At 36.2% G+C, this 72089-nt stretch overlaps 1 pseudogene; it reads left to right on the plus strand.

The window, feature by feature from the left end:
* Window positions 1-29281: 29281 nt before the first annotated feature.
* LOC144371525 (DNA polymerase delta subunit 3 pseudogene) lies at window positions 29282-31036 on the plus strand (annotated as a pseudogene).
* The last annotated feature ends 41053 nt before the right edge of the window (window positions 31037-72089 follow it).

The following is a 72089-nucleotide window of genomic DNA, read 5'->3' on the forward strand; positions in this document are numbered from 1 at the left end:
ATCAGTTTAATTACTTCTTCAGAATGCAATGTGATTTAATCACAGGAGCAATATTTCATCGTGTTCACACATCTTGCTCATAAGCAAAGGAAATTACATACAATATGTGCACCAATGGAAAGAAATCATGCCAACAGCTGAGCCAATGGCCTATTTGTTGCAAATCCTCTCAGTTAATGCTTTTCTCCTAATTCATAGGCAGGACATCATCAGGTTTCCCCAAACATACATATGTTTGCTTAAATCAGAAAACATATATGGAATGTGTTGGTTTCTTTGTGGTAGATAAATACATAAGCCTGTACACTTGGTTATATTGATGCCTAAATGGAAAACTGAAATACTCCTAAGATGTGAAATTTAAAATAGCATTCAACTATTTCTGAGTTGTGTTAAAACTCACTCTTAATTTTTCACTCATTTGAGAGTCAAAATACTAAAGTATTGATATAAACAAAACAAACTAATTCTGGTATATGATGTCCCTCCTTTTCTGAAGTCCTGCCTTTTGTGAAATCCTGTTTAATTTTAGATGAGAATTGTAGCCGGTGAAATTATAAAAAGCTCAGAAATCGGGACTTTTGAGACTATCAAACATTCAGGTACTAACATTATTTCTTAAAATTAATGGAACAATTTAGAGCTCTCAGACCACTTTTGTACCTCTAGAATCCAAGCACTAACTTCAGAGATAATGTCATATGAAGTAAGAAAAGGAGACAAAATAAAGTTCATTTATCAGTGATCAGCAGGGTTGAAAATTTTGAGAAGCAAATATTATTTATGAGAGATTTTCACTTGAGTCTATTTTTGAGGATACTATTAAAGTTTAATAATATTGGTATATAAATAGAATACCTCATTTGATAAACATCCTCTGAATCTTGGATTCTGATTCACATTCTATCACAATCATATGTTGTTTATACTGAAAGTAAGTTGTGAACATGGTTATCACCTAAGAGTTTGTTGTGATTACAAATTCTTGAGCTCCATCTCACACCTACTAAATCTGTTTTAAAATTTAAAAATATCCCCAAATGATTCAGAAACATTAACACTTGAGAATCAAGGCCAGTGATCATAGTCATCACTTTCCTCTTTTGAAAATCTTGGATGAAATTGCTTGTGTAACATCTTTGTTCTGTGGTTCTTCTTTTTCCAATCATTTGGAAGTCTTTTGAGAATACACATTCCAAGGCAATGCCACTAGAGTTCTTATGACCCAAACTTTGAAAAGACAGTGTTCATGGTTTTGGATAATCTCTATAGGTTACTCTGATGGGCAACTAGGTTTGGGGCATGTTGAACTTGATGATGTCTATGATATTCTCTAGCTGAAAAATAATAAATCTTCATAGTTATATATGTTTCTACTTCAATATATGTATTATCCAATCAATTTAAATAACTCTTCAGAATACAGTGTCTATTTGATTAGAAATAAATTGCTATAGTGCCAGTTTTCCAGGAAGGGCTAACTATAATTGAACAAGAAAGGTTTAGTTTTTGGAGTTTATAGGCAGAGGAATAAATAAGGTTCATCGAATGGATTCTTTCCCCTCAGCCTCTGCAAAGACAAATGTTCATAAAACTTAAAATTAATAGAGATATGGAGAACTCTGTTTTCTCCAGACCTCCTACACAAGAGCTGTAAGGTCATTGAAGCTTCCTGTGTCTTCTGCAACCATCTTTCACTTTAAGGTGGTTAACCAGAAATCAACTTTTATTGTGCTGTTTTTTCAATTTTTTATGAACCTACAATTCTTTACATTTTTCTGGCACATAATTTAGAGTTTATGTACACATGGAAGTTTTATCATACTATTATTTAGTAAGCTGGTTTCCATTATCTTTACTCAAATTAGGCTGGTGGCACTAAACACTTTCAATTTCATTACATCTTTCACAAACATTAAGGATGGTATCGTGGACCATTGCAGTTTATTTTAAACATGATATTAGATAGTCATGTAAATATACAAAGGAAAGATACAATAAAGAAGGCAATGTCTACTTTTCAAACTATATCCAAAGGTTTTCATTTATTTGTTACCTATTTCCTTATCATTGCTTTTCTACTCAATAACTAGATAAACTAGATTTATCTCTTAATTTAATTCTGATGCTGAATATAATTCATTTATAGTATTAACTTATTGTCTTGATTTTTATATTATAAAATATGTAGAAAAGTAGGATATCATGTAAAATGGCTTTCTATATAAAATCATATATTAAGCACCTAGAATGTGTCATGTAATTTGCTACATCATTTGCTCAGTTTATTTTCCATTTAATCTTCACAATGGCAACATAAGTTAGGTACTATTATTTGTGAGTCATATTTTCAAAAGAAATATGTAGAAATACGTTTTATCCATGAACATACAGCAAATTTAGATTTTGTACTAGAAAAAAAGTGACTTTTACTGCATATTAGCAATAACAAAGGGGTCAAAGCAGAAAGAGATCCCAAGTGTGGCAGTTTAGTATGTTAGAGGGTATAATCCTTTAGTGTTCCAGCTAAAATTGCTGTCTACACAACCTAATAGACACTCAAACACATCTTGAGTTAATGAATAGGAGCCAGAATATGTGAATAAGCACTTAATCTGGAAGACTGTCCAGCCTCCACATGACCTGGCTGACCAAGGTTATCCTCCTAACTACTTGCAGACCCTTGCCATTACTATCCTCCACAAGCATCATCCTCTCCTTTTCATCCAAGTCAGATCATTTGATGAAGTACCGAGTCCATCTATATTCTTTGCTACCTAAAGGAACATAACTTCATAGTATGCACAACTGAAGATTAAAGGAGAGATTTCATAACAATATTGGGTTCTCAGCAAATGAGAAACCTAGGTTTACTATTTCCTGCATCTTGTCTACTGTGGTAGATTTTGAGGCAATATGATAAAGTGCTCAGTTATTAAGAAGCTAGAGCAGTCAGGTTGAACCAACGTAATTCCCCTACTTGACTGACTTCATAGTATTCAGTAGTGGTTCATTCCCACCTCAAATGGCTTTTTGTTCTGAGCATGGATATTGAAAATGAACCAGATAAACTATCATTTCCTAATGAGGGTTATATGGGTGGGGAGCATGTTTATATTGTTATATGGAAAATTACTGAAGGAAATAGATGACTCAGCAAAAAAAAAAGCCTTAGTTCTGAATTCTGAATGTTCTGGGTAAATGAAGGATTAAAATTTGGTCTAGAAGTTGGAAAAGGGAAGTCCTCTAATATCAATGTGTTGAGTTTCCTTTGGAGATAATATATTTTTCTGTCATCATCAGTGTTTAATTAAAGACAAAGTGAAATAATTTAAATGCAAAGGAGTTATATAGAAAGCATAATGCTTAAAGACTATTTATAATCAGATTTTTAACACTTTATGATTCTAAGTGAGTATTCTCTGTGCTATCCTAAATATTTTAAACTTTATATTTCTAGATGAAGGATGAGAGAACAGAGAGACTTAGAAGAAATCTAGGATAATGAAAGATTTTGATTTATATATTATATTTCAAAAAGAGTTAAATATATATTAAAATATTAGTGTTCTTATTTTAAATAGCTTTGGTAAGATTTTAGTGATTGAGAGATAAACAGAGAGAAATAAAGACAAATATGAATGTATCTATTATTCCGTATCCATTTTTATAAGTTCAATGTTTTTAAAAGCAAAACCTATTTCAGTATTTTTCTTACAAGCACATGGAAGGACATAAAAACATGTTAAATTTCATAACTTTCTTTTTGTGCTATAAAAAAATTATATGTCAAAAAAAGAAAAAAAATGGGAAGGTAGTTCAGATTTTCTCATTCAATCCATTATATATGATGTTCCAATAAAATGTAGTTGTTTTATAATAGTTTTTATAATGGCTTATATAGAAATCATGTCTTTATAGCTTTGATTGTAATTGAAATCTTGACAAGATTTATTTTTGATTGTGTCATTTTAAAGTTAATTTTGATTACTTAAAATTTCCTAAAGTGTCTGTTCATTAAAATTTCAAGCACTTCTGCATATAGTAAAATATTAACTTTTTCTACAATTTATACAAATTCTATATCTGTGTTTTACTGTTTTCATAGCTAAGTTTCAAATTTAATCATTACAACTTATGAATTTTCTTTGAATTTTCTAAGTAATATATAATTACATGGATTTGCATATTGTTTTTTCTTCATATTAAAAACACCATGTTAAAAACCAAGATAGAAAGGCTACATGCTGGATGTTTCAACTCTGTGACATGAGAGGTCAAAATGCAGCAAAAAGGATTTTTAGGGCAGCCAAACTACACTGTGGGATGATATTGATCCTATTTTGTAGACATGGAGTTAAAGAACTAGTGTGACATCATGTACAGCCACAAGAATGGGATCTTAATTGGAACAAGTTATATTCCATGTATGTATAATATGTCAATAAATACTCTACTGTCATGCATATCTAAAAAGAATAAATAAAAAAGAGAAAAAAAAAGAACTCATGTGAGTTTGTGCAAGGAGAATACTGAATATTGTTTTTTTCTTGCTGATGCAGTGTTTTTGTAAATATTCAGTTGGAGCTTCTGTGCTTCCCTCAATTGGAAATGACATTAGGATCTCTGGCATTTTGTATGAGGAAGATACTATCTTTTGCTAAGTTATATAGAGTACAAAGAGCTATTTAAAAAAATAAACACTTCAGATGACTCCTTTTCATTATTTTCAATACCCTTATCTTGGAGCATAAGGTTACAGTATAATACAGACATATATTTATTTTGTATTACAGTACATACCACTTTTGTTTTTTTTTTTTTTTTGGTTTGGTTTGGTTTTTGGTTAATATTGTCTTGACTGGTATGACGTCTGAAATTAAAAGCTGATTTTTTATCAATTAAAAAAATAGTATAGAGAGATGGGAAAGTCCAGGGATTCATAATGAGTCATCCACCAAGTCCTATCCAAGACTTCTGTTCCTCTTAATTTTTATTTTTTTTCCTGTTGATTTTTTGAAATATGACTGACATACAAAAAGCACCATATTTTAATATGTATAACTTGATATGTTTGAAGATAAGAATTTATCTGAACTATCAACACAATCTATGCTATAAACATAGCTCTCATCTGTAAAATCTTTAACTTTTGAGAAAAAAAATTGCATTAAGATTTTAACCAGGCACGGTAGCACATGCTTGTACCAATGGCTCAGGAGGCTGAGGCAGAAGAATTGTGAGTTCCACACCAGCCTCTGCTTTAGCAATACCCTAAGCAAATTAGCAAAGCTCTGTCCTTAAATAAATTATTAAAAGGGGCTGGGGATGTGGCTCAGTGGTTTGCCCCTGAGTTTGAGCCCTGGTACCAAAAACCAAAAACCAAAAAAAAAAAAAAAAAGATTTTAAATATAAGGAAGTGGTGATCAAAATTTAATTTTCTGTCTCATAACTGCTTGTGGTATTTTTTGAAGTTCAAGAAATATGATAAATATTTGTGTGGTTCTGAATCTACATAATTTTAATCAGATGGCTACTTCAAATATTAGAATGTAGAATAAGAAATAGTCCCACTGGGATGTCCAATGTTTGAAGAGGAATTGGAGGTAAAGTCTAATATTTATTCCTGATGGTGCTTTGGCTTGCTATATTCAGTTGTGATTTTTATCCAGTTTTTTTTATAATTTTAATGGGCACATTGTGATTCAATGAGTCTTGAATTTATCCCAAGATTCTGCATTTTTAACAAACTCTCAGGTAATGTGCAGTGGCAAGTCTGAGCTTGTTAGAGAGTGGTTTTTAATATAGCTGAATGCTTGCAATATCTGGAGACTTTTTAAGAACACAATTGGAATATGAGAAAAGTTATTGACTTTAGTATTTTCTGAAGCTCTGAAGGAGATGCTAATTGCTTCTCAGGGTCAAATTTCACTGGCAATAAAATTTCAACCACTCTTCAAACTCCAAGTCAGTTTTCCTCCTTCATAATCTTCTCCTTTATGAACTCTTCCCTATCAATTCCACATTTCACATTTTTCCTTGGCAGTCTGCAACACCTTCTAGTCAAAGTCACAAGATGTACCCTTACTTTTATGAATTCATTGCATAGTCAATGTATTAATCTTGTATCTCCAGTAATTACCTATGCAGTAAACACTCAATGCAGTTGTACATGAACTGATGGAGTTCTCATTAGCAAGAAACAAACTTCTCAATTAGTAATAACTAATATTTGAAAAGCAATTTCACATATTTGTGTTTTTTTCCAAAGAAACCTTCCATTTTAAGTTCTTTTCATATCTCAGTAAACAGAGAGGTGAAGTAATCTTTAACATTGATAGTAAGTGCTAGAGTAAATGTCATAGACTGGTTATTTGACAATTACCATTTCACTGGAGTGAGATGATATCTCAGTGTAGTTTTGATTTGCAATTCCCTGACTGCTAAGGATGTTGAATTTTTTTGTGTGTATTTGTTGGCCATTTGAATTTCTTCTGTTGAGAAGCATCTGTATTATTCTTTTTCCCATTTATTAAATGGTTTATTTGTTTTTGTGGTGGTAAGTTTTTTGAGTTCTTTATACATTCTGAATATTCACGCTCTATCTGAAGAGCTGGAGGCAAAGATCTTCTCCTATTCTGTAGGCTCTCTTCACATTCTTTATTGTTTCCTTTGTTATGCAGAATTTCATGATATCCTTATTATTTTAAAAATATTTTACTCTGGGACTTTAGGAGTCTTTTTAAGGAAGTCATTTCCTTTGCCAGTAGTTTGGAGTGCTGGGCCTACAATTTTTCTAAATGTTGCAGAGTCTCTGATAAAATTCTTACGTCATTGATCTACTTTGAGTTGGCTTTTGGGGAGGGCAAGAGATAGGGGTTAATTTTATTCTGCTATATAAGGATTTCCTGTTTTCCCAGCACCATCTGTTAAAAAAGCTATCTTCTCTCCAGTATGTGTCTTTGGCACTTTTGTCTGTTATGAGATACCTGTATTTATATGGGATTGTCTCTGTGTCTTCTATTCTATACCATTGCTCTTCAGAAAAAAGTGTTGGTGAGGATATGGAACAATGGTATACTTATACATTTTTGGTGTGACTGCAAAAAAAGGGCAACCATTTTAGAAAACATTATGGATATTCCTCAAAAAGCTAGGAATGGAATCACCCCATGACCCAGCTATTTCACTCCTCAGTGAGATCTAAAATTAGCACAGTATAGGGATATTGCCACATCAATGTTTATAGCACAGTTCACAAGAAGCAAGCTATGCAACCAATCTAGGTGCCCTTTAAAGCTGAATGGATAAAGAAAATGTGGTATATAAGCACAAAAGAATATTTTAAAGAAAGTTTGATATTTGCTAGTAATTAGATGGAAATAGTCAACATGATGCTAAGTCAGATAAGCCATACTCAGAAATCCAAAGGACAAATATTTTCTCTGATATGTGGAAGCTGATTCAAAATAAGGAGAGAGAAAGACAGGTGAGGGAAAAGGGAAGGAATTCCATCCAAAGAGAAGAAAGATCTGTGAATGGGAGAGATGGATTAGAGTTAGAGGGAAAAGGGAGAGAATAAGAAAAGTCAATGGAATGAATCTGACCTAACTTTTCTATGTACACATATAAAATACCACAGTGAATATCACCATAATGTATATGTACAAGATAATAATTTTAAAAAAATCTCTAAGTAAATGGCAGAAAGATGGTAGAATAGAGGAAAGAGAACAGGGGGAGGAAGGAGAGGAAGGATTGAGGAAGTACTGGGAACTGAATTAGAGCAAAATATATTCCATGCTTTTCTAATCATAAAAGTCTAAATTAACTTCAATATTATGTATAATTAAAAAGAACCAATAAATTAAAAATTAAAGCAGTAAAAACACAAAACTGGTTATTTGATTTTAAATACAGTGCTTATGTGTTTCCCATTACACTACATCCTATTTGTATCATCTAAGAAAAAATAATGGATATAATTTATGTTCCCTTAGCAATCAGATAAAATTCCCATTCATTGATTCTTTTAAAGCAATCTGTATCTATCTTGATAACAAAGTTTTGCCAAGGAGTTTATTTGAATTAATCAGTATGGATATTAGAACAGGCAAATAATTTTGCCAGAAACTCCTTGGTTCAGCTTGTGGGGGAATATGAGTTTAAAACATCTGTGTGGATGTCTTCCAAAATTCTAATTGTCCTTAAACTTTGCATCATTTCTTTAGGAATAATACATACTTGCATATTCATATGTGCCAAAAGTCAGGCATGTTCTCAGCTTGTTTACATCATTTTAATGCTCAACATAGCCAAAGAAGAAAGTATGACTTCAATTCCCTTTTTTTTGAAGAAGTAAGTACAGGAACAGACTTGTTAAGTAACTTTCTTAAAGACATGTCATTCATTAAATGGCAAAGCTATTACTAAAACCTGGTCAGTCTTCACCATTCATCCTCTAATTCAGTAATGAGAAAAATTTTATAAACTTTTATTTTAACAGAGCCTTAATCAGTCAATAACTGTCTATGGTTCCTTTCCTCACTGGAATGGCTGAGTTTAGCCCAATGTATAAGGGTGAAGTCTAGAATATGTACTGTGCGGATCTTTACAGAAAATGTTTGCAGATGCCTCCTTTAAACTAATGTCCAATTAGTTAAATACTGAAGTATGTGTTGATCATTGATGCTATTCTACCTATGGGGTACTTAATTTTTTCAAATACATATTTAGAAGCATAAGTTTGCACAATGCTTTCATCTTTTATTTAAATCACCTTTGAATTCTTTAGCTAAATAAGTATCACAATCATTTTATAAAATAGGAAGGTCAATAATTATTTTCCCCTTTAAAAAGATAAGAAAACTCAATGCAAATAAATGTAATGTTCGCGAATCTCATGATGAAGACCTCCAAATTTTGAGTCTATGCCACCTGATATCATGAGGCTAATGCTATCTCAGTATATCACTAAATTTTACAACAGCTTTAATAGACTCATTTTATCTAGTAAATAGGTAGATCTTGCCTTTTCTGGATTTGCATAGGCTTTTCATACAGGTTATTCCATCCCAGTCTCCTAGCAAACCTGAGATATGTGCAATAATTAATGTTACTTAACATTAATAAAGATGTTAATGATAAAACTGAAAGTTACATGGCAAAAAGTATATTGCAGATGGCAGTTAAAATTACTAATTAGATGATATTAAGATAAGGAGTTTATCAGGATAAGCCAGGAAACTACATGAGTCCTTACAAACAGTTTTCTCTGCCTGGTGGTAGAAAAGAAAGCCTGAGAGGCAAAAAATGTAAGAGCCATTCAACCAGAGGAATACAGCTACTGTTCTTAAAGAAGTAAATTGTGACATAGTAGGAGGGTCCTGGAAGACGACAGCACAGAAATTTGATTAGCTTCTTCTAGGAGATAACAGTGGCTCTGGTTGATATCTCACAAGCAACAGGTGATCTTATTCCTAATTGCACTAAAATGCCTCTGTCAACAAAGTGAATGAGATTGGGAGTAGATTCTTTCTCAGTCAGATGAGCATTAAATAATACTGTCAGAATTCACTGTTCATAGTTTCCATGAATAGAGAGTCTTACATGGCTCAACCATGTTTTATTAGCTCAAAGTATTATATTTAAGAAGCTATGATAGAATCTTGAGTTTCTCCAGAAACCTGTAGGTACTTCAAGTAAATATATTCTAAGACCAACCCTCACCAGGATTCTCTATGAGAACACCTGCCAACTATAGTTAGGTTTGTTTCCTCACAAACTCAAGTAACCCCTGTATTTAAAACAAGTAATAGTCTAGGATGAGGAAATTATCACAATGAATATATGTTTATGTTTAGGCAAATCTAGGCCTTTGCTTATAATTGGTGGAGAATTCCCTACTTTATTTGCCTTCCTCAATAAACTCCTTTTATAAAAATCAGAAAATGTCAGATACATACTTCTAGAGCCTTCTCTGAAACTTGGGCACCAAAGCCAAGCCTTGGATTTTCATTAGGGGTTAATGATACAGGGAAAAACATAGGTGGCAAGAGAGGCAGCAGTATTGCCATTCTAGAGTATCAAGTAAATTATACTAATGGCTTCCATGGAGTCCTTTAGTCCTGTAGGTAAAGGTAAAGGTAATGTGTGTGGGTTTGCTAACCTGAGCTTCTTAGTGAGCAAGCATGAATGATCAGCAAATCAGGAAGGTACAAGAAAACACACCTGTACATGTTTATGAAAAGTTCTGAGATTTGCCTTTTCATTGTACAGAAAAGAGCTAATATGGTGTCCCTGAAACTTATCCTGAAAAGTCTTGCTAGCAAATTTATCCATACACATCTGCAAACCTGGGTTTTTAAAAGCATTATTACCACTCACTCTCTGAGTGGCACACTATGCCCACCATGGGTATATAATGTGGTTTTTTTGCTGAATTCCTGCTTCTCTTCTAGAGCTCTATAATTTTGTTATAATGCTAGATAGAGGATTTCTACTAGAAAGCCTCCAAGAAAAATACTACTTATAAAGTCTCTAATGAGCTTCTCTCAGAAGAAACAACCTACACATATTGCTTCATTTATGGTGTTGGAGAACAGTGGGTTCTTGTGACTTCTCCTGGGAGTGGGACAGCATAAAACAAACAAAAAAAACCTGCATATAGACTCTCACAAGCAACACCTGCTTTTCTTCCTTATGCTGTGGCTACATATCCTTATTAAATTACTATAATAAATTGTATACCTCATATAACTATAAGCAGAATCCCACAAAACATAGCCAATCTCCTAGATTTGGTGTCTTGAGGATTTTGACCATACCTATAATCTCCTGACCATGATTGACAGTAGGTATTGCATTCATTTTTGGAAATAAGAAACCATTATTCAAACTTCTGAAGACATTTTTCAGGTTATAGTACTGTGTAATGTGGGGTCAAGAAACAAAAGGATGTAGATCTAACGATATATCTATAAAATTATTCAATTAAAAAGTACACTAGATTAAAATATAAAGTGTATTCTTGACTTACTCTATTCCCATCATATAATCTCTGCTTCCTATGAAAATCTTTATCACTGAGCCATTACTCTATAGAGTCCTTCAGTAAATATTCCCTAAACTATCAGTCCCAACCATAATCTAAATTCTGCAAGTAACAGGTACAATCTGTGTAGTGCACTCCATATTTTACCAGTTCTGATTGTAAGAAAACTCACCTAGCAATAACCCACAATTGCATGTGGCCCCTCTATGTGCTCACTCTGTTATCATTTTCTGGTCCGTATCCACAGTTTCTAATATTTATATGATTTAGAGATTATGAATTTCAGATGTCTGCTTTTAGTCTAAAATTTTGATGCAATTACAATTGGATATGAACTGATAAAATGGTAGATATTTATATTAATATTTGTAAACCCAAACTATGTGTCATTTTTCTGTGCCTCTCACATTTGGGATTAGCTCAAAATTTTTTGGCCAGATGAAGCTCTTTTTAAAGAGTAAAATCTCTGTTGAGTATTTAAATGCAGTGTTCATTGCCCTAAACTTACTGAGTCAAGTCATGTCTTTATCAGAAAATTCTGCTTGTTAATTCTTTTATGTACTATTTTCTAAATATCTATACCTATTGATAATTGGTATGTAATTTCTGGTGAAATGTTCAAATATGTAACTCATTTTTCAATTAGGTTATTATCGTAAATCATTTTGGATGAAGGGAAGGCCTTATGGGGGGGTAGATATTACAGTTTCAAGTTTATATTAATCATATGTTGACTATCAAAACCTGAAATTAGCTACTATAATACTTGTAAATACTATAATACTTGCAAATTTTGTTAACTTCCCTTTTTTTAAAGAGAGAGAGAGAGAGAAAGAGAGAGAGAATTTTTTAATATTTATTTTTTAGTTATCGGCGGACACAACATCTTTGTTTGTGTGTGGTGCTGATGATCGAACCCAGGCCGCATGCATGCCAGGCGAGTGCACTACCACTTGAGCCACATCCCCAGCCCTTAACTTCCCTTTTTAAAAGAAAGAAAAAGAAGTAGCATACGTTCTAAATCAGAAGTAGCATAAGTTCTAAGTCAGATGTTGGCAATTTGCACATAAGAGTAATTTTCTGAGGATAAACTGTGTTTCTGATGGTTGCCATATCTCTCACTATTGTCCAGTGTAGATTAGAACTTTGCTAATTAAAGGGTGATCTTCAGACTAGCAACATCTGTATCACAGGTGTGATTGTTAAAAATCAGAATGTTGTTTTCCCCTAACCAGAAGTACTGAGTCTGAATCTGAATTGAATAAGATTGCTAACTGAATTGTGTGTCTATTGAGGTTGGAAAAATCCTGCTACTGAAGCAAGACTGTTCAGATCCATGCTGTGCCACTATTGGCATGCCACTTTATATAAGTTATGGGATATTTTTGTTCTTCAGTTTTCCAAGTTGTAAAATGAAGATTAAGTTGATCTCCCCATTGTATAATTGTTGTGAGGATGAAATGAATTTGTTGAAAGTTTTGTTTACCACATAAATTGGATCCCTAAAGTAGATACAGCATGATAAAAGTAGGTGAGACAGTTTAGCAGCATGCCCTCACTCTTGCTAGTGTTTGCTCCAGTTCATCCACATCCTACTTATTGGAATAAGTACATCTTAATTCATCATCTAATTATTGAGTACATATCAAGCAGTTTGTTTTTAATGTGAATAAAAGCAGGTTTTTTAAAAACTTGAGTTAAAACAGAAAATTAGCCTAAAAGTGTTGATCATAGATGAACAAATACTCAATCCCTTCCAAAAAAAATGTGTAAACTTAATGATACTTAAAAAGAATGCCTTGGGATTGGGGCTGAAGCTACTGGCAGAATGCTTGCCTAACGTGTGAGGCACTTGGTTTGATCCTGAGCACCATATAAAAAAAAACATAAAATATATGCATTCTGTTCATCTACAACTACAAAAAAATGTTTTAAAAAATATTTATAAGAATACTGTGACTATGACTGCCCAGTAAAGTATAATAAATTTTTTAGATAGTTGTATTAGTTACTATTTTCCCTTCTTTAAATATCCCATTTTAAGAGTTTGTGATTTTATTCAGAATGCAGTAATTTCAATATTTGTAAAATTTACACTCATAATAGTATAGTTTACCAATTACTTCAACATAATGTAGTGTAATTCCAGGCAAAACAGTGAGTTGGAATTCAAAAAAAAATATTAAATAACTCATATTCTTTACTTTTTTCATAATTGTGATATTTAATATTATTCACTTAAAGATTATTTAGCTATCATTTCTATTTGCTTATAGGAAGTAGTTGATAATTACAGTAATTTTAATTGTGTCTCCCATATATGCCAGTGGAGCAGAAGGACTCAGTTACCACTGAATGACTCAAAACATTTATCCAAAGGAGTGATTGATTAAAAATAATATCTCCCCCACATAAGGTCACATTTTTAATAGCTGTCTATTATGTTCAATGACAATAATGTAAGGAGAAAGTGGGTGAAAACCTTGGGTACTTTTTAAAAACCTAAATGGTTACTTCAGAGCAACATGAAGCAAATTGTTAATTTTTTTTCTGAAGGTAAATGATTGGTACCTTATTCTCTCCTTGAATCTGTTGCTGTAACAGAATGTAGATTATGTTTAATTATGAGGAAAATCAACAAGTCTTGCTTAGAGTACAAGAGCATTCAGATTGAGAAAACTGAATAGGAAAACTTTATCTTCCATTCTCTTTTCTACAAATATGACATAACAAAACCCACTTGTAGATCTATTTTATCTACAGGCATATAAAGTGATGATTTTTTTCTTTCCATATTTCTTTAGACAGTAATTATATTTGGGAGGGGCTGGGCTTGTGGCTCAGTGATACAGTGTTTGCTTAGATAGTTCGACACCCTGCGTTCAATCCTAAGCACCACATAAAAATGAATAACTAAAATAAAGGTATGTGTCCAACTATAAGTAAAAATTAAATTAAAAAAGAATTCTGTTTGGGCATTTCATTAGAATTTAAAAGATGAAATATCTTTAAACATTTAATGTTTCTTTTGCGTCTGGATTACGGAAGTTTTTGCCTCTTTCCCATATTCATAGTCTAGGAGATAGTTTACAATACCTGGAGACATTTTGCTTTTCAAAACTTGGGGAAAAAGGCTCCAGTATACAACAAAGAATTGTCTCCCTTCAGGAGATCTTAATGAAATAAAACATATATATGTTTCTGTTATGTTTTACTAGGAATATTAAAGTAACTTGTGACTACAGAATGGGAATCACCTTTGTATTGTCTTAGTGATGAAAATAAAAACCAAATGAAGAGCATGGCTTTCTCACCAGTGTGTAATTTAGTGTCAAAATCTAATATAATGTAATCATAACTTTCTGCAATCATAGAAAGTAATGTAATTGCCTCTTTGGAAAAATGTGAGAAGAGAGTATCAATATCAAATTTGGAGAAATGTTAAGAATAAGGGAAGCATCTGGAAGAGATGGGAAGGATCAGTCTCTAACCACAAATTCTGCACACCTCTAGTTCTCCCACCTTCTACCACATATCTGGCTTTCTAAAACTTTACTTTTTATTTTTTGCCTTAGATAACTTAGCTAAAAATTATTCCAATATTATGTGAAATAAATGTAATTTTCCATTATTAAACTTTTGTTTTCTGTAACACATTAAAAGAAAAATTAAATAATAAAAACAGACATAATAAATTCTTGTTTGATATAATCATTTAAATATCTTTTTTATACAGTTGTAATTCAAATAAAAAATACTTCCCTCACTTAAAATGTAACATTTTATATTAATGAATCAGGAGGCTAAAACACTAAAATTGTCAGACTCAGTAAATCCTTCAAATATTTCATCTATAGAGGCACAGTAAACACTTAGTGTAAATTATAAAAGGTTTTTTAAAATATATAAATTCTAGGTCAAAATATATCAAATCAAACATATATCAACTTTACTTCTCAATTTACTTCTCTATGTAATCATATTTTGTTGACTCTAAATAACATCGTCTGGTAACTGATAATGACATTAAAATTTGTATCATCTCTCTGCTAAAATATAGTAAACTCTACTCTGAGCCCCTCATTCATAGGTCTTACATCTGTTATCCCATCGTCAGCAATAAAGCCAATGAAATTATTCTAAAATGTAAATGTCCCCATGTTATTCTTGTCTTTGCTTATTAAAGGACCAAGCAATGTACTCTCTAATTTCTCTTTTGCCTATTTTCCCTTTGTTATAGAATTATATTGTGCATTTCAATCAAATTAAAGTCTTTCAGTTCCCTTAACTGTCTAATATTTCTAGTTAGGCAGATGATGATGCACCGCCTGAAATCCTATTTTCTTTTCACAGACCTCTCAGTCTCACTCTGCTCCATCTGGAAATATCCAACTCCTCTTTGGGATCCTTACAAAATCTCCCTTTTGTGAACATACACTTTATACAGTCAACTTGATGACTTGCTGCTTCCCATCAGTTCTATTTTGGAAATATTTGCAAAACTGCATTTATTACCTCATATCACAGTTATTCATTCACATCACTATTTCCATTTGCTGACTATAAAAGGTTTTGGCATCTGCCTTGGCAGCAGCAGTCAGAGAAGACAGCCTGGAAGACCTCCTCTTGGGCTTCTTCTTAGCCTCACATTCTTCAGAGCTGACCTTCCTCTGGAGCTTCCTGGCTGGGAGCACAAGGCTCATGCAGGTGCTGCAGGCAGTGGCTCTCAGGAACCTTCTGAAACTGTGCTGCCTGGCCACTGCTGCTGTTCCCACCACATGAGTTGCTGCGACACACCAAGTATTCAATTATTTTAATGCAGTTTTTACCATAATTGAGACATAACTATAGGCAATTTTAAATCTCTAAATTTTGTGATTTTAGCTACAACAAACCAAATAAAAATCAAATCCTTACTATTATGTTTTGTTTATTCTGCTTTCTAAATAAGTTCTCATTTTGTCATTATTGCCAGTGCTTACAACCCTCCTTTCTCTTATCTCTAGCCTAGAGAACAGTGACCTGCCCCTAGTTGCTCTTCCTGTCATGAGCCTCTCTCAAGTGCCATTCTCCCCTCTCACAAGCATTAGTTTCTAAAATAAACATTTAACCATGCCATACCCACAAAAGTAAGAAAGTATTCTATTATTTATGCAATAAACTCAATATTTATTTATATGTCCCCCAGCTCTTCCAAGCATGATCACAAATAGTCTTCCAAATTCCCTGTAGGAACAAACTCAGCCCCACTAATACTTGTTCACATAATTCCTTTGCTTCATACAATTCCTACCTCCTCTGATTTTTATTGCTTCTCTGTCTCTATTTGTGCTTAACATTTGCCAGCATAGCCTCCATTGCCTCTAGCTCTTTAAGTTCCACCTTGAATTCTCTTTTTTAAATGACCCAAAGAATTTCTGCTGCACCATCATTACTTTCCCATCCTAATAGAAGTGAGAGCTTATTAATCTAATTTCCATACACTTTTTCAAAAGCTTTAATCATAACATTAAGTGTGCTTTGTCTCAGTTTTTACAAATAGATATCTTCTCCATTATGATGCAGATTCTTTCAGGATTGGTATTATATTGTATCATTTTTTATATCATCAACATCTAGTATATAAAAGGAAGAATGAAAGAATAATCTAAATATAAAATATATATAAAGTTTCTAGTTACTGTGTATTATATCCAATATTCAGAGCTATAATATTAATTCTATATTTTGTGACAAGGAACTTCTTACAATAATTCTACAGTGCAGGTGGACATAAACTTTAAAGCCCAAATGAAAGCCCCACACCACTTACTTTCCCCAGTAATAAATGCTACTTTTGGAATATGCTAATAAAATCTAACCTTCCATTAGATAGATGATTTCTGAATATTCTTGAATAAATTACCTCTTAAACAGAATAAAAGTATGGCATTCACTTTTTTAATTAGCAATTTTTAAGACAGGCAGAGATACAATTTACATACTTAAATACGCCCATCTATTATACATATATATTATACATTATACATATCATACATATATTTTTGTCAGGCCTACTATTTCTCTATCCTCTAATAGATAATGAAACAAAGGTACTTGAGTTTCTCAAGTGTAAAATAATGCTTCTGTGGATGTGGGGAGTAGTTTTTAATTGCTTGCTATTACCTATGGAGTAAATTTAAAAGAAGAGTTAAGTTTGATCACTTAGAAATGCTTGGTTTTAATGCTTATAAAAATTGAACTTACACATATTCTGAAAAACACATTTTTTAAATCAAACTTAAGCTCATTTCACTTTCTCTCTTTAATATGTCATCAACACAAAAGCTTTTATCTCTTCCACTCTAAAAAAGAGTATGTTATTGTGGATAAGTGAAGGAAACAGCAAAAATATAAAAATTAAATATTTTGTGTCACAAGTCTTTTATGAGGAATAACATTTGTTTGATTTTTATTTTTTGAAAGCTAAATATGTAAATGCTAATTCTTTAACAATTGGAATGGAACTTATTGATGTCTATTACCAGTATCCTTTTTTTCACTGTGTCACAAAGGGGAAATTGGGCCCATCAGGCCAAGAAACTACTCCAACATATTACACAGGAGAACTTAAAAAATCTAAGGGAAATTGGACAGTGGCATTTGCAAAATCAAGCAGCATGATACAAAAATTTGAGATCTATCTGTGTAAGTCAGTAGGATGATTTTATTCAAAGAGAAAAAGTCTCCACTATCTCTCAGATTGGCAAAATCAGTTTCCTTTGTCATAAAATTGCTTAAAATTCCAAAAGGTAACATTTGATATGTCAGTGACTTTTTCAAATGGCTATCCCCTACCTTACCTAAGCCAATTAACATGACTAGAAATTTTGTTCATATTGATTTGCCTTTCTTAAAGTATAAGCAGGAAAAATTCCTCACTGTCTCAAAACCTGCTATTTTTTCTCAATTATTTTATGACTTCCTGGAATAATATTTAATGCTCACACAACTGGGGCATCTGAAAATGAAGGGAAGTCCATCTTCCTTAGCCACTCTGTCCTGGGGGATGACTCCAGGTTCCAGTGCCAAAACAAATCAGGAGAAAAACTTTGTCTCAGAAGTATCTTATTGTGTGTTAAAATGGCAAAAATAACAAACTGAGGTGGGTGTTTGTTTTTTAGAATCCAACTCAATTATAAAATGTACTAAATTAATTTTCCAAAATAGTCTAATAAGCTCTCTCAGAAATTACAGTGATGAAGTGGTTATTTGCATTTTCCTGATTATATTCTATTTTTTCCTCAGAGGGAGACCTATGTCCAAAGGGAACAAGTCCTATCAATTGAGTGTCATAGCAATCATGCAGAAGCTTCAGCATATCAAAATGTTAGAAATCAGACAACAGAGAGAGAAGATGAACGTTTAAATTATAGAAAACTCTTCAGTAGTGCTGAAGTTTGGTATAGAAAGAAAAAGGGAGGTGAGAAGAAACTAAAGAGTTAATTAGGAAATAATTTATGAAGAATTTTATAATGCCTTCCATCCCTTGTACTAAGTAATTGAAGTTTTAAGTATAAAATACAGGCTCTTTTTACATTTTGGACAGACTGGCTCTGCTATAGTGTGGAAATTTGTCTTGGATGGGAGCCAGAGCAAGAGAGAGATCATTCATTCATCCTGTTGTTTCAGGTATCTACTTACCAGTTAATGATGTCTTGATCTCAGGCATTTTCTGGACCTCAGCATTATGATGGTTCTGCATTGCAGAATTCTGTGCTGTTGGGGGTTTCACTGTAAAAATGTAGTAGTTTATCAGTAACCAAGGCTTCTACTCACTAGATGTCAGTAATATTTCCCTCACTTCCAGTATAACAACATCTCAATAACTTTAGGCATTTTCAGATGTTCTCAGGGGAGTCTCCCACCCCAGAACACTGATTTGTGGTAATAACAAAGAGGATAGAAGAAGGAGAATTGGAGAATATTTAACTTGTTAACAACAAAATGATGATGTATTGAAAGTAACATTTGAGGGGAAAGGGGTAAATTGTAGATGCAAAATTTTAAGTGTGTCTGCTTTTGCTTTTTACTGGGAACAGTTACGGTGCTTATATAGGGAGGTGCTGATATCAGACATATGAGCTTAAATAGTAAATTGAAAAATACACACACACACACACACACACACACACACACACACAGGAGAGTCAGGATATTATTATAGTATCCCAACGTAAAATTAAGGGGAACTCAACTAAAAATGATAATTAAAGTAGAAGAAACCAAGGCGAACAATTTTCAACCCCCTAGTGTCAAGCTCTACTCAATCTCTCCAGTTTGAGCACCTATGCCCATCATATTAGCTATTTTAGAATATGAAATACAAAGAAGTAACAGTAGCTATTTTAGAATATGAGAATATAAAGAAGTACCAGATTTTAACATTCAGAGTTCAGAAAATATTTATCTTAGCTACTTATTATTTGGAATGTTCATAAAACACAGTGCAATGTCTTTTCAAAGTGTCTGTGATTTTAGGGATATAATATGGAAAATCAAAGACAACAATGTTCTATTACAAAAATGTGTTTCATATTTGATGTTAGAATACAACACATTTGTTTTCTAAGTTAGATTCAATAAAGATAAGGAGCTTAAAGTTATCTGGACAGAAGAAGAGAAAGGAATCAGTCATCAGTTAGAATGAAAGAAACCCATGATTGCACTTGAAAGGGTGTTAGCAGAAGCTGTCCAATAAATTCACAGAAGATACTTCTGCTTTAATAAATTGTTGTGCTATCATCCAGGCACAGTGGTGCACAACTGTAAGCCCAGTGGCTTAGAGGCTCATGAGTTCAAAGCCAGCCTCAGCAACAGCAAGGCGCTAGGCAACTCAGTGAGACCATCTCTAAATAAGAATACAACATATGAGGGCTGGGGTTGTGGCTCATAATATAGTGTTTGCCTAGCATGTGTGAGGCACTGTGTTTTATTGTCAGCACCACATATAAATAAATAATAAATAAAGGTCTATCAACAACTAAAAAATATCTAAAAAATGCAAAATAGAGCTGGGATGTGGCTCAGTAGTCCAGGGCCTCTGAGTTCAATCACTGGTACCAAAACAAACAAAGAAACAAACTGTTGTACTATCAAATCCTTTTGTAGCACTTGAGCTTCACTTTCTCTACTTGTACTGACAGATCAAGGTTTTGTTTGTCCCAAATCTATAATTTGGTGCCAATTGTCTGTTTATCTTCTGAGCATGAAAGGGAAATCTCAGCCTTGAAAAATTTTTTATTATTAGTGTCATTATTATTGGCCTGGTAAGAACAACAATAGTGCTTTTATGAAGCATAAGAAAATTTAGGGGTTCTAAAACTTTATTCTGAAAAAAAGTAATTTTACAAATATTATTTCATGTTCAAAGTATATTTATATACAGCCTCACATTTTCAAATGACCAAAGAATGAGGAACACTTAAAAATAATGTGTTTCATTATTCACATAAGTGGGAATAAAGTTGTAGCTTAAATTGTAGCATTAGTACTCATTCTCTGATTTTGTGTTATTTCTACCTATTGTCAAACATCTAACAATACTTTAGGAATAGGATGTCAATTTTTTATGTTCATAAAGTTCAGTGTAAAATAAAAGAGAATTATCCTCTTGATTATGGCTAACATTTTCTGTATGAATCATTACTACTGGATTAGCATTTTTCAAAACCAGAATCAAACATGTTTATTTCAACTTTATTACCTTTTTATACCTATTATTAGAGTAAATAAATTGGCATAATAATTTTAAGTTAATAATTTTTTTTCACATAATGAATATGCTAAAATTAAATCCATTCCTTTATATAGACTTGTAGAATCTACACCCAATTTTCAGATGCTATAAACAATGTCACAGTAATCTTCATACATAAATAGTTTATATATATATATATATATATATATATACATATATATATGTATATATATATGTATATATATATATATAATACTTGTTATATTTTGGAAGAATATTCATGAGCTAAAAGGTGTTCATATTTTTTAGTATTTTTTAAAATCAGAAAATACATTAATTTGCTCTTTGATTAGTCCAAATGTAGCTTAAACTTTTCCCATTGTCCTCCATCTTTTACAACACAGTTGTTTTCAGCTATTTAATTGTGGAAACAATAAAGACATTACTCTGAAACAACTCTTAGTAGGCAAAAAATTTTTAAAAATGTTATCACTAAGAGATAATCTATAAATCTTTGTGACACTTGGTTTAATTCTCAGCTTCAAACTCAATAAAATTCCAGGCATTTGCATAAGTTGTTAATTATCTAATAAAGTAACACTATTCTTCATTTTTCTAATCTAAGGTAATATATTACCTTTGTAATATATGGTGGTAATAAATTTATCTTTTTTCACCATAAGTAGTGGACTTTAAATCCAGTAAATTTGATCATTCTGTTGCGCATTGGTGTTTTTTATTTGGGTTTTTTTTTTTTTTTTGGTTTTTCATTACATTGATTGATTTGAGTGATTTTCATATTGATTACTCTTGCTTTTTCTTTTTTTTCTCTCTTCCTTTCAACATATTTAAAACCTGGAATTCCCTTTTCTTTCTTTCAAAGCAATTTTTTTCTTTTACAAATATTTTTAGATTTTTTAGAAAAATATTGCCAATCTCCAAATTCTAAAATGATTTTTCACCTTAAAATGTTTTACATATTAGTTAGTATGTATTTCAGCATTTCTTATATGTTAATGCTGCCTCTCTATTTCTTATTTAGTAAGGTATGTGCCCTGTCTCTTCCTAATTGTACAAGCATTATTTTTTTCAATTGATAATATTACTTTTTCATGTAAATTTTTACTATTTGATAGATATAATACTAATTTTATTTGCAATTTGTGGATTCTTTTTTTGTGAAGTCATTTAAAATAATTTTGCAGTCAAATCTCTCATTACCTTTTCTTACGTTAGTCTTTTCTACATAAAGCCAATTCAATGTAAAATTAAAAATTGTCTCATTAAATTTTTCACACAGTTATGATTTTGTATTTAATATTTTAAACAATAATATATTTGATTTTTAGCCTGAGAAGAACTGGGTTAAAATGCCCATTTTCTCCATTAATATTTCAAAACTTGGAAAAGTCAGGGATCTTTGAGCATCTTTAAATGGAGCCTATTAGTAACCATAGGGGTTAAATTAGATAATGTGTGCAAACTCTTAACAGATGTCTTGCTGGTAGTAAATAATAAATGATGCGGAAAGTTATTTATGGCTTTATACATAATGAGTTGTTTTAATTTATTATTTACCAAAGACGTATTTATCGTAGAAGTTTAGGCTAAATATGTCTTTGGTAAATAATAAATTATTTTTATTAGTTTTGACTTATCTCTTGAAGTTGGGACATTCAAGAGATAAGTCAAAACTTAATGAATATATAGACCTGAAAGTAATATGAGAGTTTTTCCAATTATGGTTGAAATATAATGAAAAATTAAAAAGTAGTCATGGATATAGGACACATAGAGAAACTTCCTGTTCAGGAACATCACTTTGGTCTTTGGAGATTTATGTCTTCATTCTCTGACTCTTTAAATGGAACAGTACAATAAATAGTTAATGTCTTAAGAGTGATTGCAGATCAACAAGCAAAGATAAATAAAAAAAATATTATAGGACACAGTGTTCCTATTCAATATCCTTGAAGTAGTTTCAGATTTAGATTGATTCTAGGCACCCAGGCCTCTTAGACATCATCAGGAACATCTAAATTGCTTTCTCACAACTTCTACAATGTTGGGGACCTCAAATCAAGATGGCATCTGGCAGTTTGCCAGGAGGAGTGGTTTGTGAGGCAACGCCACTGAGCCATTAAGATGATAAGGATTCTTTATTGGCTGACTGCTGTATCTAGATAATGCTAATTGAGTCAAGCTGTGTGTAATCAGTTAGGTATATATACCTCTGCTGTTCCGCAATAAAGTGGTGCCTGCTACCTTGGGTACCCACTACCTGGAGTTCGTGCTCAGTTCCCTCTGAGTTTCTCCTCAATAAAGCAGTTCCCGCTTCAACCTTCAAGTTGCTTATCACCTCCCGGTTATTTTACCCAGCCGGACTGCTGCACTACAAACCTTCTTATCACCTCAATTTAGAAGGTACCTCATTAAATTGCTTTTAGCCAATTCACTTTCTAAAATACCCACATTTCACATACAATAAAAAAATTCCTTTAGCTCTACTCTTTTAACTTGCACTTGATAGCACACAGGCATTCATTAAGTTTTACTGTCATCAGAACAGCACAAATTTAACAGTTTTGTGATCCATTTTTACTAAATAGCAGAAGAGAAAGTGTTATGTTAAGGGCAGTGTGAGTTTAATTTTCTGTATCATTTAAAATTACTTAAGTGCATCCTCAAAGAAAACTAATATATTGATCAGATATAATTCACTTCAATGTAAATAAAACCTTAGCATGAATTGTTTGCATATACTAGCAAAAGATATATAAGTGAAAATAATCTACGAAGGTTCATAATGCTTATATAGCACACAAGAAATCTATGGGATAATAATAACAAGAGACAAAATTTGATGTGTATAAGAAGAAATATATTTTAGTGAAAAAAGTTTGATATTTAATGTGGCTTTAAAATACTCTTCTATATTAGATTATATAAATACACAAAGAGAAATATTGCATCCTGGTCACTCTCCAGTAATCTGCCCATGTCACAGACGCGTGGACGGACAGCACTCTGACTCACCCTGTGCAGGCAAGCAAGGAGCTTCCTGTCCCAGCCACATCAGAGGAAGATACAAGACAAGCACCAGTTCACCTGCCATGGTATGAGGGAGGATCTAGGGACCAATGCCCAGAGACACATTATTTTTAACAAATGCAACACTCACTTTCTCAGCCACTGGAAGTGGAGCATGGGTCTTCAGCGGGGAGTGGCCATTCTGACCTATGGCCTCTCACCCACCTACCAGCACCACTCACCAGGGTGCTAGGAGGTGCTGTCATTGGCTGACTGCACCAGGCACAGTGACTACTGCATACTTCTTTCAGCACTCAGGGACCTCTCAGTTCCACTGGACCTGGGAGAGACTGGAGGGTGATGGGAGGATTTGAGGATGTACTTTAATATGTGTATATATAAGTATTTACTTATTATATCTTTATATGTGTGTATATATGTATATATTTTACATATTTATCGTGTCTTTATATGTGTGTATATATTTTATGTGTGTATATACATACATGCTTATGAACTTTATACTTCCATGTGTATATTGATACTTAATTGAGAGTAGAGCTTCTATTTATCATCTTTATTTTTTTGAATACTGTTTCTTCCATATTGATAACTCTGGTTTGGAAGCATAGAGGGAATAATTTAATTTTCATGTCTCATTAATGCTCATTTTTTTTGTCCCATAATACATATCAGTCAAAGAATAAAATCACAATACTTCTACAGTATGATTACTGGAAGCATTCTGGGGTTTTATTGTTAGTTTTGGTTTTGGTTTTTAGCATATACTCTCTCATTTCTTTTTTTTCTTTCTTTCATTTTTATTTTTTTGCATTTTCTGTTTCTTTTTTGCCAGTGATTTTTAAATTGATTTAAAAAAAATAAATGACAGCAGAATGCATTACAATTCTTATGACACATATACAGCACATATTTTTATATCTCTGATTGTATATAAATTATGTTGACACCAATTCGTGTCTTCATATATTTACTTTGGATAATGATGTCTATCACATTCCAACATCCTTGCTAGTCCCCTTACCCTTCTTTTTCCTCCCATCCCTCTGCCCTATCTAGATTTCATCTATTCCTCCCATGTTTCCCATCCCTACCCCTCTATCAGTTAGCCTCCTTATATCAGAGAGAACATTCAGCATTTGTTGTTTTGGGATTTGCTAACTTCACTTAGCATTATGTTCTCCAATGCCATCCATTTACCTGCAAATGCCATGATTTTATTCTCTTTTATGGATGAGTAAAATTCCATTGTGTATACGTGACACATTTCTTTTATCCATTCATCCACTGAAGAGCATCTAGATTGGCTTCATAGTTCAGCTATTGTGAATTGTGCTGCTATAAACATTGTTGTGGCTGTGTCCCTGTAGGATGCTGTTTTTAAGTCCTTTGAGTATAGACAGAGAAGAGGGATAGCTGGGTCAAATGCTGGTTCCATTCCCAGATATCCAAGGAATCTCCATACTGCTTTCCATATTGGCTGCACCAATTTGTAGTCCCACCAGTAATGTATGAGTGTGCCCTTTTCCCCTACATCCTCACCAACACTGTTGTTGTTTGTCTTCACAATAGCTACTATTAGGACTGGAGTGAGATGATATCTAAGAGTAGTTTTGATTTGCATTTCTCTAATTGCTAGAGATGATGAGAATTTTTCAAATATTTGTTGATTGACTCTATATCCTCTTCTAGAAGTGTCTTTTCAGGTCCTTGGACCATTTGTTGATTGAGTTTTTTTTTATGCTTTTTGAGTTCTTTATATACTCCAGAGATAAGTGCTCTATCTAATGTGTGAGGGGGTAAAAATTTGCTCTCAGTATGTAGGTTTTCTGTTCACCTCACAGATTGTTTCTTTTGCTGAGAAGAAACTTTTTAGTTTGATTCCATCCAATTTATTGATTCTTGATTTTAATTCTTGCGCTATAGGAATCTTATTAAGGAAGTTTGGGCTTAATACCACATGATGAAGATTAGGCCTTCTTTTTCTTCTATTAGACACAGAGTCTCTGGTTTAATTTCTAGGTCCTTCATCCACTTTGAGTTAACTTTTATGCAAGGTGAGAGGGATTTAATTTCATTTTGTTGCATATGGATTTTCAGTTTTCCTAGCACCATTTGTTGCTGTCTTTTCTCCAGTGCATCCTTTTAGCACCTTTGTCTAATATAAGATAATTGTAATTTGGGGGGTTAGTCTTTGTGTCCTCTATTCTGTATCATTGGTCTACCAGTCTGTTTTGGTGCTGATACCATGCTGTTTTTGTTACTATTGCTCTGTATTATAGTTTAATATCTGGTATAGTGATGTTTCACTTTTCTTGCTAAGGATTGCTTTAGCTTTTTTGGGTCCCTTATTTTTTTTAGATTAATTTCACGATTACTTTTTTTCTGTTTCTATGAGGAATGCATTTTGATTGGAATTGCATTGAATCTGTATAGTGCTTTTGGTAGTATAGTCATTTGATAATATTAATTCTTCTCATCCAAGAGCAAGGTAGGTCTTTCCATCTTCTAAGGTCTTCTTTCATTTCTTTCTTTAGGGACCTATAGTTTGCATTGCATAGATCTTTCATCTCTTTTGTTGTTGATTCCCAAGTATCTTATTTTTTGAAGTTTTTGTAAATGGGGTAGTTCCCTCATTTCTTTCTCAGAGGATTTTTCACTGTTATACAGAAATGCCTTTGATATAAGAATGAAAACCCCTGCTTGCCTCCACATTCCATGTGAGTGGTATGTGTTTTAATATTTATTTTTTTTTGTATATGAACACAATACCTTTATTATTTAGTTTAATGTGGTGCTAAGGATCAAATACAGGGCCTCACATGTGCTAGGCTAGTGCTCTACCACTGAGCCCCAGTCCCAGCCCCAGCCTGAGTGATACATTTTTTTCCAACCTCTCACATTTAGTCTGTAGGTGTTTTTTCCTATGAGATGAGTCTCTTAGAGGCAGCATATTGTTGGTCTTTTAATCCAATCTGCCTGTCTTTTGATTGCTGAGTTGGAACTAAACTTTCAGGGTTATTATTGAGACAAGATTTGTATTCCCAGTTATTTTTTTGTATTTTTGGTATTTTACTAAGTCAGTTTCTCTTTGATAGATTTTTCCTTTAGAGTGATTCTACACTTTTCTGATTTTTTATTGTTGTTTATTTCCTCCTCATGGAATATTTTGCCAAGGATGTTCTGTAGTGCAGTTTTCCCATTGTAAATTCTTTTAATTTTGTGTATGACAGAAGGTTTTTATTTTGTCATAAAATAACATCTTAATCAAAATCTAATTGCTAATCAAAATTTAATTTTGCTGGGTATGCTTCTTGGTTGGCATCCATTTCTTTCAGAGCTTGGTTTTTATTGTTGCAGGATCTTGTAGATTTCAGGGTCTCAGTTCAGAAATCAGAGATCCTGATTGGTTTTCCCCATATGTAATTTGATTCCTTTCTCTTGTGGCTTTTGCAATGCTCTGCTCCTCCTGTATGCTAGGTGTTTTCATTATGATGTGCGTTAGTGTAGACCTGAGTGATCTTGTTCATTTGGTATCCTATATGATCCTTGTATTTGATTTCCCAATTCACTCTACATGTTTGGAAATTTTTCTAGTATTATTTCATTGAACAGATTTTTCATTACTGTAGTTTAGACCTACTGTAGTTTAGACCTACTGTAGTTTAGACCTCTATGCCTTCATCTATCTCAATAGTTGTTAAATTTGGTCTTTTCATATTATCTCACAATTCTTGAATCTTCTGCTCATGGTTTCTTACCATCTTCACTGGGGTCAACTTTATTTTTACAAGATTATATATTTTTCCTTCAAAGTCAGAGGTTCTGTCTTCCAAGTGATCTATTCTGTTGGATATGCTTCCTATTGAGTTCTTAATATGGTTTACTGTTTCCTTCATTTCAAGGATCTCTGTTTTTTTTTCAAAATCTCTATCTCCTTATTGAAGGAATCTTTTGCTTTCTGTATTTGCTTATGTAACTCTTTATCGAAATAATCATTTTCTGCCTGTATTTGCTCTCATATCATCCTTTAATGAACACAAAATTATGTACCTTCTCCCATTTATCCTGCTATTCTGACCATGAATTCTAATAATGTAGCATCTTTGTTTGGGGCACATTCTTTCTTGGTTTCTCATGTTGTTCATGCATCTTCCCTTCCAGCTCTAGTTTTTAAGATGTATAGGCATATAGGCTTATAGTGTTCCCAATGGGTTTCAACACATTTCTTTTTTAAAAAAATTATTTATTTTTTTAAATACATGACAACAGTGGAATACATTACAATTCTTATTACACACATAGAGCACAATTTTTCGTATCTTTGTATAGAAAGTATATTCATGCTAATTTATGCCATTATATATGTACCTATTTCTTTATGTAATAAAACTCTTAATACACATATATATCACAATTTTTCATATCTCTGGTTGTATATAATGTATGTTGGCACCAATTTGTGTCTTCATACATGTACATTGGATAATGGTGTCATCACATTCCACAATCACTGCTAATCCCCTGCCTCCTCCCCTCCCCTCCAACCCCTCTGACCTATGTACAATTCATCTATTCCTCCCATGCTCCCCCTCTCTACCCCACTATAGTTAGCCCCCTTATATCAGAGAAAACATTTAACATTTATTTTGGGGGTTTGCCTAACTTCACTTCTCCAATACCATCCACTTACGTGCAATTGCCATGATTTTATTATTGCTGAGTAAAATTGCATTGTGTATACCCCATATTTTTATCCATTCATCCACTGAAGGCCTCTGGGTTGGCTCCACAGTTTGCTATTCTGCATTGTGCTGCTATTAACATTGACATAGCTGTGACCCTGCAGTATGCTGTTTTCAAGTCCTTTGAGAATAGTCTGAGAAGAGGAATAGTGGGGTCAAATGATGTTTTCATTCCCAAATTTTGAAGTAATCTCTATATAGTTTTCCATGTTATTTGCACCAATTTGCAGTTCCACCAGCAGTGTATGAGTGTATCTTTTCCCCCACATCCTTGCCAACACTTATTGTTTGTCTTTATGGTAGCTGCCATTCTGACTGGAGTGAGATGATATCTTAGAGTGGTTGTGATTTGCATTTCTCTTATTGAAAGAGATGATGAAATTTAAAAAAAAAATTGTTGATTGATTCTACATCTTTCTCCGAAAAGTGTGTGTTCAGGTCCTTGGCCAATTTGTTGATTGGATGATTGGGGTTTTTTTGTGCTTAGCATTTTGAATTCTTTATATTACTAGATATTAGTTCTCTATCTGATGTGTGAGGGATAAAAATCTACTCCCAGGATGTAGGCTCTCTATTCACCTCAGATTTTTTTTTTCTGAAAAGAAACTTTTTAGTTTGAATCCATCCCATTTTTAATTCTTGGTTTTAATTCTTGTGCTATAGGCATCTTATTAAGAAAGTTGGGGTGTTGTTTCCCGCCGGCGGGAGCTGTGGCTGTGGTTGAGAGAAGGGCTTGGAGCGGGCGTGGGCCAGCGCTGCAGCACGATGGCGGACCAGCTTTATCTGGAGAATATAGACGAGTTCGTCACGGACCAGAACAAGATAGTGACATACAAATGGCTGAGCTATACGCTAGGAGTTCATGTTAACCAGGCCAAACAGATGCTATATGATTATGTCGAAAGGAAATGGAGGGAAAATTTAGGAGCCCAACTGCATGTCACCTATTTAGTGTCTGGTAGTATCATTCAGAATGGACATTCCTGCCACAAGGTTGCAGTAGTGAGAGAAGATAAATTGGAAGCAGTGAAGTCCAAGCTAGCTGTGACTGCCAGCATCCATGTGTACAGCATCCAGAAAGCTATGCTAAAGGACAGTGGGCCTCTGTTCAATACTGACTATGACATCCTTAAAAGCAACTTGCAGAACTGCAGCAAGTTTAGTGCCATACAATGTGCAGCTGCGGTCCCTAGAGCTCCCACAGAATCCTCATCTTCTAGCAATTTTGAACAGTCAAATCTTCAGGCATCCAGTGAGACACAAGCCAGTAATGAGCTGACAACCAATGGTCATGGCCCACCTGCCTCCAAACAGGCTTCCCAGCAGCCCAAGGGAATTATGGGAATGTTTGCCTCCAAAGCTGCTTCTAAAAGCCAAGATACAAACAAGGAGACCAAAATAGAGACTAAAGAAGTAACAAATGCATCTTCAAAAGGCAGCAAAGTACGAGGAAAGGGGAATGTGATGAGCAATTTTTTTGGAAAAGCTGCTATGAATAAACTTAAAGTCAATTTGGATTCAGAACAAGCTGTGAAAGAAGAAAAAATAGTGGAGCAACCTCAAATGCCTGTCACTGAACCAAAACTGGCAACTCCTGCAGACCTGAAGAAATCCAGCAAAAAAGCAGAGCCTGTTAAGATGCAGCAGAAGGAAAAAAAATGGGGGAAGCAAGTAGATTTATGTGATGATGAAACAAAGGAAACTGAAATCATGAAGAAAAAGAGGTGAAGAATCAAACTTTCTCAGTCTGATAGCAGTGAAGATGAAGTCTTCCCAGATTCTCCTGGGCCTTATGAAGCTAAGTCACCTCACCGTCCCCACCTCCTCCTGTATCTCCACCTCCTGATCCCGTGCGGAAGTCTGAGCCTGAGCCTGAGCCTCCTTCTGTCAAGAGTTCAGGTGGAGAAAACAAAAGAAAACGAAAACGTGTACTGAAATCTAAAACATTTTTGGATGAGGAAGTCTGCATAGTAACTGAAAAAGTTTACGAGAGTGAATCTTGCACAGATAGTGAAGAAGAGCTTAAGACGAAGACATCCTGTGTCCAAAGACCTCCTGCCATGACTGTGAAAAAAGAGCCAAAAGAGGAACGAAAGGGCCCCAAAAAAGGGACTGCTGCTCTGGGCAAATCCAACCGACAAGTGTCCATTACTGGCTTCTTTCAGAGGAAATAACTGCTATTTCTGGCAGGTCAAAGACTTGGAGTGGTCAAGGGAGAAGACCAAGAAATATAAACGCTCTCACTTACTATGTAAGTTCATCTAGCTCCTCACCTCACCAGTATCAAAAGACTGTGCTTCTAACCTGTGAGGTTTATATTATTTCTGGTTTTTTAACCAAAAGAGTTATCTGGAAGCAGGAGGCAAAAGGATATTTAAAAAGCTGTTACCTTCTAATGACATTTTTAAAGCACAATCTTTGACCTGTCTAGGACAATTCACTTCAAAATTAATTTGACAGGTTTCATAATTACCCACTGTGCCCCACTCACCCTGTACCCTGATCCTCTTAGGGTTCAGGAATTGTTCCTTCCTGTTCCTCTGTGTTCCGTGAACTTGTGTGGATGTTTTTATCCCTGAATTCTACTGGATGTGTTTACTACTTCCTGTGTTCTCCTCTCACCATTACCACATTTCTGTCCCCTTGCCTCATAAAGCTGTTTTCTGTAAATCTTAAATCTTGGTTGGACTAGAAGCTGAAACAAAAATAAAAAAAAAAAGTTGGGGGCGGCCTAGCCCCATGTGATGAAGATTATGGCCTACTTTTTCTTCTATTAGATGCAGAGCCTCTGATTTAAATCCTAGGTTCTTGATCCGCTTAGAGTTGAGTTTTGTGCATGGTGAGAGATAAGGTTTTAATGTCAGTTTTTTGAAAGTGGATTTCTAGTTTTCAAAGCAGCGTTTGTTGAAGAGGCTATCTGTTCTCCAATCCATGTTCTTGGCACCTTTGTCTAATGTAAGAAAATTGTAATTTTGTGAGTGAGTCTGTGTGTCCTCTATTCTGTACCATTGGTCTACTGGCCTGTTTTAGTGCCAATACCATGCTGTTTTTGTTACTATTGCTCTGTAGTATAGTTTAAGGTTTGGTATAGTCATACCACCTGCTTTGCTTCTCCTGCTTATAATTGCTTTAGCTATTCTGGGATTCTTATTTTTCCAGATGAATTTCATGATTGATTTTTCTATTTATATGAGAAATATCATTAGAATTTTAATCAGAATTGCATTAAATCAGTGTAGGGCTTTTGGTTGTATGGTCGTTTTGATAATATTAATTCTGCCTATGGAAGACTAAGGTAGATCTTTCTATTTTCTAAGGTCTTCTTTGATTTCTTTCTTGAGGGTTCTGTAGGTTTCATTGTATAGATCTTCACCTCTTTTGTTAAGTTGATTCCCAAGTATCTTATATTTTCTTTTTTTGGAGTTATTGAAAATGGGGTAGTTTTTCTTATTTTCTACTTGAGACTTTGTCAATGATATACAGAAATGCCTTTTTTTAAATGTGTGTTAATTTTATATCCTGCTGCTTTGATGAATTCATATTTTAGTTCTAGAAGTTTTCTGGTGGTGCTTTTGGGGTTTTCTAGGTATAGAATCGTATTCTCAGCAAATAGTACTAATTTAAGTTCTTTTCCTGTAGTTATTTTTTCAAATTTCTTTCATCTGTCTAATTGCTCTGGCCAGTGTTTCAAGAAATATGTTGAATAGAAATGGTGAGAGAAAGCACCCCTGTCTTGTAACAGTTTTTAGAGGGAATGTCTCTAGTTTTTCACCCTTTAGAATGATGTTGGCTTTAACCTTAATGTAGAGAGCCAGTATGATGTTGAGGTATGTTCCTGTTATCTCAAGTTTTTCCAATTTTTTGAACATGAAAGGGTGCTGTATTTTGTCAAATGGCTTTTCTGTGTCTCTTGAGATGATCATATGATTCTTATTTTTAAGTTTATTGATGTGATGAATTAACTATATTGATTTCTATATTTTGAACCAACCCTGTATTCCTAAACAAACCCCACTTGATCTTGGTGCATGACCTTTTTAATATGTTTTTGTATTTAATTTGCCAGAATTCTATTCAGAATTTTTGCATCTATGTTCATTCGAGATATTGGCCTGAAGTTTTCTTTCTTTTATTTGTCCCTACCTGGTTTTGGGATCAGGGTGATATTGGCCTCATAGAATGAGTTTTGAAGTGCTGCTTCTTTCTGTATTTTCTGAAATAAATTGAAGAATATTGGTATTTTTGAATTTCTTCTTTAAAGATCTTGTTTAGCAGTGTATCAATCTGGGCCTAGGCTTTTCTTGGTTTGTAAGCTTCTGATGAAATCTAGTATTTCATCATTTAATTTTGGTTTGTTTAAATTGTGTGTCTCCTTGATTCAATCTGGGCATATCATATGACTTAAGAAATTTCTTGATGCTTTCAATGTCTTCTATTTTATTTAGCATCTCACAGCGTAATTGGCACAAAAGTATTCATACTGGAGAGAAGCCCTACAAATGTAAAGTGTGTGGCAAGTGTTTTAATACAAACTCAAATCTTGATTGTCACAACAGGATTCATACTGGAGAGAAGCCTTACAAATGAACAGTGTGTGTGGCAAGAGTTTCAGTCAAAAATCATCACTTACTCAGCACAAGCAAAACCACACTGGAGAGAAGCCTTACAAATGTAAAGAATGTGGCAAAAGTTTTAATCAAAAAATAGTACTTACTCGGCACCTGAGAATCCACACTGGAGAGAAGCCCTACAAATGTACAGTGTGTGGCAAAAGTTTCAGTCAAAAATCATCACTTACTCATCACCTGCGAATCCACACTGGAGAGAAGCCCTACAAGTGTAAAGAGTGTGACAAGTGTTTTAAGCACATATCATCACTTACTCAGCACCAGCGAATCCACACTGGAGAGAAGCCCTACAGCTGTAAAGAATATGGCAAAGCTTTTAATAGCATCTCACAGCTTAATTGTCACAAAAGGTATCATACTGGAGAGAAGCCCTACAAATGTAAAGTGTGTGGCAAAAGTTTTAATACAAACTCACATCTCTACTGCCACAACAGGATTCATACTGGAGAGAAGCCGTACAAATGTAAATTGTGTGGCAAGAGTTTCAGTCAAAAATCATCACTTACACAGCACCAGCGAATCCACACTGGAGAGAGGCCCTACAGCTGTAAAGAATGGGGCAAAGCTTTTAATACCATCTCACAGCTTAATTGTCACAAAAGGATTCATACTGGAGAGAAGCCTTACAAATGTAGAGAATGTGGCAAAGATTTTAATCAACAATCATCACTTACTCGACACCAGAGAACCCACACTAGAGAGGAGTCCTATAAATGTGAAGAATGGCAAAGCTTTTAATATTGAAGATCACATCTTACTAAACATTATAGATTTTATACTGGAGAGAAGTTTTTCAATGAAAATATTGCATCAGTGTCTTTAAGGATACATCAACCCTATTTCACAGTAGTTCAACACTATTTCACACCAGAGATATGATAGCACAGAAATCATATAAATGTAAAATAGGTGACAGAGTCTCCAATAGTTGTTCACACCCTACTCAGCACCTCAGAATTCATACGAGAGAGAGGATGTACGCAAAAATTTTTGGAAACCTTTTGAAGATTGATCCATCATTTTTGAAACACTGGAGGATTTATAGCATATAGAAACCCAAAGAATGTTTCCAAGACTGTATTCAAATTTCCGACATTTGTTAATTACTGACCTCATATCTGTAGCAAATGTGGAGTAGCATCTGTCCAAAGTGTGTACCTTAAATAACAGCAAAATATTTACAAAAACGCCTTGACAAATATAAAGATTGTAGTAAATTTCATATCTATAGCCCATCCCTTGAAGAACTTGGGACCTAGGAGGGAAAAAAATCATTTAAATGTAGAAAATGGGTAATTGCTTTTGATATTTGCTGAAAATTTTCTTAACATCTTGAGCTGATATTATAGAAATAAGGAAATACAAGTATAGAATTGTGCATCCCTAAAAGGATATAATTTTAGTATAAATCAACAATTATTACTAAAGAGTCTCATTTTTCACAACTTGAGAAATAATAATACTCAGAGTTGATTATTTCAGAAGTCTTAGTATTAATATGAAATTTAAAATTTAAAATTTTCAGAGCCCCTTAAAGTTAGGGACCCTTACTCAGTAAACTACATCCTCAGATTTTTTTTTTTTTTATTTAGAGATAGGGTTTGCTAAGTTGCATAGTTCCTCACTAAGTTATGGAGCCTGACTTTGAACTTGCAAAGTTTCTCACATCCCTAGGGTCAAAGCATGGTCCACGATGCAAGTTTTACAGAGTGTTTTTACTTATATTTCATAACAGATGTAATTTGTTGCTAAATAAAGTGTGAATTTCTTAATGTTAACCTTGTCATGCATTTAATGATGGTATTAGTTCACACATCTCCCACTATTCACTTTGCTAATGGATCGATACAATAGTAAACCATTCTGTTGGGTAAATAATGCTATAACATCTCCATTAATTATTTCATATGTTAAATAATATTCTCCAAATAATACTTGATTAATGTAAATTATATACTCTCTTGTTTGTAATTATGGGAAAATTAAGAGAGTTATACGAAGGATCTAGGGATACTAAAATAATGCCCAGATATCCCTAGTTTGAATTATGAGTTTAACATTTCACCATATAGAGTAGCAGTACTCCCTAAGGGATCTACAACTCCGGAGAGTTATACAAGCCCCCACTAAGGAAGAGGAGAAAGACCCAAGAGAGTAGGAGCCAACATGTGTATTCAGGCAATAAAGGAGGATTGCTGAAGGGGGAAAGAGTCTTAATGTTTCCTGGAGAATCCACATGGTTCATAGTCCCATCCTGACTCTTGGACTGAAGAAACCATGCAGATCCTCATGAATTCTATGACGTTCATCACTGAGGTGACTATACTCACCTCTAGTGTAGGAAAAACATCACAATTTGGGACCACCTCTTTAGTTTTGTATACCCAGTAGAAAATTTAACTAGAAACATGTAAAATGATGACTGTAAAAAGATAAAGACATACTGTAGGAGCATTTATGCCCCCACATTCTTTATTTCATTATGTATTTTGATTTTGTAGACCCTTTGGTTCTACTTAATAATTCAGAATATAATGTTTGTTATACTTATTAGATTATACGATAGATAGCATGTGTCATGGTCTCCGAGAACCCTCTGCAACCCTGTAATTATAAGATACTATAAAGTAACCCTGTCCCTCCTCAGATCTTATAGCTCCAAAAGCCCATGACACCACAGAGAGAGAAACACAATTTTGATTGAAATAAAACTTAGACTCTCATCTACAAGTCCTGTTCAAAAAGTAAAAACACAATATTCTCTTCATATGTGAATCTTTTGGGTCAACAAAACACCACCCACCAACATTTCATTTAACTTTATTGGGGAAAATAAATATTGAAATATAATGATAAGTTCTAGGAGAATAATATTCACAACATTCTTTATTCCAAAGTGTAAATCTCTAGGTTTCATGCTTATCTCCACATTATTTTATGCAGAAAACTGGCTTCATTTTGCATATGAGAGTTTAAACTCTTTATAAAGCCAGGAGGGAAGATTCAGTCCTAGAGGTCTAAGGAAAATACTAAAGATCTTCCCTTTTCTTGTTTGAATAATGTCTGAAGTCCTTGATGAAACAGATAAAGAATGCTTATTTCTCAATGCAACTGGCTGATTGGCTCACTCATTGGAATCCTAATTTATTTAGTCATCTCAAGGCTATCACTCACTTCTCTAGGATCTGACCTTCTCTTGGGAGGACTTGGTGTTCTTCAGGGGATCACCAGGTCATGCAAGATGATGGAATGAAGTTTTCTTTTTTCCAACATGTATTTATTTGGCCTCACTTTCAATACAAGTTAGAACAAGACTTCAGACTCTGACCTGTGGAGAGGATGCTCTGCCCAGCACTTCCCAGTCAGGACCATGAAAAGCTCTTTGGGACTCCCCAGTACATAGGTTCAGTGTTGGTGTTTTCCTAGTCTGGAAATAGAGTTGCCTTTGTCTTTTACTTTTGCTTTCTCTCTTGCTTTCATAGTATTACTCAAGGAAACACTGTCTTGTGTGATGAATGTGTCTTCCTTATCTATTGAATCTGACCTGCCAAGCTGAGCAGCTGCCCACATACTGAATGTCACGAACACATGTATGTGTTATATAATGAGTAACTAGTGTGTCTTTCAACTGCATGATTTTTTATTGCACGGGGGAGGAAATTGAGAATGCTTTCTTTGAGTGCACACAACACTATTTATAGTATTCATAACACTGCTATGTAATGTTTCCTCTCTGCTCAACTTGTAAGTATTGTTTTTGTGCTGCTTTGTAAAACAAATAGAAAAGTGTTGTAAACCAAAAATTTTGTGATAAATGATAGTTGACTGACTTGGGCAAATCTATTTATCATTGTTGTTTTGTATGGGCTCAAGGTACACTTTTATACTTTTATTTCACCTTAATGACATTAACATTCATTGAAGAGTTTTTTACGCACAAAACTCCTCAGTATACAAATGATCCCTTATCATTTCTAAAATTTCTTTCTCTTTTTAGGTATACATGGTAGTAGAGCAAATTTTGACATATTATACGTTGTGTAAAACTCATTTTATTTAGCATAACATTCTTGAGGTGTACATGGTGTGGACCTTCCCTGGTGGTGTATTTATATATAAACATTGAAAAGTTGTGTCTGATTAATTCTACTGTCATTTTTACTCCTATTTCCCTTTTCTTTTCTTCAATCCAACTTTGTCTCCCTTGTTGAGTGCTTTAACATCTCTATATATTATGTATTATATGTAATGTCTGTTTCATTCTACTATCATATCTATCCCCATATTCCCTAGCTTCCCTGCAATTCTCTACTTAATCTAAACATCTATTCTTTCCCACCCCCATTGTGAGTTAGCGTACACTTATTGGAGGGAACATTTTGCCTTTGTGTTTGAGTGTGTGTGGGAGGGCGGCTTATTTCACTTAGCATGATATTCTTCAACTCTATCCTTTTACCACCAAATGGCATAGTTTCATTCATCTTTAAAGCTAAGTAATATTCCATTGGTGGGGGAAATTTCATATATGTATCTCACATTTTATTTATCCATTCATCTGTTGAAGGAAACGTAGGTTGGTTCTATAGTTTATCTATTGTGAATTGTGCTGCTATAAACATTGGAGCAGCTGTTTCCCTGTAGTATGCTGTTTTTAATTCCTTTAGGTGTAGTCTGAAGAGAGGGATAGCTGGGTCAAATGATGTATCCATTCTGGTTTTTCAAGGCGTCTGCATACTGCTTTCCATGGTGGTTGCACCAATTTGGAGTCAATCTCATGAGCAATGTGTGAGTGTTCCTTTTCCCTACAACCTCACCAACATTTATTGTTGCCTATATTATTAATGATTGCCATTCTGACTGAAGTGAGATAAAATCTTAAAGTAATTTTGATTTACATTTTCCTAATTGCTAGATAGGTGGAATGTTTTTTCATATATTTGTTGATGGCTTATATTTCTTCTGTGAAGTTGTCTGTTCATTTAGTGAGTCAATTTGTTAATTGGTTTTTGTTGTTGTTGTTTGTGTTAATTTTGAGGGTTTTTTTTTATTGGTTGTAAATTTTGAGTTCTTTATATTCCCTAGACATTAGTGCTTTTTCTGAATTATGTGTTTAAATATTTGTATAAAATCTAGATTTTTCTTCAATTAGTGTTTCTTTTGCTGAGAAGCAGCTTTTTAGTTTGAATCTATCCCCTTTATTTATTCTTGATTTTTAATATTTGTGCTGTAGGGGTCTTGTTATGGAAGTAAGATTGTGAACCAACATTCACCTCAGATTTTTAAATGGTATCCCAAGTTTATTTATGTTTCAATTTATTGTTTCTCTCACTATCTTGCCTTATAGATCTACATGTTCTAAAGAATCATGAAATGAGCTAGCTTCACATACATGATTTTCTGATGACTATTATTTTTCAATATGTAGCTGCAGATGGTTTAAAATATATGTCTACTATTTCAGACTTTAAATAACGCAAATACATGCCTTCTGTAGAAAATATTCCATCAGTAGATCAACATCAAATCATTAATATATATAAACATATATAAAATCTTGGATTCAAATGCATGCACATCCAACCCAGAGCTTGGCCCATAACACTTATTCTATACTAGGTCTACACTTTAGAACTCCATGACAGTTGTTATAAATCAAAAGCCTGAGACTCACTCCCCAGACATTCTCTTTTGGGGGGGTACGATGACGAAGACTGAACTCAGGGGCACTCAACCCCTGAGCCACTTTCCTATCCCTATTTTATGTAAAGATAAGATCTCACTGATCTGCTTAGTAAATTTTTTTTCACTGAGGCTGGCTCTGAACTCATGATCCTCCTTCCTCAGCCTTCCAATCTGCTGAGATGAGAGGCAAATGCCACCATGCCCAGCTCCACAGAGAGCCTTCTTTAACTGGTTGGAACCCACTTATTCAGTATGTTTTGGCCTAATCCTCACAAATAGCGATGAAATTATTTTCCTCTCTATGAAAAATCAGGGCTACAAAGAGATTGGACTCGACAACATCTAATTACACAGCATGTCCACATTACAACAAAAGTGTGGTATGCAATTCTCCACCCCTCCAAAGAGATCCTCTTGGCTCCACAAAGTTGGGAGTACTTGCAAACTCTCTGCCATGGCTCATTCAGAAGCCTCCCAGGAGGTGAGTGTATATGAGGGACAGTATTCCAGGTGACACCTTGGTAATTAATGGGCTATGCCAGGGAGTAAGGCAGAGCCCAATTCACCAAAGGCACAAAACTTTCATGTGGCTGGTCCAGGATGGGGGCTGCATGAGGGGATACTTTTCCTCCACCCTTGATGTGTCTTTCCTAACTGTTCATATGCTGAAATACTTGTTCAATGACTTGCACCCTTTTCCTGTTTTATGTTTCCCTCTCATGTGGCTTTGGAGGTCTCATGCTTTGGCAATTATTGTGACTTTCTTCGTCAGTTTTCCAACCTCTCTCATCCCATCCATGTGGAATTTGTCTCTGTGGATATTAGTTTTCATTTTATATATTTTCATTTAGTCCAAGTTTGCAATTACCTCTAGAAAAAACAAATGTTTCATTCATTATCATGCCTGTACTAACCCTTCACATGTCGATAATGGCAGTGTTCAAGAACTATCATCTGATTTCTACAACTGGAACATAAATGAGTCTGCTTGAAATGACTGTCATTTCTTTTGACTACAGATAATGGGGATCCTTTTAATATAGCACTTTAATGCTTTTATGTATATTTATATACAGTACCCAGGACACTGAGCCTGCTTTTTACACGGTTTTCTCTCAGAGAAGGTGGAGTTGATCATGTAGGTTTCTTAGAGTGGACTCCAGCTTGGACTCTGCCTCGGCTCTGACTAGATTCCATCTGCCTGTGATTTCTACAACATGTGACCTATAGGTCTTCCTCTTCTTTTTTAATTTTACCATTTCACTTAGAGCTTGAGCCATAGAACTGTTACTTTGGAAAAGATGACTTACCAAACCATCACTAACCACAAGAAGTTGTGCTCCATGTGCAAACTAGGAAAGAAGGGCCCATCACATACTTCAGGCTTCAGGAAAATTATGGTGGTGCCAGGAGTCCCTCACATCAAAGTAGAGGCACTATAAGTTGTGGGAAAGGTTTGGACTAATTTGATTTTTTGGACCAGAATTAGAGTAATTTAAGTTTCCTTATCAACATGAGAAAATAATCTCAATCAAGATCCTTTTCCAGATGTGTCCAGGAAACTTTAAGTATTTGAAGCCCAGATATCTTGGATTGGTGTTATCCATCAGAGAAGACAACAAAATTAAGAGAGATGACATGTCCCACTGGGGAAGCCACAGTTTTGTGTTCTCCAGTGGGAATTTCTTGCCTTTCTACAGACATTAAAATTACAAATTACAAATCTGCAGAGACAGAACACATCCTTTCCATAAAACTTACAAGTGTTTGTGCTCTGCTCAGCTTATTCAGTTGACAAAGTACCTCTGTGTCCTCAGATGCAGAGTTAGTGTGGATTCTAAAAAGGGCATTTTAGGAGAGAATTCAATCTACTAGAGAGGTTTCCCAGTAGCTTCTTTGCTTTTTCAAAGCAGCAAACATCTTTCGAAGACAATATCCTCATTGCACCATACAGAACATGATCCTCTGAGCTCATTAGGACTGTTGTAGCCCAAAGGACCATGTTCTGTATGGTGTAATGAGGATATTGTCTTCGAAAGATGTTTGCTTCTTTGAGATCCTGCTAAAATGAGTCAATTTTTCTTATAGGGAATGTCAGTTTTACTTCTTCAATTTTCAATTTAATAACTTCATGGGACATAACTTACATATGGTATGTCATGTAGAGATTTTAAACACTACTAATTTGTATACTTATTACCAGGGAATTAATAAGTTTTAATATTTTGATTGATAATCTTACTTTGGTCATCTTCATAACTCATAGAACAATTATGGTTTGAATAATTGTACATTTTGAAATCTTTAGATGGAAATGAGGTTCTATGTTCAAAACCTCATTTTATAGAATTGAATCTCACATGGTTAAGAATTTTCAGTTGGTAAGTGTCACACAAGGGACTGTGATCATAAAGAAGTGCATTATATATTTTAGAAAATCAAATAAATGTGTTGGTAAGATCCAATTCATGGTGCCAAATTATAGGCTTAGGAATATAATTCACAAGAATTTGGAAGAATATTTTTATGTATTAGTCCATTCTGTTTTAATCCCTAAAAACCTTTTGTAATATCTAATAATGGAAATGTGTAAATTCAATTTTGCTTAGAAGAACATTCAGGACACTTGAAACCCATCCTGCCTTGGTCACTTTCAGATTTTTTTCCAAAATTCAATTTTTCATGTCATTATCATGCACAGATAAATGTGACCCCAAGACACAGAGAGCAAGATAAATCAGGAAAGCTGAAGGCTGAACTTGACCCTTCCATCGCAATATCAGTCAGGGGAAAAAGACTCTCCTGCAGGATCATGTGGATTTCTAAGTAATAAGAGCTTGGGGTATGCAGAGAAGTGCATGGGCTCTCTCATTTTTGAGGAGGTCCACAGAACAGGGTAGAAAAGAGTGTGGCTGTGGGGTCTCTAATCAAGTCCTCCAGAGACCAATCAGGAAGCAGGCCTGATTTTATTGTGCAGTTACCATGTATATGTACTCAGGCAGTACCTAAGCAAAATATAGACAGCCGCCAATGTAATGTTTGCTAGCTGACTTTGCAGTGAACAATAAAGTAGTGGGACTACAACACATGGCAGAGCTGTGCCGATGGGGTAAGCAATTTGCCACTCACACGCCTAGCATGGGGAGAGCCCTGCCATGCAGACGCCCTTAACCTATGCCCTGTATGCAGTTCTCCATGCACTTGTCCCCACAGAGAAGCACCTCTGGGGCTTCTTCTTTCTTGACTTTAAAGAACAATTTCTCTTCTAGTTGCTTTTCTCAGGAGAAATTTTAAATAATAGTAATATAAATATCATAGCTGTAAGTGTGAACCCTGAGCTATATTTTAATACCCTGACAATTTATAAAAGCAACCCATGGTTCTCATATCTACTTCTCACAAAGAGCTGCCATTCATTCAGTCAAGTCTTGCCCAGGGTTTGCTCGTCGTGTTACTGGAGGGTGTGTTTTGCAGCAGAGGGGCTGGGTGATGGTGTCGCCCTCTCTGAGGTGTCAGTCATTTCTCCCTAGTGCTCTTCATAGATTCCCAGCACACAAAGAGCCACATGTAAGAGGTTTCATCCGAGGCTGACATCAGTCCCAAGCCCACTTGCTTGAAGCAAGACCAGTCTCAATTCTCCATCTCCCTTTTGTCTGTTAGTGAATACCAAGAGGACATGGAGAGGGTTGGAAGTAGTGGTGAAGCTGAGCTGGGTGATGAGGACAACCCCAAGCTGTAAGTCTGCACATGTGTTGTTAGGGGTGACAGATCCTATTTCCTCTCCCGTTATGAACAGGATGGTGCTCAGATTGCATAAGGGAGAAGAGATGTTTCTTACTCTCACTTTCACTCTGGAATGTGCCCACCCAGAGCGTCCAAATAACCCTGACCTGCAGTGGGGTGTCCTTCTCCTGTAATTCTCTCTACTTCTGTACTAACCACCAGCTCGTGTCCACTGCCTTAGCAGTCCTCACTAGATGGTGAAAACACAGATGATTGTGCATGTATCACACAGCTTCCCCTGACTTTAGTGACAGCATCATATCTAACATGACTCCTTCCTGGATCCAGATACTAGAGGGAGTCTTTACTATCAGTTCTAACAAACAAAACTTGTGATTTTTTTTTTGAAAATTTCTTTTTCATGTGTGATCTGTTTTTTCTTATCTCCTCCCTTGGCCTTTCCTTCTTCTTACCATATGTGAATTCTTCAAATATAACCTATTTCAGAAATCTGTGTTAGATTCCCTGTGATTTACAGATCCTTCCACACAGAATTCCCACTCTAGAGGGTAGCTTGATTTCTCCAGTGCATAAAGGTAACGAGTGCCCAGTACAATAAGGCAACCATGGACCAAGCTGAAAGTATCACTCCTTAGAATCTTGTTTGAGGGGTGTTTTTCAGATTACATCTTTGATGTCAGAGAGTTTGTATTATGTCTCATGATCTCCTGGACTATGTTGTGCCAGGCATAATGTGCACAGCTGGGAAGGTACATAGCTCAGGATTTCAGTCAACTATGAATCATTCCCATTCCCCAGGATGCTTCCTAACAACAATGGAGCCTCAGCAGGGACATTACAATAGATATTTCTTCACAACACTACCATGGTACATTTATACAATTTTAATCATATTTGATGCACATCATTTAGTGATGATTGTGGTTGAAAACTGGAGCTAGCAGAATGACCAGACTGTGCTTTCCCCTGGCCACTACCTGTATGAAGATTAGTTCTCATTATTGCATGAAATTGTATCCCTTTCTTTGAAGCATACTATAAAGAAAGGGTCTAAGTTCTTCCCAATACTGATACAGAAATTTACCATCAGAAAACAATTTTCCAACAGTTTCAAGGCAATGAACAACCCATCAATGAGTTCTTGACTATTACTGCAAATTCATGGCACCTGCACAATCCAGTTTGTATGAATGCATTTTCCTCAGCTACACTGATCTTAAATTCATCCAATGGCTTGGAGACACCCGTGACTAAAACATGTTATTTATTGAGTGTTAGAAAACTTAGATTGTGTAAGATTCAAATATTTAAAATAAATTGAAGCAGATTCTGTGTGTCACAGAAAAGTGATAGAATGCAGTATTTGATTTTAAATTTCACATGTCTTTTTGTTGTTGAAACAAGGCAATTTTAAAACCCTCCTCCATTCCTTTGTACCTCAGATTGAACCCTGGGCAGTTAGTCATTAAACTATTTCACCAGCCATTTTTTATATTGGGAGAAAATCTTGCTAAGTTACTGAGCTTTTGCCTTGTAATCCTCTGACTCCTGAGCCGATGGGATTGCAGACATTCAGCCTCACCTAAAAGCATTTTTATGTTATTTTTTACATGCTAATATAAATCAATTTAAGCTTATCCTATAAAAATATTTATACTATATTTGACTTACATAAAAAAATTCATAAGAATTGGCATATGCCATTTATATATAGATCTCACCAAAAAATATCTAAGGCTTAGTGATTAAACGTGAACCCTAATATATTTTTTGGGGGGTTACCAGGGATTAAACTCTTGGGCACTCAACCAGTGAGCCACATCCCTACTCCTATTTTGTATTTTATTTAGAGAAAGCATCTCACCAAGTTGCTCATGGTCTTGCTGTTGCTGGATTTGAACTCACCATCCTCCTTTCTTAGCCTCCCAAAGCAGTGGGACTATAGTCTACAATTTTTAAATTTATATTTTTTTTTCTGGATTTACCATGGGAGACTGTCTTTTTCTAGTGATTTTTCATATTTCACAAATCCTGTGTTTGCACTCATATGTTGAAGCTGAAAAAGTTGATCACAAAAAACCACAAATGAGAAAAGCTTTTTATATTTGTTTTAAGAGACAGATGGCAAGAAGTGCCAAAAAGCAGTTAAGAGGGAAAAGTAACTCTTAGGTTTCATAGCCCATAGTTTGAATCGGATAAGTAATTATTAGACTGTGGACATTCTAAAAAGAGTTCACAGGTTTCAAACATCAAAATGATATTTTAGAAGGTAGAAATTGCACAGATTTGATCACTACACATGTTCTATTAAAACATTGCATCCTATATGTAGATACCAATTAAAAATTGAACAATAATTAACACTTCAAGTCAAATAGAAAAAAATAAACAAGGATGGCTGGAAATACAAACCATGCCTCAACAGTAACCTTAAATGTTAGTGGCTTAACACACCAATAAAAAGACATAGGCTAGTAGTCTGGATTTTTAAAAAAATCCAACCATATTCTGCCTCCAGGAGACTCGGGAAAAGATAGACTGAAGGTGAAAGATTGGGAAAAAACATACCACTCATATGAACCTTGAAAGCAAGCAGAGGTCTCCATACTTATATTAAATAAAGTAGACTTCAAGCCAAAGTTAATCAAAATAGATAAAGAAGAACATCTCATACTGCTCAAGGAAACCATATGCCAACAAGACATAACAATCATAAATATATATGCCCCTAACAATGGGGCACCTATATTCAAACAAACTCTTCTCAAGTTCAAGAATCAAATTGACCACAACGTGATCTGGGGTGACTTTAACACACCTCTCTCACCACTGGATAGATATTCCAAACAAAAGTTGAATAAAGAAATTATAGAGCTCAATAACACAATTAATAACTCACATATATAGAATACATATCAGATTGGAGGAGGAAGCCTGGCCCCACCCCACGTGCTAATCTGGAGGAAGCCTATCAACCCTTAAAACCCAAAATCAAACTTTTAATTATTGAATATTAACAGTTTTCCCATTTTGTTTCCATGATCTTTTTTGCATTTTAATTTCACCTTAATTTTTTACTTTGCAGTGAACAATTCTTTTGTTAATACTTTCATTTAGATTGTTTTCCCTATGTTTTTGAATGGATTGTGCCTCAATTTTAACACTGCTCATTGCTACTGTATATAATTTAAGTGATTTAATGTTGACCATTTAACCCATGACATTATTCAAGTAATTCTTATGTTTCATTAGTTCATGGAAATTGCTTAGAAACTTTATAGAAATAATAATATCATCTGCAAATGCTGTTTGATTTTTGATGTATAAAATATCATTTAATATTCTCAAACAATATTTATAAGTTAGAAAAGCATACATTTTTTTTCTTTTCCTAAAAATAAATTGATACTTTAGTTCACACCATTAAGTATGAAAATAGTTCATAGGTGCCTTTAAGTGGATTGAAAAAGAATTTTCCTCTTTTCATAATTTGCCAAAGGTTTTACAGTATTTTAGTAAGTGATTTTCCAGAGCTTTTCTCTATCAAAATTATTTTTGGAAACTTCCCATATGACAATGTCCCTCTTGGTCATGAAGTCCAATCATTCTTTTTGTTGTTGTTCTCAGTTTCTTGGGGTTTTTAATATCTGCACTAACATCTATAAAAACATGGTCTGCAATTTCCATTCTTATGCTGTGTTAGCTGGTATTTATCACCTTAAGGAAAGAATTAGTCAATTTTCTTCTTCTACATTTAGACATGATCATGAATTATTGTTACTGATCCTAATTACATGTTTTATAGAAATCACCCACGAAGGCTCCTTTTTAAAAATGTGATTACTGTTTGGTTTTTATGTGGGTCAATTTTTAGAGCTAGGTTTTTGCCACTTTGGCCTCAAGTTACTTAGCCTAAATTTTCCTATTTCTGGGGCCTCAAGGTAGTCAAGACTAGTGGCATGTGCTCCCATATCAGCATAACTGCATGTATTTTTTGAGCAGCTGTAAAGTTAAATGTTGATTTGTAGATCTATTTTACATTTCTTCACATCTGGGTCTACTAATGTATTCTATTGATTTGTGAAGTAATTTTCAAAGTTGATGATTATCTAGCAGTTTATCTATATTTTGTTGTTTTCCTGGCTCGAGATTTTCTTGGCAATTAACATGGAATAATGAGAAAGCATAAGGTGGGAAAATGAGAACCTGGAATTTTGCTAATTGATCTCAAATGCCTTGTGAAGGATGGAGAGTGTGCACCCATAATTGTGTGAGACAAATAAAGCAGAAACGCTAAATTATCATTTTATGTAGCCTAATACGTGATCTTGAGTAACTTTCATATGGCTTTACACACTTTTTTAATTTTAGGGCAGAATTTAAGTATTTTACCATATTTAAATTAGGTTATGAGGGGTTTATATTAAATTTTGGTGAGTTGTGTAAGGTTCTTATATTTTGGATGTCGAGCTTTTTCAGACATGAGGCTAGAATCGGTTTTCTTTAACCTAGTCTACTTTAGATTTCATTGATTGATTCCTTTGCTGTACAGAAGCGTTTTTAGCTTTATATAGTCTCAGCTGTTTTTCCTTGTACAGTCTCTGCATATTATATCTAAAACCATTGCCAACACAAATGGCAAAAAAAATTCTCATTTTCTTCTGGAATTTTTATGCTTTCAGGTTATATCACAATGAGATATAACCACAGACTTGTGGGCTCAATCCTCAAAATGTTGGTAGGTAACACATACTGCAGAGGATATGCAGAAAAGGAAACATTTGGACATCCTTGCCAGGAATATAAATTTGAATAGACATTAAAAATACTATAAGGGGGTTTCTCAAAAAATTAGAACTAGAGATGCCATATGACCCAGACATTGCGAATATGCCTGGAATTTTAGGATTCTTCAGAAAAGTAGAATACACAAAAAATATACATGTGTATACAGAAGAGAGCTTATTATATTCACTCACATAATCATGGGAGTAATAGTCACCAAATGTTTGCCTACAGGGTGGCAACACTGGGAAACTGGTAACAGCTAAGTCCAAGAAGCTGGAAGCTTCACAATATGAGAAAGCAAATGAAGCAGCTGTGGTCCAAAACAGAGGACTTAAATGATCCTGGTAGATGAAAAAACAAATAACATGATTAAAGTGGGCTAAAGACCTGAACAGATACATGTCAGAAGAGGATATACAATCAATAAATATATGAAAAATGCTCATCATCTTTAGGAATCAGAGAAATGCAAATCAAAACTATTCTAAGATATCATCTAACTCCAGTCAGAATGGCAGCTATTATGAAGACGAACAACAACAAGTGTTGGTGAAGATGTGGGGAAAAGTTACATTTATACACTGCTTGTGGGACTGCAAATTGATGCAGCCCATTTGGAACGTAGCATGGAGATTCCTTGGAAATATGGGAATGGAACCTCCATTTGACTCACCTATCCTTCTCCTCAGTTTAAGCATAAAGGTTTAAAAACATCATACTTCAGGGACACAGCCAAATCAATGTTTATGGCAGCATAACTCACAATAGCTAAACTATGGAGCCAACACAGATGCCCTTCAGTGGATGAATAGATAAAAAAATGTGGCATATATACACAATGGAATTTTACTCAGCAATAAAAGAATAAAATCGTGGCATTTGCATGTAAATGGATGGAGTTGGAGAAGATAATGATAAGTGAAGTTAGCCAATGCTCTCCCTCTAAAAACTAAAAACAAATGTCGAATATTTCCCTGACATAAGGGGGTGATTCATAGAGGAGTACACAGGGGGAGCGTAGGAGGAAGAGATGAATTCTAGATAGGGCAGAGGGGTGGAAGAAAAAGAGAGGGGGACGGGGATTAGCAAAGATGGTAGAATGCAATGGACAACATCATCCAAAGTACATGTATGAAGACTTGAATTGGGTGTCAACATAACGTTACATAAAAAAGATACAAAAACTGTGGTATATATGTGTATTAAGAAATGTAATGCAAAAGAAAAAAGAATCGCATTAACTTACATTAGGTAGAGGAAAGTGAAATGAGGGGAAGGTAGGGGATGTGGGAATAAGAAAGAAAATGAAACAGACATGATTTCTTTATGTATGTATGTGACTGTATGACACATGTCATTCTACAATATGTATACTCAGAAAAATGAGAAATTATATCCCATCTATGTATGATATATCAAAGTATATAAATGCATTTTATTGTCATGGATAACTAACTGAAACAAATAATTTTTTTTAAAAAGACCCCGGTAGAGCCAATGGTGCAAGACCCCAAAGGGGACTTCAAGAAGCCTGGAGCATAAGCATGTGACTGCTTCTCTTGCGTTTTTCCAAATCAAAACTATTGAACACCAATATATATGTTCATTACAGGTATTCCCCAGGCTTTCTGACTCAGCCTTCTGGAAGCACACTCACAGACACATGGAGAGATCGTCCACACCATTCTCTGGGTATCTCAATCCACTCAAATGGACATCTGACATTAACCACTTTAACAATTGAAGGAAATAAAATGCATCTTTAGGAATATCTACCCTCCCATGTTACCACCATACTATTCACAACCTAAATTTCCAAAGAGTAACTCAGGAAGAGGAACCTATGGTATATTACAGATAATAGAGAAAGAGAGATTTATCATTGTGATTACACACAAATGTATCAACACACATATATAACTTTTTCAGTTTTTCTACCATTATTTTGAGACAAGGACTTTTACGGTGCAGTGGGTATCACCAAGATGCGAGGCTGGCTATAAGATAGTGATTCTCGTCCCTCAGCCTATTGAGTCCCTAGCATGACAAAAGAAATGTGCCTCCACACCTCACTTATTACTCAACTTTAAAATAAGGATGGTGTCTATGGCAGTGGTGCCAAAATGTGAAGGCCAGCCTTAGTAGTTTGATAACATTCTGTCTTAAAACTGAAAAAGAAAATGATGGTGGATCTCTGTTACTGGTAAGGCAACCCTGGGTTGAAACCCCAGAAACAAAAGAATATTCTCCAATAACACAGACAAGCTGGAGGACTTTAGGATAAGTGAGATGATTCAGATGCAGAAATACATTGTATACTCTATGTTCAGAGCCTGGAAGAAAATAGAATGGATGTATAGGAAGAGCCTGGTTGTTATCAGGGAGCATCATCAAAAATATTGCATCATATACTGGAAATTACAAAAAACAGCAGGATTCTGTTCTTAGTGAAGAATGGATAATTATGAGAGATGGTTGGTTTTATCATCACATATCAATTGCAAATACTAATGGGATTCAGAGTGATGTTTATATATATGCATATACATGTATTCATAATATTCAAACACCCTCTTCTGACCTTGATGCCCCCACACACTCCTCAGCCATACTAATCACTATTGTACTTGCACATGATATTATATTAGTTAACATATGAGATGTTACACTATTGTGTATTTCTTCATTTAGTATGACATCATCCAATTTCATCTATTTTGCTGACCGTTAGAGGAGTTTGTATTGATGGCTGAGTAATAAACCATGGTGAATATGAAATGTACTTTCTGGTGGATATGTTCAATTGCTTACCTACACCACTGGCTTTTCTCTATATCTGTATTGTTAAACATACTGTTATTCAACTTGAATTTATGTAACAAAAGAAAGCAACAACTGCAAAAGAATGAAGAAACTGGGAGTGGGGGTACATACCTGCAATCCCAATGGCTTGGGAGGCTGAGGCAGAAAATTCACGAGTTCAAAGACAGACTCTGTAAATTAATAGGGACCTGTACAACTCAGCGAGACCCTGTTTCTAAAAAAAAAAATAAACACGACTGGGAAAGTGGTTGTGTAGTTGAGCCAACCTATAATATTAAACTCAAGAATTTAATTTCTGGGTCTGGGGTCAGGGTTAGAGCACCTGCCTAGCACATGTGAGGCACTGAGTTCAATCCTCAGCACCACATAAAAATAAATATATAAAATAAAGATACTCTGTCCACTACAACTAAAGAAAACATAAAAGACTAATCCCTACCAGGGTTGTGATGGCACATGCATGTAACCCCAGCTACCCTGGAAGTTGAGCCTTGAGGGTCACAACTTTGAGTCTAGCCTCACTAACTTGGCAAGATCATATCTCAAAGAAAAATAAAAATGGGATGATTATAGAGCTCACTGGTAGACCATACCTAAGTCCTGTCCTCAGGATTACAGGGGAAACTTTTAATTCCTATCTTTTTTCTATGAGTTAAGGTCACCACAAAAAAGAAGGTGGCTTAGGGATAATGTTATATTTTCTAAAAACAAGCCATGTTAAATGTGCAAGTGTTCACATTTCTTCATAAAATTCCCAATTATTTTGCTTTTGATATTATGGTCATTAGAACTGTCTTTAATTTTATGTTTGCTACTTACTTTCTTATGCACATACATAAACTGATGATACTAAATTTTATTACCGTTCTGAGCTCATCTGATGCTTCTAATAGTAATTAGTGAACTCCTACATTAAAAATATACACTTAAAATCTACTTCTACCTCATACCTCATATTGGAAAACCACAAAAGTTAGATAGCAAGAAACAGAAGTAAGTTGCAATAACCATTTGACAAAGGCAAAGCTACTGGTGAGAATCTCAGAAAAACTCTATTCCCTAAAAGTCAGAAACCAAAAGTCAGAAACCAAGAGAACAAGACCATAATCTCCCACACACACATGATTTTATTCTTTTATTGCTGAATAACATTCCATTGTGTATAAATAATGCATATTTTTTTTATCCATTCATCCACTGAAGGGCATATAGGTTGGCTCCACAGGATAGCTGTGTAAAATGGTGGTTCCATACTCAGATTTCCAAGGAATCTCCATACTGCTTTCCATATTGGCTGCACCAATTTGTAGTCCCACCAGCAGTGTATGAGTGTACCATTTTCCCCACATCCTCGCCAACACTTGTTGTTGTTTGTCTTCATAATAGCTGCCATAATAAAATTTTAATTATAGTAAAATTCACAAAGACACACACACACACACACACACACACACACACACACACACTCGGGTTTTGCTTTGGTGTCTCTGGACAAGATCATGTGGACTAGGAACCTACAAACACAATGTCATCCTACTTCCAGTTAAGAGTAGAAATTGTTCCATGGGCAGGCCTCTGGAATCACGCACAGCATCTCCCATAAACCAGAGGATCAAAGGGGTATGAGGCCTAGAGATGTCAGAGAAGACTCACTGTTTCCTCCCCCTTTCTTGATAGTGATTTCTGGGCCAATAATCTTTAATAATCTTTACTCTACTTTGATTACATTTTATGTATTATCTAAAATTCACTCTTGAAAAAACACAAGATCCAAGAAACACAACATAACCTTTGTATCTGTGGGATCACAATCAGCAACAATGTCAGATCTTTTATTGCTTTACTTATTTACTCACTTCATTTGATCTATTTATTAATACAGGTGGACACCAGCGACAGCTCTAGGTCCTGTTGGAAGGTCACAGTTACACACCTACACACAGCATCCTAGGGAAAGACTTTTGAAACAGGAATTTTGACCCTTCATTGTTCATGAAGACTCACTCAGTGTCAGAACTTTGAATATTTTATTTTGAAGCAGGGTCTTTCTATGAGGCCAACTGTTTCCTCCGATTTGAGATCCTCCCAAAGCAGCCTCCCAAATGCCTGGCCTTACAGACATGTGCTACCAAACCTTGTTCTTTGCTTATTAAAAAAAGGGCATAGCTGTTGGTTACCTCCCTCCAGTGATGTATGTGATATCAGACCCCAAACAATAAAAAACCCACACAATTCCAAAGCTCAAGTCTGACTCTGGCTGTGTGAGTTTTTGTAATGGGAAGGGACTCCAGGGAGAGAGAGGGAAAACAGCTCAGAAAAAGTAAGTTCCTTGGTTTTCATGGCAGAAAAGAACTTCATTTGTCAGGTGCATGGATGCACCTATTTAGAAAAGCAGATGCACATTCAGAAAAGAACGTGAGGAGCCGGGGATTCAGTGTGGTCTGTAGTGTGCTTGCCCTACATGCACAAGGTCCCAGGTTCAATCCCCAGCACCACAAGAAGAAATAAAGAAAAAAATGTGAGAAAGCTCTAAAGAGAGAGACAGCAAATATGTGGTCTGAGGTGTTGCTATTTGGAAAGGGACATTTAAGTGGGGCTGGACTAGAGATGGGGCCAGATCAGACTTCTGTACTTTCTCACCCATTTTTCTAAGCTTGCTCACATCATGCTAGTATTTGAGGGTACAGGAAGCTGGTCTAGGAGAAATGCTGCATTGCAGGGAGTTTCTTTTTTAAAAAAAAAATCTGATCTTTATTTTTAAAAATAGTTTTTAGTTGGACAGGATACCTTTATTTTACATATTTCTATTTATGTGGTGCTGAGGATTGAACCCAGTGCCTCACAGTTGCTAGGCAGGTGCTCTGTCACTGAGCCCTAACCCCAGTTCCTTGTTTTTAATTTCAATATTTTATGGGCATTCCTGCATTGTGGTGATTTATGAATCTTTTCCTTTGAGGTTCAGAGTAACTTTTTTCTTAGTATCCCAGCATTTCTGTCCCAATCAGACGTGTTCCATAGTTGTTTATGGACCTCAAGTGTTACTAGAGGAATGATTAAAGGATAATTTAGTTATCAAAGCACATAGGGCAGTGTTTTCAGGACTGATGTTTTAAGAAAATGCTCATTATTAGATTTCGATTTTTACTTTGTATTTAGCCATGGACTCATATGGATTTGCAGTGATCCACAAACCAGCAGATTTCAGAAACTTTTCATGTTGACAACTCTTTTCAAATGGTTTCCTTCAGATTGAGGCACATTTGACTGAGGGTAAACATTAAGAGGTTTTTAAAGTGCTTATGAATTTTCCTGGCTAGAATATTGCAGAGGGTTTTGCTTATGTTCTCACCACTTTGTTTATCTCATTGGTGTTGAAAAATCTCCCAGATGCAAGGAATGCATCCATAAGCAAGCTCTGCAGCTGGCCACTCACAGACCCCCACACCCACTGATCCAATTCTCTGTCCCCCATTAATTGGGTGTCGGGTGCTGTTGGATTGTTAATTATTGGGTAAAACCCAGTGTTTTGTCTCCAAAGAGACCAAGGTCTGGCTTTTTGGTTATTGGAACCACTGAGTTGGTTATTCACTTTTTCTTGCCTCTCAAGAAAAATCTGAGCTCCATCCAGGGACCTAAATTTAGTGGAACTTGTAATTTAGGGAAATTTAATATTTTGGTGAAGAATAGTAACAGCAATAATAATTAATCATTTCCCTCAAGGGGGAAGAAGGGGTTCTGGCCCCAGGGGGTCCCTGGCTCTTTCCCTCTTCTTAGTCACATAATGTTCTCCTCATCCTGGGCAAGACAGCTGTGTACTACTCATCCCTGGAATCCTGAGCATGAGGCTTGACCTTCTCAGTTTTCCTTCAAGAGAAATGTTCCCCTTTCATAAATGCAGCAAAACTGATCCCCCAAATAACTGGGCTGCTGTTACTGACAAGCAAATGTAAAAAATACTGAAAATGAGGGCTGGGGCTTAGGCTCGGCTGTAGAGTGCTTGCCTAGCACATGGGAGTCCCTGGGTTCCATCCACAGCGCCACAGAAAAAGGAATGGATAGAATAAAGTTATTGGGTCCAACTCTAATAGAAAAAAAATATTTTAAAAAATAAATACTGAAAAGGCAACATATTCTAGAAATTAGGGAAATGCAAATTAAAACTGCACTGATCTTCTCTTTCACTCCAGTTACTATAGCAATTATCAAGAATACAGTAACAATAAATTGGTGAGGATGTGGGGTACAGGGAATGCTCACACCTTGTTGGATGCACTGCACATTGGTGCAACCCCTCTGGAAAGCAGGATGGAGAATTCTCAAGAAACTAGGACTGGAACCACCATTTGACTCAGTTATCCCTCTCCTCAGCATAAATCAGAGGATTTAAAATTTTCATACTACAGGGACACAGCCACGTCAATGTTCATGATAGCACAACTCACAATAGCTAAGCTACATAACAAGCCTAAATGCCCATGAACAGATGAATAGATAAAGAAATCGTGGTATGTATACATGGTGGAATATTACTCAGCATTAAAAAATGATGACTTCATAACACTGGCCAGTGAATGAATGGAACTGGAGATTATCATGCTAAAGTAAATTAAGGGAATCTCCCCAAACCAAAAGTCACATGTTTTTTCTGACATGTGTTATCTACATCACAAGGAAGGTGGGCAGCACAAAGAGAAGTTCAGTAAATTAGAAAAAGGGGCACAACAGGAAGGGAGGGGAGATAAGAACATGAAAGACAGTAGAATGAGTCGACCATAATCTTCCTATTTAAATATATGAAAATACCTAAGTGAATCGGTCCATCATGCCACCCACACGAATGGGGTCCTAAGGAGAATAAGGTATATTTTATGTTTGGATAATTTTACCAAAATGGATTCTATGGTCATGTATAACTAAACAGAATGAATAAAACAGAAAAAGATAAAAAGTACTTAAAAGGATCATGGGTCTAACTTGATAGAATCATAGCCGGATAAAGAAATGTCTTTAGGTATATTCCAGAATTTTCTAAACCACTCTCCCATTGGATGCTGCCAATGGTGTTGGAGCCTGTGGGAAGGTGGAGGTTCAGGGCACTGCATGGAGAAGATAGAACCCCCCATTCATCTGCAAGTGCAGGGGTTCCAGCGGGCAGGTAACCTCCAGGCCTCTACAGTTCACAAAGGCAGAGTGGAGCAGGGTGCATTGGAGTCTATGGAGTTATTTACCAAATCAGGAAAACCTGGAATTGGCTTTCCTGGACTCCCAATCAAATGCAAATTGTTATTTCTTAAAGAGAGAGACCCTTGAGCCCCTCTTAATGAGAAGTCTTCTCTGTATTATGTGACTTTTTGCACCACTGAATTGGGGGGACAAGACCAGAGCTGTCTTTGGAAACACATTGACTTTATTTGCATCAAGACAAGAAGGTAGGGTCTGTCTTTTGTTGTTGTTGTTGTTTCTTTTTTCTTGTCAAGTGCAGAGTATTCAGCTGATACTAAGGATGCACACCTAGGCAGGGGGTCTTTGTTTTTAGGAGGAGGCAGGATCCCATTGCCTGGGATCCAGGGGACTGTCAGGAAACAGGGTGGCCTTGATCTGTGCAAGGCTGTTATCCTGTGGCCACCGCAGCCTCAGCAAAAGCAAGGTGCTAAGCAACTCAGTGAGACCCTGTCTCTAAACTTCAAGCTAGGGCTGGGGAAGGGGCTCAGAGGTCGAGGCCTCTGAATTCAACCCCCAGTGGCCAGAGAGCGAGGGAGTCCTGGTGCAGCTGTGGTTTACTCAGGTCTGCACTCTCGAGGTCTCTTCTGTGCTGATCTCCTTACTCTGCCTCCAGCCTCATCCAATAGATTCAACTCAGCTGGAGGAACATCAGCTCTCAGGCTGCCAACTGGGTGGTAAACTCCTCCAGGGCAGTTCCTATGGGGCGAAAGGCCAGTTCTGCTTGGAGAATTTTGCACAGATAAACAGAGGACAAGTCAGCCTCTGAAAGATGCTTTGGGTGGTCTTATTATAGGAGGAGATCCAGGTGATAAAACGTTCAAGAATTGACTTCAATTTCCTAACATCAAACCCAACAGAACTTAGAATTCTGGTCACCCTAACCCTGACCCAATGCCGAGACCTCAAAAGGAAAAGAAAAAAGTTGCACCCAAACCCTGCCATTTTTGTTTCCTCCTTGCTTGGAGCGGAGATCACCCCCAGTCATTAAAAAAAAAAAAAAAAAAAAAAACAACCTCGCTGGGCTCGGGAGAGCGGAGACTGACTGGTTCCCTGTCCAATCAGAAGTCCCCGTGCTGAGCGCTGTCCAATCCTGAGCGTAGCCAACAGCAGGGGGCGGGCCTCCGCGCTCGGAATTGGATTTATTTCTCAGCAGTCGGCGGTTCCATTCAGATTCCTGCAGTTGGACTCCAGGATTCCTTGGTGCCCAGGATCCCTGGTGGCCCTGCCATGCAGGGACAGAAGCTCCCCAGGGCAGGCTTGGCTGCTGGGCACCAGTGGATGGTGAGTGTGCAGTGGCACCTTGTGCATGGACAGGGAGGCTCAGGAGGGAGGCGGGGCAGGAAGTCCCTCTGGCGGGATCAGCTGTGGGGGGAACCGGTGTTGGCCGACCCTGACTCCGGGGGGCTCTCTGCAACCACAAGCCTGAGCCCATTGGGGACAGTGCCCCCTCTGTCCCCCTGGCCAGCCGGGTGGAGAGCGTGACAGTGTCGGAGACTCCTGGCAGCCTCCCCATCCCCTGGGGCAGGCTCAGCCCCTGCTCAAGTCCTATCTCTCTGGCAGGTGAGGGAGGCAGCCTGACGTCTTCCTGGACTGTGGTGATTGACAGGTGGCAGCACTAGAAAAATCCAATTCCAAGCCAGGCAATGGCGCACACCTGTCATTCCCAGAGGCTGGGGGTAGGGGCTGATGCAGGAGGATTTCGAGGTCAAGGCCAGCCTCCACAAGTGGGTGAGGCACTTGGAGACTCAGGGAGACCCTGCCTCGAAATCAAATGCAAAATAGGGCTGGGGATGGGGCTCAGTGGTGGAGTGCCCCTGAGTTCAATGCCCAGCACCTCCCCTCCCCCCAAAAAAATCAAATTTCCAAACACCATTTTCCTGCAGGAGGGAAGCTGCGGTGAACAGGGACCTTGCCTATATCTAAGCTAGTTTTGTGGAGTTTATTTATTATTATTATTATTTTTTTGGTGGTTGTTGTGTTTTGGTAGTTAACAGAAGGGTGCTTTACCATTGAGCTCTCTCCCTAGTAGTTTTTAGTTTTTATTCTGCCCTCTGGTCTAGCTAAATTGCTGAGATTGGCCTTGTTAAGATTTGATTGATAATGACTTTTCCGTTGCAATTAAGTGTATGATTTTTACAACCACGTGGTTTCATGGGTGGACTCTGTTGAAGTCGTGATTCCTTGATGACAATTGTAACAGAACAGCTTCACAATGCACGTGTTAGCTAATAACTTCTTCTTATTATTTTTTTCTCTTATAATTTTTTTCTCTTATAATTCAAAAGTCTCTTGGTTAAGTTTACATATATTTAACTTTGTGGATGAAATTTAGGATTGGGTGCTTCCATTAAGATTAAAGCATGCTGGATTGTTTATTAGTGCATCAGAGTTATACATAATACCACCTGCATATGGCACCCGTGTAAAACTTACCCATGGTATCTTATACTATTTTTTAAGCTGAATGTACCATGACTAGTAATGTATTATCCTGGTCCTATGAACTGATTGCAGCAAGTCCCTGCGGTGGGGGACTCTCATGTGTCTTTAATAGCAAAACAGTTTCCACAAATAGTTAAGAAGCACTTAAACTTCTTGAGTTTATTAGAATTCTTTTGTTTTCTATCTTCATTGATATACTTTATTTTTCTCTGTGATAGGGTTTTAGTTTACATTTCTCAGGTTTCTAAAGATGTAGGATTCTTTTTATTCTTATTTTTGAACACATTGGTATCTCCTGGACTAATTGCCATCTCAAGTCTCCTCCCTGAATTTTTTCTGTGGTGGATTTCAGAGTGTTGGGACCCTGAGAATCACCACTCCATGGGCCCTTTTCCTACCCAAGGAGGCTGGGATCTGCAGGGGTCTCTGGTTTTTCTTCCCCCTGAGCTTTTCTTTTTTGGGGGGCAGGGGCTCGTAGTGGATTGAATGCAGAGCTTCTTTTCCACTGAGCTACATCCCTCGTACTTTTTATCATTTATCTTGAGACAGAGGATGAGTCTGGCTTGAACATGTGCCTCAGCCTCCTGAGTGGCTGGGATTACAGGTGTGGCCCTCCTGCCTGGGGCCCCCTGAAAGTTCTAAATGTAAGGGAAGCAAAGTGTCAGATCCAGAACCCCATCTCCCCAATGAAACCTGTACATATGTATCATTGAATTCCTCAAATTCAAGTCCCCTGTCCCCATTTCCAGTGACAATTTTCCTCCCCAATGTAATAACATAAGAAGCAAAAGTTTTGTTTTCTGTTTGAGCATTTCACATGAGAGAAAAGTACACTAAACACCACTTGAAATTTGGAAAAATGCGCACGTGTGTGTATTTTCCCTTCCTCTCCCAGGCCAGACACCTTTTCAGAATGTCTTTGGGCTGAGTGTCTCCCCTGTGGACTGCATGTGCCAGGGGCCTCATGACCTCTGATATTTTTCTGTCCTGGTTTGGCTCTGCCTGACACTAGGATCCCACACCTGGCTCATCTGAGGTCTCCTGAGCATCTGATGCATATCAGCCACCTGTTGACCTATGAGCAGGTGCATTGAGGGGAAGTAGTTTCTCAGGGGAGTAGGAGATGTCCCTGTGACTGGGAGGAGTCTCTTTATCCAGAAGCCACTTCAGAGGTTCCCTCTTTCTGGCTCCTGCGGATCCTGGTACAGTGATGGGCATGCATCCATTTATGAACACACTGGTTCAAGTTCCTTTGGAAATGAATCCAGAGTGGTTGTTACTCTGTTAGCTTTTAAAGAACTCCATGCTATTTTTAAAAAGTTTCCTCACTAAGCTTATATTCTAGCCCCATGTCATCAGCATGTCTCTTGCTCCATATCTATGTCATTGGAGGACTAACTCCTTCACCTCTTTGATAGGAGCCTTCCCCAAAGCTGGGCTCAGACATCAGAAACTCTCCTACTTGGCTGGGGACTGAATTCCTGATGCAGTTGGTTAGAACCTAGGCTTCCTGTGCTCACTGCAAGAAGGTGGTGGGAGCCTATTCTATAAAGAAACAAGGTTCTGTGGTTTTCATTCTTTTCCTTCACTCCAGGGTGTGTGGGGGGGTGATAATAGTCCCTGGAAGTGCTTGCACATCAATGTGAAGCCACTTGTTTTTGACCCAGGGAGATTTGGACATGCACAGTTGCCATTGCTCTCAAAGCTTGGTGGGTTAGGATGGAGTCCATGGAATAGAAAAAAACTGTTGGGACCCTGAGTGCCTGGACATCCTTCTTCCAGAAAGAACTGCTCAGGCCTGGAGTTATTACTGAGGTAGGGGGAGAGTGCTCAGGCAGGGCTGCTGGGTAGACTGCATTTGTCCTGTCTACCCTTAGGGACTGGCTAGAGAGGAGCTCAACTGTTAGCAACCACAGTTTGCAGATCATGTGAGAAAATCCTTTCTAGGGATAAACTGGGACCCTTGATTTCACTTCCCTTCTGCCCTTGTCCCATGGATAAAGCTCATGAACCTCCACAGCCATAGAAAATCATCCCTTTTCCAGTCCTGATACTTGTATCTAGTTTGTTCTTCTATGAGCACCAGACAAATTGTGTTTTCAGAGACAAGTCATTTAGTATCCAATGTGCTCCATTTGTGACCCCAAGAAGTCTTCCTCTACTCTGGGTGACACTGGATCGGGGTATTCTGTCCAAATTATTTGGCACATCACTCAAGGCAGGACTAATGCCCAAGTGTCCCCCAACTTTGCCTGCACTTCAGATGGTAGATATTTTCTCAGTGGTCTAATGCATAGGTCTCTCAATCCATGTATAACTTTATTCAAGAGGGACTCAAAACAGAAGTAGGTGTTTATTTGGTGTATCCATGTGTGGAGAGAATCCAGGAGCCTCCTATTCTGGTATAATTTTGAAACATAATCCTCCTCAATATGTGCTTCTTTGGGGTGCTGGAGTATAATCCAGTACCACGCATGTCCTGCACCCAAGCCCTACCAGAGCTCTACGCCTCAAGTTCCCACACCTCCCTTCACGTTGGGTTGTCTTGTTCATTCACATCAAATCCTCTGCTGTAGATGGTGGCATTTATCTAGGCCTTTTCATTGCAATTACAATGACATTTACATACATATGGAGTCACCTATGAAATTTCTGCTTTGTGATTTTTTTTGTCCTCAAATTACTGCAATATGATAATTTTATAACATGCATTAGTGCCTAGTAATGATGGCTCCAGCTTTTACTCTTAGAGTTCAGAATTCTTGGCTAATTTCATATTAATTCAACCTTCCAGGAGAATTTTCAAACTGTTTGCTTTGGACCCTTCTTCAATGAAAAGGAAATCATGGTGAAATTTTGATGGGGTGTTCCCCCACATCCTCGCCAACACTTATTGTTGTTTGTCTTCATAATAGCTGCCATTCTGACTGGAGCGAGATGATATCTTAGTTTTTATTTGCATTTCTCTGATTGCTAGAGATGGTGAGCATTTTTTATATAATTGTTGATTGATTGTATATCCTCTTCTGAGAAGTGTCTGTTCGGGTACTTGGCCCATTTATTGATTGGATTATTAGTATTTTTTTTTTTTTGGTGTTAAGACGTTTGAGTTCTTTATATACCCTAGAGATTAGTGCTCTATCTGATGTATGAGGGTAAAAAATTGCTCCCATAAAGTAGGCTCTCTATTCTATTGAGTTTTTTTGATAAAAATCTTCAGTTTCAATTCATCCCATTTGTTGATACTTGGTTTCAATTCCTGTGCTATAGGAGTGTTATTAAGGAAGTTGTAGCCTAATCCCACATGATGGAGATAAGGCCTACTTTTTCTTGTATTTGGAGAGTCTCTGGTTTAATTCCTAGACCCTTGATTCATTTTGAGTTAACTTTTATGCATGTTGAGAGAGAGAGATTCAATTTTATTTTGCTGCATATGGATTTCCAGTTTTCCCAGAACCATTAGTTGAAGATGCTCTCTTTTTTCCAGTGCATATTTTTAGCACCTTTGTCTAATATAAGATAATTGTGGTTTAGTGGGTTGGTCTCTGTGTCCTCTATTCTGGGCTATTTGTCTGCCAGCCTCTATTGATGCCAGAACCATGCTGTTTTTGTTACTGTGGCTCTGTACAATAGATTAAGGTCTGGTATAGCAATGCCACCTGCCTCCCTTATCCTGCTAAGGATTTCTTTAGCTATTCTGGGTCTCTTGTTTTTCCAGATAAATTTCATATTTGCTTTTATATTTCTATGAGGAATCCCATTGGGATTTTGATCAGAATTGCATTAAATCTGTAGAGTGCTTTTGGTAGTAGGTCCATTTTGATAATATTAATGCTGCCTATCCAAGATCAAGTTAAATCTTTCCATCTTTTAAGGTCTTTGATTTCTCTTTAGAGTTTCATAGTTTTCATTGTATAGATCCTTCACCTCTTGTTGATTCGCAAGTATCTTATTTTATTGAGGATATTGTGAATGGGGTAGTTTTCCTCATTTCTCTCTCAGGGTATTTGTCATTGATATAAAGAAATGCCTTTGATTTACCGGTGTTGATTTTCTATCCTGCTACTTTGCTGAATTCTAGTTCTAGAAGTTTTCTAGTGGAGTTTTTTGAGTCTTCTAGGTACAGAATCATATCATGAGCAAATAGTGTTAGGTTATGTTCATCTTTGCCTATACTTATTCTTTAATTTCTTTCATGTGTCTACTTGCTCTGTCCAGTGTTTCAAGAACTATATTGAATAGAAGGGGTGAGAGAGGGCATCCCGGTCTTTTTTAAATTTTAGAGAAAATGTCTTCAGTTTTTCTCCATTTAGAATGATGTTGGCCTGAGGCGTGGCATAGATAGCCTTTTAAATGTTGAAATAAGTTCCTGTTATCCCTAGATTTTCTAGTGTTTTGAACATGAAGGGATGCTGTATTTTTTCAAATACTTTTTCTGCATTTGTTGAGATGGTCATAAGTTTCTTATCTTTAAATCTGCTGATGTGATGAATTACATTTATTGATATCTCTACGTTGAACCAACCTTGCATCCCTGGGATGAATAGCACTTCATTATGATGAACCATCCTTTTGATATGTTTTTGTATTTGATTTGCCAGAATTTTATTCATAATTCTTGCTTCTGCTTTTTAGAGATATTGCTCTGAAGTACACTTTCTTTTCAGTGTTTGTCTGATTTTAGCATCAAAGAGATATTGGCCTGATAGGAAAGGTAGCAGAATACAACAATTACTAATTGGGCATTATGTAAAATTGTGGATGTGTAACCGACGTGATTCTGCAATCTGCATTTGGGGTAAAATTGGGAGTTCATAACCCACTTTAATCTAATGTATGAAATATGATATGTCAAGATCTTTGTAATGTTGTGAACAACCAATAAAAAAAATAAAAATTAAAATTAAAATTAAAAAAAAGAGAGATATTGGCCTTATAGAATGATTTTGGAAGGGCTCCCTCTTTTTATATTTTATGGAATAATTTGAGGAATGTTGGTGTTAGTTCTTTTTTGAAGTCTTGTATCCATTGAGTCCTGGGCTTTACTTATTTATTTATTTATTTATTGGTTGGTAGGCTTGTGATAGTATCTTCTGTTTCATTGCTTGAAAATGATCTGTTTAACTTACTCAGTTTGGGTAAGTCACATGATTCTAGACATTTGTTGATGACTTCTATATATTCTGTTTTATTGCAGTACAAATTTTCAAAATAATTTCTAATTATCTTCTGTATTTCTTTAGTGTTCATGGTGATATTACCTTTTTCATCATGGATTTCAGAAATTGGAGTATTTCTCTCCTTCTCTACAGTAGCATGTATAAAGTTTTATCAAATGTATTTGTTTTTCAAACAGCCAACTTTTCATTTTGAAAATTTTAAAATTTATGGCAGCGGAATATGTTAAAATTCTTATTACACATATATAGTACAATTTTTCATATCTCTGTATATAAAGTAGGTTGACATTAATTCGTGTGTTCATATGTGTATTTTGGATAATGATGTCTATTATATTCCACCATCCTTGCAAATCCCTTTCCCCTCCCTATTCCTCCCACCACACTGCCCTAAATAGAATTCATCTATTTCTCCCATGCTCCCCCTCCCTTCCCCACTATGAGTCAGCCTCCTTATATCAGAAAAAAATATTCAGCATTTGTTATTTCGGGCTTGGCTAACTTCACTTAGCATTATCTTCTCCAATGCCATCCATTTACCTGCAAATGCCATTATTTTATTTTCTTTTATTGCTGAGTAATATTCCATTGTGTACAAATGCCATGTTTTCTTGATCCATTCATCCACTGAAGAGCATCTATGTTGGCTCCACAGTTTAACTCTTGTAAATTGTGCTGCTAAAAACATTGTGACTGTGTCCCTGTAGTATGCTGTTTTTAAGTCCTTTAGGTATAGACCAGGGAGTGGGATAGCTAGATCAAATGTTGGTACCATTCCCAGTTACTTTGTCAATTTTTATTTGCTTCTTTTGTTTCAATTTCATTGATCTCAGCTCTGATTTTAATTCTTTTCTGTCCTTTACTGATTTTGGTGTTGATTAATTGTATTTCCTAGGGCTTTGAGATGTAATTTTAGGTCATTTATTTGACTTTTTATTTTTTTAAGGAATAAACTCCATGCAATGAACTTTCCTGTTAGTAATGCCTTCATAGTGTCCCAGAGATTTTTATATGTTTTATCTGTGTCCTCATTCACCTCTAAGAAGTTTTAAATCTCCTCTTTGATGTTTTATGCAACCCATTGTTCCTTCACTAGCATATTATTTAGTCTCCAGGTGTTGGAGTAGCTTCTATTTTTATCATTGATTTCTAATTTCATTCCATTATGATCTGACAGAATGCAGGGTAGTATCCTTACTTTTCTGTATTGCTTAGAGTTCCTTTTTGGCATGACATATGGTCTATTTTAGAGAAAGATCCATTTGCTGCTGAGAAGAAAGTGTCTTCGCCTGTTGAAGGATGAAATAGTCTATGTATGTCAGTTAAATCTAAGTTATTGATTGTATTATTGAGTTCTATAGTTTCTGTCTGAATATTGTTTGGACGATCAATCCAGTGGTAAAACAGGTGTGTTAAAGTCACCCAGAATTTTTGTCTTGTGGTCTACTTGGCCCTTAAACTGGAGAAGAGTCTGTTTGAACATAGATGCTCCATTGTTTTGGGGGTGTGTATATTTACAATTGTTCTGTCTTGTTGGTGTATGGTTCCTTTAAGCAGTATGTATCCTTCTTTATCTCTTTTGATTAATTTTCACTTGAAGTTCACATTATTTGATATAAGAATGGAAACCCCTGCTTGCCTCCACAGTATATGTGAGTGGTAGGATTTTAATATTTATTTTTTGTATATGGAAACAATATCTTTATTATTTAGTTTTATGTGGTACTGAGGATCAAATACAGGGCCTCACATGTGCTAGGCTAGTGCTCCACCACTGAGCCCCAGCCCCAGCCTGAGCAATATATTTTTTCCAACCTGTCACATTTAGTCTCTGGGTGTCTTTTCCTATGAGATGAGTCTCTTGGAGGCAGCATATTGTTGGTCTTTTTAATCCAATCTGCCTGTCTTTTGATTGCTAAGTTGAAACTAAACTTTCAGGGTTATTATTGAGACAACTTTTGTATTCCCAGTTATTTTTGTTTATTTTTGGTATTTAACTAAGTCAGTTTTTCTTTGATAGGTTTTTCCTTTAGAGTAATACTACCCTTTTCTGATCTTTTATTGTTGTTCATTTCTTCCTCATGGAATATTTTGCCAAGGATGTTCTGTAGTGCAGGTTTCTGGTTGTAAATTCTTTTAAATTTGTGTATGATGCAAGGTTTTTATTTTGTCATAAAATAACATCGGAATTGAAATCTGATTGCTAATCAAAATTTAATTTTCCTGGGTATGATTCTTGGTTGGCATCCATTTCTTTCAGAGCTTGGTTTATTCTGTTGCAGGATCTTGTAGATTGCAGGGTCTCAGTTCAGAAATCAGAGATCCTGATTGGTTTTCCCCATATGTAATTTGATTCCTTTCTCTTGTGGCTTTTGAAATGCTCTGCTCCTCCTGTATGCTAGGTGTTTCCATTATGATTTGTGTGGGTGTAGACCTGTAGTGATATTGTTCAAATCCCTAGCATGACAAAAGAAATGTGCCTCCACACTTCACTTATTACTCAACTTTAAAATAAGAATGGTGTATATGGCAGTGTTACCAAAATTTGAAGGCTAGCTTTAGTAGTTTGGTACCATTCTGTCTTAAAACTGAAAAAGATAATGATGTTGGATCTCTGTAAAAGGTAAGGCAACCCTGGGTCCAAACCCCAGAAACAAAAGAATATTCTCCAATAACACAGACAAGCTGGAGGACTTTAGGATAAGTGAAAAGATCTAGATGCAGAAATACATTGTATACTCTATGTTCAGAGCCTGGAATAAAATAGAATGGATGTGTAGGGAGAGCCTGGTTGTTATCAGGGAGCTTCATCAATAATATCGCATCATATAATGGAAATTCCAAAAGACAGTAGGATTATGTTCTTAGTGCAGAATTTTATAATTATGAGAGATGATGGTTTTTATTATCACATAGCAATTGCAAATATTTATGGGATTCAGTGCAATGTTTATATATATGCATATACATGTATTCATAATATCGAAACATCCTCTTCTGCCCTTGATGCGTCCCACACACTTCTCAGCCATAATAATCATTAATGTACTTGCACATGATATTATATTAACATATGAGATGTGACACTATTGTGCATTTCTTCACTTAACATGACATCATCCAATTCCATCTATTTTGCTGACCATTAGAGGAATTTGTATTGATGGATGAGTAATACACCAAGGTGAATATATAATATACTTTCTGGTGGATATGTTCAATTGCTTACCTACACCACTGGCTTTTCTCTATATCTGTATTGTTAAACATACTGTTATTCAACTTGAATTTATGTAACAAAAGAAAGCAACAACTACAAAAGAATGAAGAAACTGGGAGTTGGGGCACATACCTGCAATCCCAATGGCTTGGGAGGCTGAGGCAGAAAATTCACGAGTTCAAAGACAGACTCAGTAAATTAATAGGGACCTATAAACGTCAGTGAGACCCTGTTTTTTTAAAAAAATTAAACATGACTGGGAAAGTGGTTGTGTAGTTAAGCCAACCTATAATATTAAAGTCAAGAATTTAATCCCTGGGTCTGGGTTCAGGGTTAGAGCACCTGCCTAGCACATGTGAGGCACTGAGTTCAATCCTCAGCACCACATTAAAATAAGTATATAAAATAAAGGTACTCTGTCCACTACAACTAAAGAAAACATAAAAGACTAATCCCTACCAGGGTTGTGATGGCACATGCATGTAACCCCAGCTACCCTGGAAGTTGAGCCTTGAGGGTCACAACTATGAGTCTAGCCTCACTAACTTAGCAAGACCATAGCTCAAAGAAAAATAAAAATGGGATGATTATAGAGCTCACTGGTAGACCATACCTAAGTCCTGTCCTCAGGATCACAGAAGAAACTTTTAATTCCTACCTTTTTTCTATGAGTTAAGGTCACCACAAAAAAGAAGGTGGCTTAGGGATAATGGTATATTTTCTAAAAACAAGCCATGTTAAATGTGCAAGTGTTTACATTTCTTGAAAAAATTCCCAAGTATTTTACTATTGATATTATGATCATTAGAACTGTCTTTAATATTATGTTTGCTACTTACTTTCTTATGCACATAAATAACTGATGATACCAAATTTTATTACTGTTTTGAGCTCATCTGATGCTTCTAATAGTAATTAGTGAACTCCTCCATTAAAAATATCCACTTAAAATCCACTTCTACCTCATACCTCATATTAGAAAACCACAAAAGTTAGACAGCAAGAAACAGAAGTAAGTTGCAATAACCATTTGACAAAGGCAAAGATACTGGTGAGAATCTTAGAAAAAACTCTATTTCCTAAAAGTCAGAAACAAAAAGTCAGAAACCAAGAGAACAACACCATAATCTCTTCCCCACACATGATTTTATTTTTTTATTGCTAAATAAATTTCCATTGTGTATAAATAATGCATATTTTTTAATCCATTCATCCACTGAAGGGCATATAGGTTGGCTCCACAGGATAGCAGTGTAAATTGGTGGTTCCATTCTCAGATGTCCAAGGAATCTTCATACTGCTTTCCATATTGGCTGCGCCAATTTGTAGTCCCACCAGCAGTGTATGAGTGTACCATTTTCCCCACATCCTCGCCAACACTTGTTGTTTTTCTTCATAGTAGCTGCCATAATAAAATTCTTATTATAGTAAAATTCACAAAGACAAACACACACACACACACACACACACACACACACACACACACACACACACACTCGGGTTTTGCTTTGGTGTCTCTGGACAATACCATGTAGACTAGGAACCTACAAACACGATGTCATCCTACTGCCACTTAAAGAGTAGGAATTCGTCCATGGGCAGGCCTCTAGAGTCACCCACAGCATCTCCCATAAACCAGAGGATCCAAGGGGTGTGAGGCCTAGAGATGTCAGAGAAGACTCACTGTTTTTCTCCCCCCTTCTTGATAGTGATTTCTGGGCCAATAAACTTTGCTCTACTTTGATTACATTTTATGTATTATCTAAAATTTACTCTTGTAAGAACACAAGATCCAAAAAACACAGCATAACCTTTTTATCTCTGGGATCACAACCAGCAAAAATGTCAGATTTTTTATTGCTTTACTTATTTTCTCACTTCATTTGATCTATTTATTAATACAGGGAGGGCACCAGCAACAGCTCTAGGTCCTGTTGGAAGGTAACAGTCAAACACCTACACATAGCATCCTAAAAGGAGACTGTTGAAACAGGAATTCTGACCCTTCATTGTTCATGAAGACTCACCCAGTGTCAGAACTTTGAATATTTTATTTTCAGGCAGGGTCTTGCTAAGAGGCCAACTGTGGCCTCTGACTTGATATACTCCTGAAGCAGCCTTCCAAATCCCTGGCCTTAATTACATGTGCTGCCAAACCTTGTCCTTTGCTTATTAAAAATAGTTTATGGCTGCTAGTTACCTCCCTCCAGTGATATATGTGATATCAGACCCCAAACAATAAAAGACCCCACACAATTACAAAGTTTAAGTCTTACTTTTGCTTTGTTGGGTTGTGTAATGGGAAGGGATTTCAGAGAGAGAGAGGGAAATTAGTAGGTTCCTTGGTTTTCAAAGCAGAAAACAACTTCATCATTGTCAGGTGCGTGAACAGACCTATTTAGAAAACAGATGCACATTCAGGAAAGAACGTGAGGGGCCAGGGATTTAGTGAGGTTGGTAGTGTGCTTGCCCTGCATGCACAAGGTCACAGGTTCAATCCCCAGCACCACAAGAAGAAAGAAAGGAAAAATGTGAGAAAGCTCTAAAGGGAGAGACAGCAAATATGTGGTCTGAGGTGTTGCTATTTGGAGAGGGACATTTAAGTGGGGCTGGACTAGAGATGGGGCCAGAGGAGAGTTCTGTAATTTCTCACCCATTTTTCTAAGCTTGCTCATATCATGCTAGTATATGGGGGTCCAGGAAGCTGGTCTAAAAGAAATGCTCCATTGTAGGGAGTTGGTTTTCTTTTGTATTTTAAATCTGATCTTTATTTTTTAAAATAGTTTTTATTTGGATAGGATACCTTTATTTTATGTATTTCTTTTTTATGTGGTGCCAAGGATCTAACTCAGTGCCTCACAGGTGCTACGTAGGTGCTCTGACACTGAGTCACAACCCCAGTCCCTTGTTTTTATTTTTAAAATTTTGTGGGCTTTCCTGCATTCTGGTTATTTATGAACCTTCTCCTTTGAGGTTCAGTAAAACTTTCTTGTTGGTGTCCAAACATTTCTATCCCAACCAGAAATGTTCCACAGTTCTTTATGGACCTCAAGTGTTGCTAGAGGAACGATTAAATGATCATTTAGTTATCAAAGCAAATACGGCAGTGTTTTCAGGACGAAAGTCTTAAGAGAATGCTCATTATTAGATTTCTATTTTTATTTATTTATTTAGTCATGGACTCATATGGATTTGCAGTGATCCACAAACCAGCAGATTTCAGAAACTTTTCATGTTGACAGCTTTTTTCAAATGGTTTCATATGGATTGAGGCACATTTGACTGAGGGTAAACATTAAGATGCTTTTAAAGTGCTTATGAATTTTTCTGGCTAGAATATTGCAGAGGGTTTTGCCAGTGTTCTCAGCACTTTGTTTATCTCATTGGTGTTGAAAAACCTCCCAGATGCAAGGAATGCACCCAGAGGCAAGCTTCTGCAGCTGGCCACCCACAGACCCCCACACCCACTGATCCAATTCTCTGTCCCCCATTAATTGGGTGTCAGGTGCTGTTGGATTGTTAATTATTGGGTAAACCCAAGGGTTTTGTTTCCAAGAAGCCCAAGGTCTGGATTGTTGGTATTGGAACTACTGGGTTGGTTATTCACTTTTCCTTGCCTCTAAAGACAAATCTGAGCTCCATCCAGAGACCTATATCTAGTGGCACTTGTAGCTTAGGAAAATCTCTCATTTGGGATAAAAAAACTAACAAGCAAGAATAATTGCCCTAGTGGGGAAAGGAGAGGTTCTGGCACAAAGGCGTCACCAGCTCTTTTTCTCTTTTCACCCACATAATCTTCTCCTCATCCTGGGCAAGACAACCATGTACTTCTCATCCCTGGACTCCTGGGCATGTACCTTGACCTTCTCAGTCTTTCTTCAAGAGAAATGTTCCCAATTCACAAATGCAGCAAAATCGGTTCCCCCAGGACCTGGGCTGCTGTTACTGAGAAACAAAAGTAAAAAATACTGAAAATGAGGGCTGAGACTGGGGCTCAGCCATAGAGTGCTCACCTAGCCCGTGCAAGGTACTGGGTTCTATCCTCAGCACCACAGAAAAATAAATGGATAGATTAAAGGTATTGGGTCCAACTCCAACTAGAAAATATATTTAAAAAAATAAATACTTAAAAGGCAATGTATCTAGCAATTAGGGAAATGCAAATTAAAACTGCTCTGAGATTCCCTTTCACTCAAGTCAAAATGGCATTTATCCAGAATACAGTAACAATCATGCTCACCCACATGAACGGGGTCCTAAGGAGAATAAGGTATATTTTATGCTTGGATAATTTTACCAAAATGGACTCTATGGTCATGTATAACTAAAAGGAACCAGCAAAATAGAAAAACATAAATCATACTAAACAGGACCATAGGACCAAATTGATAGCATCACACTCGAATGAGGAAATGTCTTTAGGTACATTCCAGAATTTTCTAAATCGCTCCCCCATTGGATGCTGCCAAAGGTGTTGGAGTCAGAAGGGAAGGTGGAGGTTCAGGGTGCTGTATGGAGAAAAAAGGATCCCCCCCCCCCGATTTTTCTGCAGGGGGCAGGTAACCTCGAGGACTCTGATTAATTAAGGCAGAGAGGAGCAGGGTGCATTCGAATCTATGGAGTTCTTAACCAAATTAGGAAAACCTGGAATTGGCTTTCCTGGACTCCCAATCAAACCCAAATTGTTTTTCATTAATAAACAGACGCTGGAGTCTCCTTTAAGGAGAAGTCTTCTTTGTATTATGTGACTTTTTGCACCACTGAATTGAGGGAACAAGACCAGAGCTCTCTTTGGAAACACATTGGCTTTATTTGCATCAAGACAAGCAGGTAGGGTCTGTCTTCTTTCTTTTTCTTTTCTTTTTGTCAAGTGCAGAGTATTTAGCTGATATAAAAATGCACACCTGGGCAGGGGGGTCTCTGGTTTTTGGAGGAGGCAGGATTCCATTGCCTGGGAACCAGGGGACTGGTGGAAACCAGGGAGAGCACCCAGGGTGGCCTTGATCTGCACAAGGCTGTTATCCTGTGGCCACCGCAGATATTTCTCTCAAAAAGAAAGAAAGAAAAAAAAAGTGTCACACACCTGTCATTGCAGCGTCTAGGCAGGCTGAGGCAGGAGGATGGCTAATTGAAAGCCAGCTTCAGCAAAAGCAAGGTGCTAAGCAACTCAATAAGACCCTGTCTCTAAACTTCAAGCTAGGGCTGGGGAAGGGGCTCAAAGGTCGAGGCCTCTGAATTCAACCCTCAGTGGCCAGAGGAAGAGGGAGCCCGGTGCAGCTGGGGTTTACCCATGTCTGCGCTCTGGGGGTCTCTTCTGTGCTGATCTCCTTATTCTGCCTCCAGCTCAATGTGGGCTCAAGATACAGATTCAACTCAGCTGGAGGAAAGTCAGCTCTCATGCTGCCAACCCGGTGGGAGTAGGTGATGGCCCTGTGGCTGGGAGGAGTCTCCTTAGCCAGAGCCACTTCAGAAGTTCCCTCGTCCTGGCTCCTGTGGACCCTGGAACAGCAATGGGAATGCAGCTTTTATGAACACACTGGTTCAAGTTCCTCTGGGAATGCATCCAGAGTTGTTGTTACTCTGTTAGCTTTTAAAGAACTCCATGCTGTTTTCAAAAATGGCTGCACTGAGCTTATATTCTTGATCCATGTGAGCAGGTCTCTTTCTCCATATCCATGTCATTGGAGGACTAGTTTCTTTGACTGTTTGATAGGAGCCTTTCCCACAGCTGCACTCAGACTGAGAACCTGTCCTACTTGGCTGGGGGCTGA

The sequence above is a fragment of the Ictidomys tridecemlineatus genome, chromosome 16, assembly GCF_052094955.1.
Source record: "Ictidomys tridecemlineatus isolate mIctTri1 chromosome 16, mIctTri1.hap1, whole genome shotgun sequence".
Classification (NCBI taxonomy): Eukaryota; Metazoa; Chordata; class Mammalia; order Rodentia; family Sciuridae; genus Ictidomys; species Ictidomys tridecemlineatus.